This window comes from Hypanus sabinus, chromosome 9 (genome assembly GCF_030144855.1).
Source record: "Hypanus sabinus isolate sHypSab1 chromosome 9, sHypSab1.hap1, whole genome shotgun sequence".
NCBI lineage: Eukaryota > Metazoa > Chordata > Chondrichthyes > Myliobatiformes > Dasyatidae > Hypanus > Hypanus sabinus.
The window spans coordinates 126,769,090-126,841,178 of NC_082714.1; positions in this window are offsets into that span (position 1 = coordinate 126,769,090).

The following is a 72,089-nucleotide window of genomic DNA, read 5'->3' on the forward strand; positions in this document are numbered from 1 at the left end:
ATTGGCAGTCAGGTAGCCAGTTCCTTCCAGCTGGAATTGGTCATTACCTGTGACTTTCATCGCATAAACTTTATTTGCCACTTACCAGCCCATGACTGAATGGTGGACTGTTTGATTTGCCAAGGGACTACAAATGGAGTTGAGCACTACGTAATCATCAACCGACATCACCAACCCCATCCTTCTGTTGGAAGGACGTCATTTGATGAAAGAGCTGAAATGGTTAGGCCTTGCTCACTCCCTTGAGGAACACCTCCAGTTACACTCTCAGCCTGGAAAGACTGACTCTGACAAACAATACCGTTTTCTTTCTGTGTGATGTGACTTCAACCTTTTGAGAGCTTCTCCTTGAAGTATTGACTTCAGCTTCATCAAGGCTCCTTGATTCCACACTCAATGCTGCCTTCATGTCAAATACCTCACCTCCGCTGCTCAGCATTTTGATTCACTGCTACGTCCAAAGTTGTATTGAGGTCTGATGTAGAGTAGGACTGGTGAAACCCAAACTGGATTTTGATGAGCAGTTTACTGATGAATAGATGCCACTTGGGAGATTTAGCAATGGTAAATGGTAATTGGTTATCATTGTCACAGGTACTGAGGTACAGTGAAAAACTTTGTTTTGCATGCCATCCAGACAGGTTAGTCCAAATGTAGGTATATCAAGCAAGTACAAAAGAAAAAACAGAACATAGCATATACAATCACAGAGAAAGTGCAGAGTAGGTAGACAAATAAAATGGAAGAGCCATTGTGAAGAGATCAAGAGTGCATGTTATTGCACAAGAGATCTGCTAATGCACATTACAACAGCAGGCTAGAAATTGTCCTTGATTATGGTGGTATGTGTTGTGTAACTTTTCTATCTTCTCTCCAATGGAAAGGAGAAGGAAAAAGAATGACCAGAGTGGGAGGGGCCTTTTCATTATTTTGGTTGATTTCCCAAGATGGTAGGAAGTGAGTCATTCAATGGTTTCTGTAATAAGCCAGGGAGAGTTCACAATTCTCGAATTTCTTGTGCTGTGGGCACAGCAGTCAGCACACTATGTGGTGATGCGAAGGATTGCTTGCTTCCTATGGTGTATCTGTACATATAGATGAGGGCCACTTGGGGATATGCCAACTATCCTTAGCCTTCTTGGGAAGTAAATACACTGTTATGCTTTCTTGGCAATATTGTTAAGTAAATGAACCAGGAGAAATTTGTGGTAATATTTGTACTTGGGCAATCAAAGTTCTCAATCTCAGCCCTATGGGTAATACTCAGCCCTGCTTCCTGAAGTCAATGGCCAGTTCTTTTGTATTGCATACTTTGAGGAAAATGTTGAATAGGCATTATGTCACTTGGCTTTCACCATCCAGTGCTCTGTCTCGTCATTACTTAAGGTGATTAGCATCATCTGTGATCTTGCAGAAGGAGTTCAAGCAGAATCTGGCCAGACCTTTGTGGTTTCATAGTGAATAAAATAAGAGACTGAGGATGCAGCCTTGTGGGGCACCACTGTTTAGCACAATCATGATGATAATTTTTCTGCCTATCCTTAGTGACTGTGGTCGTTTGATCAGGAAGACATGGATCCAATAATAAATGGAGATCTAGGGGTTTGGAATGAATTTGTTTGGAATTATGGCATTTAAGGTGGAGCTGTAGTCATGAAGCAGGAGTCTGCCATAGATGTGTTTGTTATGCAGACCTTTCATTACTTTGCTGATGATTGAGAGTACATTGTATGTCTGGATATTAATTAGTCAGACTAGATTTGTCCTTCTGTTTGTGAGCCGCACATCCCCAGCCAAATTTCCTCTGGACTTGATAGACGCCAATGTTGTAAGGTAACAAGCATATAAACCCCATTCAAGTTGGAGCCCATCAAGGTCATAACTTCAGGCAATCTTTCATATAATCTCTGAACAATAATACTTTATACAAATCTCAGTTGGTGTCTCGAATCTAAGTGGAAGGAAGATGGTTAGATGCTTGAAGGGAAGAAAATGAAAAGGGTCTGTTGAGCAACAATAAGAGCATAATCATTGAAGTAGATTGAATGACTCATATGGGGAAGAGCAAGGGAAATGATTAAATAGTTGAAACATATTACAATTGTATGCTGGACTGTCTATCTATTTTATAAATGCACTTTGAAAATGAAGAACATGAAAACAGAAAATCCCCTAAATCCTCTTTCGTAAGTGTTGTACATATGTTTATAAAGTACCAGCTCTGTTGACTATTTAAACAAACATGTACATATTTACATACTCTTATCCAGCTTTGTACTGGCATTGAAAATATAAAATGAGCTCCATAGTTATTAAGAGTTCTCAGAGGGTTGACTTCTAAAGATTCTGAATTGTCAAAGGTAAGATCCCAGGAGGATCAATTACTGAAAGATTAAAAAGCTGGCAGGAAAAAGGGAATTGCCTGAGTAGGATAGATCATCCATGAGGGACAGATAATGCCTCTCATCAGCCTCCTAACAAATCCCATTGCTCCCAGCACAACTTTCAAACATGGTTCCAGGTCTAGAACCCTGTAAATTGTCGTAAGTTAACTTATCATTTCCTTCCACAGATACATTTACAGTTTGCTCTCTTCACTCTACTCCATGTCTGAATGCATCAGAGAGACACTATCAAAGCACTATAGCCATTAATTCCGTTAAGATAACAGAGATTTACCCATAATAGAAGTTCACACAGGAACTTAGTCAAGATTCAAGATTCAAGATTCAAAAATTTTATTGTCATTCTAATTGTACATCAGCTAGGCAGGGCAGAATGAGACAGCGTTTCCAGGAGCAGTGCAATCATAACATAACAAACGCAACACTAAATAATAAACATAACAATAAATAGTAAAACACAACAGCCACATGTCAGTTAAAAACAAGTTACAAGTGTCCAGTGCAAGTTATAAGTGTCCAAAGCAGAGTTAGGTAGAGCAGCTATTTAGCAGTCTGACTGCCTGTGGGAGGAAGCTGTTTAGTAGCCTTGTGGTTTTAGTTTTGATGCTCCTGTAATGTTCACCTGTTGGCAGAAGAACAAACACTTCATGGAGAGAGTGTGAAAGGTCTTTAATGATGTACCATGCCTTCTGGAGGCATTGACTCTGAAAGAGGTCTTGGCCAGAAGGTAGGAAGACCCCAATAACCTTCTCTGCTCCCCTAACAACCCTCTGCAAGGCTTTTTTGTCAGCAGCACTGCAGCTGGAGTAACAGGTTGTGATGCAAAAGCTCAGCGCACTCTCAGCCACGCCTCAGTAGAATGTAGTTAAGATGCTAGTGGGGAGTAATGCTTGTTTAAGCTTCCTCAGAAAGTGCAATCTCTGCTGGGCCTGTTTCACAATCCCAGTTGTGTTCCTAGACCAAGTGAGATTGTCCGAGATCTGCACCCCAAGGAACTTGATGTTTTCCACTCTTTCCACTGTGGAGCCGCTGATGCTGAGGGGTGTGCGCTCAGGCTGAGACTGTCTGAAATCGACAATCAGCTCCTTGGTTTTGGTGACATTAAGCATCAAGTTGTTGTCACTGCACCAGCTCTCTAGGTGTTTAACCTCCTCCCTGTACATTGTTTCATCATTTTTGCTGATGAGCCCCATCACTGTGGTATCAGGTTCTCCTTGAATCTGGCTGCACAGTCATGTGTTAGCAGTGTAAACAGCAATGGGCTAAGCACACAGCCTTGTGGGGATCCAGTGCTCAGTGTGATGGAGTCAGAGATGTTCCTGCCAACACGGACTGACTGTGATCTCTCTGTCAAGAAATGCAGAATCCAGCGACACATGGCAGTGTTAAGGCCAAGCAGCGACAGTTTCTCCACTAGTCTCTGCGGGATGATGGTATTGAATGCTGAACTGAAATCAATGTACAGGATTCTGGCATAAATGTCTTTGTTGTCCAAGTGAGAGAGAACTGTGTGCAGTGTGGTGGATATTGCGTCCTCTGTAGAGCGATTTGGACGATAAGCAAACTGTAGAGGATCCAGCGATGAGGGGAGGCTGGCTGTGATATGAGGCTTGACAAGCTGTTCAAAACATTTCATCACTATGGGGTCAGGGCAACGAGACAGTAATCATTCAGACAGGCTACAACTGATTTCTTTGCTACAGGGATGATTGTGGAGGTTTTGAAGCATCTGGGGACAATGGCTTGACTAAGGGAGATGTTGAAAATGTCTGTCAGGACATCTGCTAATACATCAGCACATTCCTAGAGCACAAGTCCAGGGATGTTGTCGTGACCTCCCGCTTTTCGTGGGTTAACCCTGGCAAGGGTCCTCCGTGTTTGCTCTGAATCAGTGATTTGAGCCGGCTGGTCAGATGGTAAGAAGGGACTGGCTCTCCCCCTTGCTGTAGTGTTTGATGCTTCGAAGCGTGCAAAGAATTTGTTAAACCTGTTAGGAATAGAGGCTCCACAATCTGGTCCACAATCACCTGCTTGGGATTTTATCCAAGATTCCTGATTGAATTTATATTCCTTCAGCTCGACCTCGCCACCCTTCAAAATGCATTGTATTCTTTTACTCAGAGCATCCAATCTTGAAAAACAAAATCCTACACTGCTCCCTACATAAACTGCTCAGATTTGTAAACCCTGATTGTCATCTGGGATTGAAAACAAGCAACAAAGTTGAACACCATTCATCAGCAGGAGGTTAATGGAATGTAAACTCTTAGCGCCTACTTGTACTGATTAGAGTCCTCAGTAAAAGTGTGTGGGCCAAAGGGCCTTTACTGTGGTGAAGTTTCCCATGTTCTATGTGGAAACAAGTGCTGGCAAATGAGTTAACTAGAGGTTTTTGAGAACCATCACCGAGGCTACTGCCTGTCTCAAAAGCTGCATTCTTAGAATATAAAATGATCAATTATCACTTCATTGAAAGAGAATGGTTAGATAATTTCCCAAATGGCAAAGCGATTGAGTGCATTGTGTTAGGCAAGGAAGCAAGGATCACTTGAAACAATATATTTTACATAGAAGTTCACACTGTAAAAATCACTGCAGACATATCTTATGTCTACCTGATAGTTTTTACTGTGGAGAAGTGTTCATGTGATTTTATTTAACAATACCGTAGATGTAGCTTCTGGCATAACAAGATACAAAGAAAGCACTATAATTTTCAGATCATGATATAGCAAACCTGATAAGTTCTACAAATGCCATCCTTCTACACTATTCAACTGTAAGCTGAATTGTAGTGAAAGGATAATCATATCTCATTCTCAACATCAGGTATTCAACGGAAGTTGGCACCAAGAAGCTAATATACCAGTAACATCTATAGGAATTAACTAGAAGCTGAAGCCACACCCGCGAATGATAACAGTGGTTGCCATTACATGTTCAGAGAAGTTTGTAAAATAAATTTTTCTCAGCCTGACTACCCCTAACTGTGTGTGTGTGCGTGTGTGTGTGTGTGTGTGTGTGTGTGTGAGTGGGAGGAAGGAAAGGGGCTTGTTTTGGTGGTGTTGTTGCTTGTCGTGTTCTGTGCTGTTCTGCCAAGCGTTGTGGGCATGCTCTGTTGGCACCAGAATGAGTGGTGTCACTTATGAGCTGCCCCCAACACATCGCTATGTGTGTAGATTTCTAACGCAAATCACTCAATTTTTCCATGTACAGTACATGTGATAAATAAATCTGAACGAACTTCTCCATTTATATTTCTATTTTCATCCAATAAGGAGCATATGCTGATGATTGCACAATGCTCTGTTCCTTTTGCAAGTCCTCAGTTAATGAATCACCAACAGGGTTTGAAGGGCTTTCAGGCTTGGGCTGAAAAATAGTAAGTGATATTTATAGCGTGTAATTGTCTGGAAACAAATCCCCTAAAAAGGGAAAACAGAAAACAGAACCACTTACACTCAATCTTGAGTTAGAATCAAAGAGAAAATCGTAGAATCATATAGGAAGGCCATCGGGTCCACACTAAATGTTCCTTACACTAATCCTGTACTGCTCCCATTTTGTTCTCCACCCATTCCCATTGGATCCCAATGATCTTACCACTCATCTAACACAATACAGGCAATTTACAGCAGCAGAGTAACCTCAGAACACACACATCTTCAGGATGTGGGAGAAAACTGGAGCACCGATGTAAAATTCATTCCATAGCACACGATGGATGATATCAAAACAGCCCTTTGTGGGTGTTAAAGGTGAGGTAAATGTTCACGTCTGGATCCAGCTCCAGCTGCTGGTATGGAACTGATATCTCCAATTTACTTTCCCCTCTGAAGTAGCAAACTAATCTTCTGTTTTGGATATGATTCAGGTGTTATAAAGGAATTCATGTCGGCTCATTGCCTTGTTTTGCAACGGTATGGCTACAAAAGGAGTTAGCCAGCCATTCCTCTTCAAAAGTGGCACCATGCCATGTCTATAGACCATACCGGTCTTCCTCAAGCACTTTATTCAATGCCTTGGCAACAGTTGAAGGCTTAGGAGAAACAGGAGTGTTCTGCTTCCATGTAAATCTTTGTTTTAATATCTGTTCTCTTTCCTTGAAGGTCCAAACATGTTGTCTCTGAAATAATCTTGTGAAATATTCATTTTGATTTTTAAACTGAAGATATTTACCCAGTTCAATTTGATCTGTTCCAGCCAGTTTCATGCCAATAGTGTTAGGATGCTTGCCAATAACCCGCCCCCCCACTCCTCCCCCAGCAACACTTCACTACTACCAGGAGCAGGAATTAATTACTGCCTCTGTGCACACACACACACGCACACACACACACACACACACTTCAGTCTCCTGGATATGAACAGAAGTGAATGTGTGATGGCTGCAAGTGCCTCATCAAAAGTGTCCTTTTGGTGATGTGGTCTGTCACAAGTTACACAGAGGCCCGAGTCTCCAGTTACATATTGACTGACTTTCCTGCCAGATCTAGCTGGAGGTAGCTTCTGTCTCCACTTTCTTGAGTAGATAGTTAATATTCCAAATTGTTCTTCCTCTGGTTCAGTATCCTCTTTGGTGTCAATCACACACCGTGCGTGAGCAGTGTGCTTTGTAAATTTGCATACTCTCTGCAAGCGACTTAGTTTTCCAATATTCCTGACAAAAAGCCTACAGGAACTTTGTTGAAAGTTTTCATAACAACAGAAACACATTTGTGTCATATGGCAATTGTAGGGAAATATCCTTTTGATGTTTCAAAGTTTGCTGATGCATAATGGAGGTCCATTTCATGTTTTGGCACTTGTTTTGCTTTTGAGTGCTGTGTAGACTCTTCAAAAGCACCTCTGTTTGGGCCAGAATGGCATACTAACTTCTCCCTATTCTTACAGGAAAGTTACAATGCAAGTGCGATAACCCAGGCTGAAATGAAAATGAAATTTTTTATTAACAACAACCATGCTTTCTTCAAAAGCCATAGATAAACTAGTGTGACTAAGCACATTAATGAAGGTAGATCCATAGATGTAGTGTATATGGATTTTAGCAAGGCATTTGATAAGGTACCCCATGCATGGCTTAGTGAGAAAGTAAGGAGGCATGAAATCCAAGGGGACGTTGCTTTGTGGATCCAGAACTGGCTTGCCCATGGAAGGCAAAGAGTAGTTGTAAATAGGTCATATTCTTCATGGAGGTCAGTCACCAGTGGTGTGCCTCGGGGATTTGTTCTGGGACCCCTTCTCTTTGTAATTTTTATAAATGACCTGGATGAGGAAGTGGAAGGTTGGGTTAGTAGATTTGCTGATGACACAAAGGTTGGATGTGCTGTGTATGGTGTGGAGGGCTGTCAGAGGTTATAACATGACATTGATATGATGCAAAACTGGGCTCAGAAGTGGCAGATGGAGTTCAACCCAGATAAGTGTGAGGTGGATCAATTTGGTAGGTCAAATATGAAGGCAGGAAATAGTATTAATGTTAAGACTCTTGGCAGTATGGAGGATCAGAGGGATCTTGGGGTTCAAGTCCATAGGGTGCTACGCAAAGCTGCTATGCAGGTTGACTCTGTGGTTAAGAAGGCATATAGTGCATTGGCCTTTGTCAATCATGGGATTGAGTTTAAGAGCTGAGAAGTAATGTTGCAGCTATATAAGACCCTGGTCAGACCCCACTCAGAGTACTGTGCTCAATTCTGTTCGGTTCACTATAGGAAGGACATGGAAACCATAAGAAGGGTGCAAAGTAGATTTACAAGGTTGTTGCCTGGATTGGGGAGCATGCCTTATGAGAATAGTTTGAGTGAACTCGGCCTTTTCTCCTTGGAGCAACGGAGGATTACTTTCTCACTAAGCCATGCATGGGGTACCTTATCAAATGCCTTGCTAAAATCCATATACACTACATCTATGGCTCTACCTTCATTAATGTGCTTAGTCACATTAGTTTATCTATGGCTTTTGAAGAAAGCATGGTTGTTGTTAATAAAAAATTTCATTTTTATTTCAGCCTCTTGTCTTGAGAGAGGTATATAAGATAATGAGAGGCATTGATCATGTGGATAGCCAGAGGCTTCTCCCCAGGGCTGAATCAGCTAGCATGAGAGGGCATAGATTTAAGGTGCTTGGAAGTAGGTACAAGAGGAGATGTCAGAGGTAAGTTTTTTTTACGCAGAGAGTGGTGAGTGCGTGGAATGGGCTAACGGTGGCAGTGATGCAGGCGGAAATGATAGGATCTTTTAAGAGACTCCTGGATGGCTACATGGAGCTTAGAAAAATAGATGGCTATGGATAAAGCCTAGGTAGTTCTAAGGTAGGGAAATGTTCAGCACCGCTTTGTGGGCCCAAGGGCCTGTATTGTACTGTCTGTTTTCTATGTTTCTATGTTAGAATCAGAGGACATCATCTAGGAATGCCAATTGATTCAATGCAATGATTTCATAAGCAAGAAATTTTCTTTCCACCCGATGCTGAAAGTGAAATATGAAAGGTTATGAAGTGAATTTTTTTCTTGAAATGCTTTGACGTTGGTTCAGTAACTTCTGTGTAAGACAATTCCACTAATTTCTTTGGTGCAACTAGAATTAGATAGTCTAAAATTTGTAGGGCCCAGAATGGAAATGAATACATTAGCTTGTCTCATACTCAAAAAACATTTGGGACTAACCACCATCCAAAACATTCTAAATAATGATCAAACATTCCTGTTGATCCCTCATAGTATTGTCCAATACTTAGGTTTTTGTCCTGCTGTTTTTTAAACTATCTGTGGAGTTTAATTGTAATGAAAAAATATTTTTCACCTCACACTTTCCAAAACACTGTCCAGAACATTTGAAATAACCAATTCTACTTTTGAATTTCAATTTTACTTCATTGCGTTTGTTGAGGCCTTTATCAAAAATAATTCAGAGATGGAATCTTAGCCATTTGATGTTCAGCTGGATGCAACTACCGCTATTATTTTCTTCCTGCCTGCCCTGCTGGTTAACTGCTGGTAAATCAACAGCATAGCAACCACAACTCAACACAATGCAATGAATTTTAGTTTTGTTTCCATGCAAGGTCATTCGTTACTAATGTTGCACAGTCAGGTTAAAAGAAAATGAAAGTATATGTCATGGGTTGATGGATCTATTTGTCATTTCTATCACGAAAAAGTCATTGATCAGCCGGATGTGTAAAAATGGGTGGATTAAGATTTGTTCTTTGACGTGTTTACATATCATTTGTTCAATATCTTGTCCAGAATTTTCTAAACTTGAAACAAGACAGATTACTCACTTATTATCATTAAGACTGCAAGTATCAATTTTCACAGTATTATGTCAGATTGAAATGATAGCTGTCATAAAAACAGAGATTGAAGAACTATCTTATCTATTGAGGATGTTTTAAGAAATCATTTTGTCTACTTTTAAAGTATCAAATGTCTATCAGGTTAACATATGCTTTCATATTTGAAGTTAATTGCATACTTCCGCTGTTCTGGTATGAGTATGCTGAGTTATATTCAGAATTCACAGAAGAGCTTTTAGTTCCATGTAGTGAGTGGCATTGAAAATGAATATATGAAGGACTGAAACAAAGCAATAATAGATTATGGCTCTTACTTTTAAGGGATTTAAAGCTTTTGCAAGACTCATATTGCCCCTTTTTTTTCCCCTCTTCTTCTCAGCTAAGTAGCAAGGTATGTTTTCAAGGAGTCATCAAAATGTCAGTTGAACCAGGTTCCCTGGTAGCTTTTGAAATGTATTTGGACATGTACTTCAAAAGAAAGGAAAATTCTGAGAAATGGGGAAAAAGCAGGCACCAAATTTTATACATCTTATGCAGAGTAGGGCTAAATGGCCTTCTATGCAATGCAAGAAGTTACACTGACAAGCATCTCCACTTAGACTGCCCAAAATTTATTGTTTAGATATCCATGTCAGGCCTTTCGATTGAACCCTCATAATAATGTTCATTGGATCTACATCTCACTTGGAATATCAGCCTTCTGTTTGGCACCAGCTTTTGAATGAGCTACAGACATTGAGAGGCCATCATATACCCCATCATCTCATACCCTTTCGCAAGCCCAAGCATTTATGCAGAACTTGGCAAACAGTGACTGATGATTGTATTTCTTTCCAGAGTGAATGGTTGTTGCGAGTAGAAAATTTTCTGCAAATGAAGCAATTGAAATAACATTGGCAGCCAGATTATTAATCCTCATGACTTATCCTGCAGTAAAACCCATCAGAAATTGAATACTTCTGATAGAAACTTTCAAAAAATGGTTAAAAATAAATTAAACATTTTTTTTAATTATTAAAACATTCAAATACTTATAAACACTTGAATTCAAGAGAAATTTAAATAATTTTTATCTTGGGTACTCCCAACCAGTTCTCTCCATTCATTTGGTAATACTATCATCAAGAACATTTGCTATTGTATCCAACAACCACACTTTGGAAAGTCTGATCATCTGGCTGTACTTCTAATAACAACGTATAGGCAGAGAATAAAGACGACAGCACCAATGGTGAGGACCACGTGCTAGCTTAGATAGGAGTTCATTCTGTCCATGACCAGCCTGGTAAAGTACTTCATCACTGTAGCTCTGGCAAGTTTTGCAAGCCATTACTTCCTATAAGGTGAAACCTAACATCATGAATGGCTGTGATTCTTCACTCCCAGGTGAGCTCAATGTCTTCTATGCTCAGTTTGAAAGGGAGAATAAAACTACATCTGTGCAAATTTCTGCAGCATCTGTTTACTCTGTCTCAGAGGCCAACATCAGAACATGATGTTAGACCCCAATGGTGTACCTGGTAGGGAACTAAAAACCGGAGCCAGCTAGCTAGTGAGAGTGTCCAAGGACATTTTCATTCTCGCACTGTTGCAGTCAGAGGTTCTCACCTGCTTCAAAAGGGCAACAATCATACTGGTGCCCAGGAAGAACTGGATGAGCTGCCTCAATGGCTATCACCCAGTGGCACACACGTCTACTGTGGTGAAGTACTTTGAGAGGTTGGTCTTGGCCAGAATCAACTTCTGCCTAAGCAAACACCTGGGTCCACTGCAATTTGCCTATTGACACAATAAGTCTACAGCAGATACAATCTCACTGGCTCTCCATTCAGACTTGGATCACCTGGACAATAGCAATACTAATGTATGTCAGGCTACTGTTGATTGATTACAGCTCAGCATTCAATACCATCATACCCTTAGTGCTAATCAACAAGCTCCAAAAACCTCTATACCTCCCTTTGCATCTGGATCCTTGACTTCCTCATAGGGAGACCACAGTTACCGTGGATCAGAAATACCCTCTCCTCCTCGCCGACAATCAACACTGATGCACCTTAAAGAATCAAGCTTAGCCTAGTGCTCTACTCTCTCACTACCCATGAGCTTGTGGCCGGGCACAGCTCAAACACCATCTATAAATCTGCTGTTGACCCAGCTATTGTTGCCATAATTTTAGATGGTGATAAGGCGGCTCACAGGAGTGGGATAGATCAGTTGGTTGCACAGTGTTACAATAACAACCTTCACTTAACATTAGTAAGACCAAGGAATTGATTGTGGACTTCAGGAAAGGGAAATTGAGGGAATACACACCAGTCATTATTGAGGGATGAGCAGTGGAAAGGGTGAGAAGTCTAACATTCCTAGCTATCAGCATCTCTAACGACCAAGCCTGGGCCCAACATATTGATGCAGTTACACAGAAGGCATAGCAGTGGCTAAATTTCATTAGGAGTTTGAGGACACATGGTATGTCTCCTAAGACTCCAGCAAATTTCTACACATGTACCATGGACAGCATTCTAGACAGGCCACTACAGAAGATTGGAAAAAGCTTCAGAAATTTGCACACTCAGCTCCATCTTGGGCACTAGCCTCCCCAGCATCTAGGACATCTTCAAAATGCAATTCCTCAAAAAGGCTATGCCCATCATTGATCCCCATTACCTCTTTTCATTGCTATATTCATTTCAAAGAGGAAGTACAGGAGTCTGAAGAGATATACGCAAAATTTTAGGAACTACTTCTTCCCCTCCACCATCAGATTTCTGAATGAACAATGAATCCATGTACACTACCTAGCTATTTTTTTTTATTTTGCTCATTTTTGCAGTACTTATTTAATTTAATTATACATATGCTTTGATACTGAACTGTCTCCAAAGAGTCCGGTTTGTGAAGAGCTACCCAACGATATGAGACTTCTGTACTTTTCAAGAAGTCCTGAAGTTAGTGACAATTCACATAAAGAACTGCTGATGCTTCTGAGTGGAAATGATAGCATTTCCCATCAAATTCCAGCCTGCTTCTATATGCTATTGAGAAAACACCACTAAACATGTCACTTTGTAGTTATTCAAATCTTAATTTTACTGAAGATAAATACTGTCGTAATATGTCGTCATCAGATACAAGATTTGTTGAAATAATGTCTTTCAACCTTTATTTTCATGTCATATGCTCCTAATAAGGTGATTAAAGACTGAATGACAAAACATTATCTAGATAATTAGGTACATATGGCTACAACAGCTCCATAAATGTAAACATTGTATATAAATTATATCTAATTTGAATGGTGATTGAAATAATTGTTTTCAAAGTATATCTAATTTAGCAGAAAACTAAAAATGCAGAATGAGGAATCTAATAGCTTACAGTACATTAACTTTTTTGTTGTGAAATATTTGTCTCTAGTAACTGGTTAGAATGGTCTACAGCTGGCAGACCAAGATTATATCATTGCCGCTCCAACCGGACAAATTAGAGCACTATATATAGGCATGAGCACACTCAGCATGAATCCTTCTCAATCTATGGAATCTGATTAGAATTTTAACTGTCAAGTATCTGATGAAACTGCCTGAAATTTTTATTAAAAATAGCTTTAAATTCATGAAATTTAAGTCTAAAAGTAGAACTTTCTGTAAACTTTTTAGTCGTTAAACTGTATTCACTGTAATGTGTTTTCTTGAAATAATGTCTCTCTGTCTGATTCTCTTGCAGTTTATTCTGTATTATGCTCCAATACAAAACCAAATTTGGTTTGCATCAGTGAATAGTGTGTACTGCAACGGTCCATTAGATTCACCATTTTCTGACCTGCAAACCTCACATAAACAAGTAAATATTGCCTTATCTTTATTTTTTTTAAATATTATACTTCCAGCACGAAGAGATTATTTACTATTTCAACATCATTTTTAAAATAAAATTTAACTGCCTAACATTATTACTTGCTGAATTTCTTTCGACTGTTTATTCATTCTAGATTGTACACAATGCCTTAAATGGCAAGTCCACTTCAATCACTACTGCAGACGCATCAGAATGTCATTATCATTAGAATGAGTTGATATTGATATCTAATTGAGCACAGCTGTTAGGCTGCTTTACATGGAATTTGAAAACATCTGCAGATGGAGAAAATGCTTTGTACTTTGTGTTCTATTACAGACTTTGCACTGTGCCTATTGGAAGAAGAAATACTTTTTTTTTGTCTTGAATTTCATTTGTGGTTATGCTTACAGAAGAAGCAAGAGAAGTTCCCTTTCTCAAAAATACATGTGGCTTGCTGGGCCATTTCTGAAGATGAATAACATAAAAAAGTGAATGAATTGTCTATTGTTTCTGATACTACTAGATTCCCCCCATTTGCAGTGATACATAACATCATTAATAAGAATAGGCAATATTTCATCCGATCCACAAATGTAATTAGGACAAATTTGTCCTATTGAATAAATTGAAACACAATAGATATAAATTGGATGTTACTATATTTTGTAAAATCATTTGGAAACTGGACTGTAACATTTACAGAAAGACTTTGACTGATGACTGTTACAAATCATGAGTTAATATACCACAATGTGGTTAAAAGTTGACATCTATCTCTCGTGTGGTATTTTGAGATCTGTTTATGCTGTAAAGTCAGCTCTGTAAAGATGTGTAATAATTCAAGGAAGCAATATTTTTGCAATAGCATAGAATCCAATATTTGTGCCACAGAAAAACAATGGAGTGTGGATACTGAAAATAAAATGTCACTGACTTTAACTTTGGTTCTCCACAAATGCTGTCTCATCTAAAAACAAGATGAAAATTCAAAAAAAAAAGAAAAGCAAATTTTGAACATATGGCTCATTGATCTCACACTGTGGCAGACTCCATGTCTTCATGACCACTTCCCATCCAATCCTTTCCCTTTATGCCAAAAATCTATCAATTTCTGCCTTTAATGTGCACAATGACTGAATATCCACAACCTGCTGAGGTGGGGAATTCCACAGATTTATAATTCTGCATTAAAAAAACAGTTTTAGCTTCTAAATGAAATAAACGATATCCTAAAAACATGTCCTCTCATGATGCAAGACATGGCAGCCTGTTGGTTTCTGACACTTGTCAATTTCTCACAGAACCTTAAATCAAATCAACAAATGCAGGAAATACAGAAAAGAATTTGTCCTTTCTAGTGAAAGAGTCTGAAGTGTCAAATATGTTTCTCTCCCATCAGATGCTGCCTGACCTGCTGAGTGTTGCTATTTTTTTTATTTTTGATGCCCTGTATCTTCAGTGTTTTGGTCCTCTCTGACTTTGCAATGAGTTTTCTCCAGGTGCACTGCTTTCCTCTCACATCCCAAAGACCTGTGAGTTTATAGACCAAATAACTGTTGTATATTGCCCCTGGTATGTAGGTTCAAAGTTCAAAGTAAATTCATAATCAAATTACATTTATGGTACATTTATGGCCCTGAGATTCATTTCCTTGTGGCCATACTGAAAATATTCAATAACCATAAATGAACAGGTGAGTGGTAAAATCCAAGAGGAGATGATGATTTTAATGCAGGAAGAATAAAACATGCACAGATTAATGTAGGTTTAGAGTAAGGGGTTGGTAGATGGCCAGTATGGACTTGATGGGCTGAAGGGTCTAATTCTTTGCTGTATGTCTCTATGATTCTATGAGCTTACATCCAAGGTTCAGTGTATATAGCTCTATTTTAATCAATTTCTGTTTGTAGGGCATCCCCTCTTTTCATGAATCCATCCGGTGAATTGATGTTGCCCCAACTTCAAAACCAATACTGTATATTCCTTTGTAGGTAGAAAAACTGAAACTGTACGCAGACTTCAAATGAAGTCTCACCAAAGTACAGAAAAGAACAGGAGTAGACCATACTCCTCTGCCATTCAGTATTGGTGCTGCTGATCTAATCCTCTCAGCTCCACATTCATATTTTCTATAAAATTTGATTCAAGCATAATTCTCATCCATCTTGGTCTCTAATACATTCAATGATTCTGCTTTCTGGGATAGAAATTTCCAAAATGTCACTTGCTTTCAAAGAGAAGTTCAATCTGTGCTCCTCTTTCTGGCATAAACTCACACACACACACACACACACACACACACACACACACACACACACACACACACACACACACACACACACACACACACACACACACACACACACACACACTTCCCTTTCTGAAAAACCCATTTCTTTATTTTACAACGACAGTATATCCCCTATTTTGAGATTTCCTCATGAGGAGAAAACTCTTCCAGCACTTACCCATTCAAGCTCCTCAGTATCTTAAATATTTTATTAAGACTACCACTCGTCCATATTAGACCAACTTCCTCACTCTTAGAGCAACCCATATCCTAAAACCTCTTGATCTTCCTCTAAACTGCTCAGACGTAACACAGCCCTCACCAAACTCTGAACAAAGCTTCTCTGATTAACTAAAAAAAACAAGGCTGTATCCATGGATTTATGAACCATTCAGCAGTCTGAAGGCAGAGGAGAAAGGCTGTTTCTGAATAGTTGAGTGTGAGTCTTCAGGCTCCTATACATTTTCCTTGTTTTATTTTGTAATTTGGATAGAGCATGTTCTGGATATTTCCTGCAGCACCATCTCTTGAAGATATCCTCAATAGTGGGGAGCGTTGAGACCATGATGGAGCTGGGTGAGTCTACAACTCATCAACTCTACCAGATTCTGTCACTCATGTACAGGCAATGGACAATTCACAGTGATTAATTAACTTATCAATATGCACGTTTTAGGATCTAGGAGGAAAGCAAAGCACCCCTGGGAATCTGAAGCAGTCACTAGGAAAATGTGCAAAGTCCATACAGACACATGGAAGTTAAAACTGAACCAGCTTTGCTGGAGGCATAAGGCAGCAGATCTACTGTGAAACCCTTCACATTTCTTATTTCCCAATACTTTTCTTGAAATTAATATGCTTAAGTTTTCTCTTATTCACTTAAATAGGATGCAGCATTCAGATTATCAGATTTGGAGAACATTAGAAAATCAAACTTAATTTAACAAAGGATTTTTGTTGTTGCAGCCATTCCTACAGTATTCAAATAAACTTAAAGCTATTTTATTCAAGTGCAAAATGGTTCATTTTGAAAGTACTTCATATACTGCATATTAGATAGTTATCATTTTAAAATCCAAACCAATGAAGGTGTATAATTGGTGTCTACTGTGAGAAGGCTGAATTTCTTACACAGCACCTTAAGGGAGCAATGATTTAACTGTGGCATCCACAAGCATTTCAGTTCAGGCTTAACTTGTCTCCAACACTTAATTTATTATGAAAATGGAAGACAATCTAGAACTGTTTAATTTGATCAGGATTAACTTTTTTTAAGTCATGTGAAAGTTATACAGGAAATGTCAGATGAAACTTGTAAATAGACCAGAATGCATTTTTTATGGCTTCTTGGGAATGCTTTGAAATACACAATGACATGCTTTCTCCTGGATCATTTGACATCTATTCCCCTGTGATTCTGTTCTGAGCACACACTCAGTCTTTCAAAACTACTGTATTAGTCAAAGTGTAAGCAATAATTATGATGTTGTTTTTTAGTTTTGTTTTTAATTAACATTAATTTCCTCCCTTATGTTTCACCTAATTGATCCAAATATAGTTGAATATTGTAAATGTCATGTTGTCACCTCCATCCCATCTTACTACATATTCAATACATGTAGTGCTGGATTAAACTTTATATCTAACCCTTACACAACAATTTGTTGGCTTTCTGGAGTATTTATTTTGCATTTAGTTTATCCTCCTTGGATACAAAGTCAGTGGCCACTTTCTTAGGTACATCTATACATCGTCTTGTTAATGCAAGTGTCTAATCAAGCTATCACGTGGTAGCAACTCAGTGCATGAAATCATGCAGACATGGTCAAGGGATACAGTTGTCTTTCAGACCAAGCATCAGAATATGGGAGAAAAGTGATCTAAGTGACCTTGACTGAAGAATGAATGATGGTGCCAGATAGGGTGGTTTGAGTATCTCAGAAACTGCTGATCTCTTAGGGTTTTAGAGTAAGAGTCATAGAAAACTACCCAGAATCAGGCCCTCCAGCCCTCTGTGCCAAACCATTTACACTGCCTAGCCCCATTGACCTGAACCCGGACCATAGCCCTCCATACCACTGTCTTTTATGTACCTGTACAAACTTCTTTTAAATGTTGAAATCAAAAACACGTTGACTACTTGTGCTGATAGCTCATTCCATGCTCTCACCACCCTCTAAGTGTAAAAGTTTCCCCTATGTTCACCTTAAACTTTTCACCTGTCACCATTAACCCATGACTTCTTGTTATAGTCCCACCCAACTCAGTGGAAAAAGCCTGCTTGCATTTATCTTCTCTAGACCCCTAATAATTTTATATTCTTCTATCAAATCTCCCTTCAATCTTCTACATTCTAGGAAATAAAATTGTAACCTCATCAAACTTTCCTTATAATTCAGGCCCTCCAGTCATGGCAACAAATTTTCTCTGTACTCTTTTAATCCTGTTGACATATTTCCTGCAGTTAGGTGACCAAAACTGCACATGTTTTATACCAACATTTTATATAACTTCAACATAACATCCCATCTCCTGTACTGAATATTTTGATCAATGAGGGCCAATGTGCCAAAAGCTTTCTTAACAACCCTATCTATCTGTGCCACCACTTTCAATGAATTAAGGACCTACATTCCAGATCCCTTTTGTTCTGGTGCTCTCTTCAGTGCCCTTCCACTCACTGTGTAAGACTTACCCTGGCTGGCACTTCCAAAATACAACATCTCACACTTAACTGCATTAAATTCCATCTGCCATTTTTCAGCCCATTTTAACAGCTGGTCCACATCCCGCTGCAAGCCGCAACAACCTTCCTGCTGTCCACTATACCGCCAATCTTAGTGTCATCCACAGATTTGCTGATCCAGCTAATAACATTATCATCCAAATCCTTGATATACATGACCAACAACAACAGACACATCACCAATTTTGGTGGCGCTCCACTAGTCACAGGCCTCCAGTCAGACAGCCTGTGACTACGACCACTTTTTGGCTTCTCCAGCAAAGCTAATGTCTAATCTAATTTTCTACTCATCTCGAACGCCAAGCAACTGAAACTTCCTGAAGAATCTCCCATGCATAACCTTGTCAAATGCCTTGCTGAAGTTCATGCAGACAACATCCATTGCTTTGCCTGCATCAGCTTCTCTGTGACTTTCCTGAAAAACTATCGGTTAGACACAACCTACCATTCATGAAACCTCACTGACTACCCCTAGTCAATCCGTATCTATTCAAATACTCATATATCCAATCTCTTAGAATAACTTCCAATAACTTTCCAACTACTGATGTCAGGCTTATCAGCCTATAACTTCCATGTTTATTTTTAGAGCCTTTCTTAAACAGCAGAACATCATTTGCTATCCACCAACCCTCCAGTATTTCACCTGTCACTAAAAATGACTTAAATATCTCAGCTAGAGCCCCTGCAATCTCTGCACTTGTCTCCTCTAGCATCTGAGGGAACACCTTGTCAGGCTCTAGGGATTTCTCCACTCTGATCTGCCTCAAGACTCAAACACCTCTTCCTCTGTAAACTGTAGAGTCTATGACCTTGCTGCTGCTTTGCCTCACTTCTATAGTCTCTGTGTTTGTCCAAGGAAATACAGTTGAAAAACATCCATTCAAGATCTCCCCCATTTCTTTTTGCGCCATGCATAGATTACCATTCTGATTTTCCAAAGGACAATTTTGTTCCTTGTGATCCATTTGCTGCTAACGTATCTGCCTAAGGATCCACCTTCATTTGGTCTGCTGAAGCAACCTCATGCCTTCTTTTAGTCCTCCTGATTTCTTTCTTAAGTGTTCCCTTGCATTTCTTATACTCCATACACTCCCCATTTGTTCCTACCTACCTATATGTACCTGCTATGCAGCTCTTTTTTGTCCTTAACCAGCCAGAATTTCTCTTGAAAACCATGGTTCCCTAAGTCTGCTCTTCTTGCCTTTTATTCTGATAGGCCAATACAAGCTTTGTACTCTCAGAAATTTCACTTTTGAAGGCCTCCCACTTTCTAAGTACAAATTTGTCAGAAAACAACTTGTCCCAATCCACACTTGCCAGTTTCTTTCTGATACCACCAAAATTGGCCCTTCTCCAATTTAGAATCTCAACTGAGGGCAGACCTATCCTTTTCCATAATTACTTTGAGCCTCATTATGATCATTAGGTGCACAGTGTTCTTCTACACAAACTCCTGTCACCTGCTTGTCTCGCTCCCCAGACACTCTCTCATTTGGACTTTCATGTATTGATTAAGGAAACTTTCCTGAATACATTTGACAAACTCTATCCCATCTAGTCCTTTTACGGTATGAGAGTCCCAGTGAATGTGTGGAATGTTAAAATCACTTACTATAATAAACTTATGTTTCTTGCAATAGTCTGTGATCTGCCTATAAATTTGTTCCTCTAAATCCCATGGACTACAGGGTGTTAGCCACATTACCATGATCGTACATTTCTTATTCCTCAGCTCCACTTGTAAAACCTCACTAGATGAGTTCTCCATCCTGTTCTGACTGAGCACCGCCAGGAATTTTCTTTGACTAGTTATGCCACCCTTTAATACGCCCCATTCTATTGTGTTCAAAACAACAAGACCCCAGAATTTTGAGCTGGCAGTTCTGCTCCACTTGCAATCAAGTCTCACTAATGGCTGTAATATCATAATTCCATGTGTTCATCCATGCCCTGAGCTCATCTGCTTTTCCTACAAGACTTCTTGCATTGAAATATAAGCAACACAGAACATTAGTCCTACTATGCTCAACCTTTTGCTTCATGATTTTGAGATCTTAACACCATCTGTCTTCACAAAAACTCCACTATCTGTTCTGGCATTCTGGTTCCCATCCCTCTCCAAACATAGGTTAAACAGCCTTCCCACCCCCACCATGTGCAGAATTGCAAAATTTCTTGCTAGGATATTAGCTCCCCCCACCCCCCCCCCCACCCACACCCCGCTTAGGTACAAACTCTCTTTACATGCAGATCCTACCTTCCCTGGAAGAGAGCCCAACAATCCAAAAATATGAGGCCCTCCCTGGACACTGGCACCCAATAGGCAACAAATCATCCAGGAATCTTGTTGTCATCCACAGAACCTCCTTTCTGTTCCCCTAACTAGTGAATCCCCTATCACCACAGCTCGCCTCTTCTCCTTCCTTCCTTTCTGAACCACAGAGCCTGACTCAGTGTCAGAGACCTTTACTCTGCTAGTTAATCCCCCCTCAACAGTATTCAAAGTGGTACAACTGTTATTGACATGTATATCCACAGGGATGCATTGGCTGCTTAACAACTTTCATCCTCCTGACTGTCACCCATTTTCCTGTGTCCTGCACCTTGGGTGTGTCTTCCTATCCATATCTCCTGCCTATCAACTGAGATGTCCTCTTTCTTCAAAGAAAGCGGCTTCCCTTCCTTCACCATCAACACAGCCTTCTTCTCCTTTACTTTACAGTTCTGATGAAGGGACTCGGTGTTAACAATCCAGAGTTCATACAATACAACTCTTAATGTGGAGTGTTAGAAGCTGCAGCTGGATGTCCTTCTCACAGGTGAAGTCATCAGGGACTCTGAATGTCTTTCGGGCTGAACCCAGCAGGCCAGGCAGCATCTACAGAAAAATGTGAATAGTCGATGTTTCAGGCCAAGACCTTCAGCAGGACTGGAAAGTAAGGAGGAGCAGGACAATGTTGATGGTGGAGAAAGAGAAGCCCCTTACTTTGAAGGACGATATCTCAGTTGTTCCGGAATGAAAAGCCTCATCCAGAGAGCCCCACCATCAACGCTGCCCTCACCCACATCTCTTCCTTTTCACACGCATCTGCCCTCACCCATCCTTCCGCCCGCACACCAAGGATAGGGTTCTTCTTGTCCTTACCTACCACCCAACAAGCCTCTGCATCCAGCACATAATTCTTCATACCTTCCACCATCTCCAATGCATTCCCACCAGCACGCACTTCTTTCCCTCCCTCCTACTTTCCAATTTCCACAGCGATCACTCCCTACATGACTCCCTTGTCCACTCATCCCTCCTCGCTGATCTTCTTCCTGGCACTTATCCTTGCTAATGGAACAAGTGCCACACCTGACCCTACACCTGCTCCCCCACTACCATTCAGGGCCTCAAACATTCCTTCCAGGTGAGGTGACTTTTCAGCTGCCAGTCTGTGGAGGTCATCTACTGTATCCAGAGTTCCCAGTGTGGCCTAATTTATGTTAGTGGGAACTGAATTACAAACATTGCAGATTGGGCGACCGTGTCATCTTTGCTCCGTCCACAACAAAAATCAAGATATCTCAGTAGCCACCCATTTCCATTCTACTTCCCAATCTCATTTAGCTCATGGTCTCCTCTACTGCCACAATGAGGTCATACTCAGGTTGGAGAAGCAGCACCTTATATTCCATCTGGGTAGCCTCCAACCTGTTAGCATGAACATCAATTTCACAAATTTCCAGTAATTGCACCTCCCTCCTCTCCTTCATCATTCCCCTTTCTTCTTTCCATCTCACACTTTCTCTTCTTACCTGTACATCACCTCCCTTTGGTGCTCCTCCCTCCTTCCCTTTCTTCCATGCTCTTCAGTCCCCACCTATTAGATATCCCCTTCTCCAGCCATTTATCTCTTTCACCAATTTCCCAGCTCTTTACTTCACCCTCTTCCCTTCTCCCAGTTTCACTTCTAATCTGTCACGTTTTACCTCATCCTCCCCTCACACACCTTATTCTGACTTCGTCCCCCTTCCTTTCCAGTCCAGATGATGGGTCTCAGCCTGATAAGTCAACTGTTTACACTTTTCCATTGATGCTGCCTGGCCTGCTGAGTTCCTCCAGAATTTTGTGTGTGTGTTGCTTTGGATTTCTTGCTTCTGCAAAATTTCTCATGTCTGAGGTTTTTCTGCCTTTCCACATCCCGCAAGAGGAGCTTTCAACTGTTCTGCCTGGCATCCCTGTTGCTCTGTGTGTGTAATTATCAGGAAGGAAACAACGAATTGAAAAAAAAATCTACCAGCGGGTTTTCAACTCTCAATCAAGCCTCTCCTTACTGAAGCTTCAAAATCCCCATCTAACTCTGTCCACCCCAACCATGGCTACTCCACTTGCTCCTGCCTTATTTTTTTTTTATTTTTCACTTGCTAATGGATCCCTATCTATGATTAGCCACTGCTTTCTCACACAACAGTCCTAGGGGTTACATAGAATGATGCAAAAGGCAAAAAAAATCCAGTGAGTGAGCCACAGTTCTGTGAGTGAAAATAGTTTGTGAATGAGAGCGGTCAGAGGAGAATGGCTAAATTGGTTCAAGCTGACAGGAAGATGACAGTAATTCAAATAACCACATGTTACAACAGTGGTGTGAAGTAGACCATCTCTAAATGCACAACACACAAAGCTTGATGCGAATGGGCTACAGCAGCAGAAGACCATAACATATAATCAGGAGGTACCAAATAAAGTGGCCACTGAGCCTATACTATCTGTATGAATAAGGAAGAATTCCATACTGATTTCTCCAACAATAGCAATAAGGCTTAAAGTGTCTTGCATACACGTGTGCTTGTGTGTGCTTGTTTCGGGAGGCAGGATTCTTGAAGGAGCAGTGAGAAAGAGTAGAAGTACTAGTAGACTGAAAATGTTATCACTGAAGATGATGCAAATTATAATTTCCATGGAATCACAGCTGCTGCTCATCAGATTTAGAATGGAGTATTCTTTTTATTTAGTTTATTCTCCTTGGATGTGCACACTGTGGCCACTTTATTAAGTATACCTGCACATCTGTTGGAAAATGCAAATATCTAATCAGATATTAGGGGTGATGTAGATATTAGAGAGATATTAAAGTTATGTTGAAGACATCAGGGATGTGGCAGAAGGGGGATAGTTGACATTGTGGAAGAAAGTTTGTCTTTGAAGAGTATCAAGGTGGTGTTTCAGATCAATGGATGACTAATGGAATTTCAGATCAATGGAGTGAAATTAATTAGGTATTTAAGAATGCCTGCAGGTTTAGTTTATCTACTTGGCTGAAGGGATATTAGGTAAAGGGAATTTCAAACAAGGGAGGTTATTGAAATCACAAAAGTGCCCCAGTTTAGCTGATATAGGGGTGGGAAACATTTTAGAGGGCTGGGATCTGAATGCAGTAGTACTTCCGAACGCATGAATGATGGAAAAGAACTTACCTATACAATCCCAATAATCCCCATTATATCTCTGCAACTGCTATTTTTCCCAAATCCTGGGAAATCCTGCTTCCTGGTGTTAAGGATAGCATAAATTAGAGGATGAAAGTATTTTATTGAGAGCCTTTCTTCTGGTTCTGAATGTCTGCCTCCTAGTTTTAATTGATTTAAAATTAAAAGGCAGTGCGGGGTGGATTTTATGCACATCTCCCATCCATACTCATGCTTTGTTTGTATGTCTCAACTTATAATTTTGGATATGAGTGAAGGTGCCACCATCTATATATGTCTTAAAATCATAGATGCAAGCATTTGTGAATTAACAATGAAAAGAACTAATTCAAAATTCATATCTCACATGTCATTCCTCTGCCAAATAAACAATGCAGTTGTGCAGAGAAACAGGCTTGTTATATTTCATAGCAAAGTGTGATGTTACAATTTAAAGTGACTATAAACAACAAATGCACTGATATTTTCACTCTATTCCATTTCAAATAATAAATTTGGGTGAATAAAATTTACATGTATATCATAAATTGGAATTTCAACATATTTCCATTTGTTAATAATTTATCTTTTATGGATACAAGTTGCCTCAGCTGATTGCACAACCCAGTCAAAATAATAAAAAAAATTGGTCATTTCTTGGAAGGATAAGCGAAAATTTAGCTTATCCCTACTAAGGAGTTATGATGGGTTGGACAGAAATTAGCTCAAGAAGTAACACAGACCTACAATAGCCTTTTCTCTGCGTGTTATAAAAGGATATGAATATTGGGTGATACATAAAATGTTCTTGGGTTTCCAACCAGGTACAGGTATTGATTTTAACTGACATTTCAATAAGACAGGATGCATGGTTGGAAACTCGCATCAAAAAGCACAGGAGGTGTATCCATTTGGGTTACCTGGAGAAATCAGCAGCAGCAGAACTTTGCATTCACCATGGCCATTGGATTGACATTGATGGCACAAACCTACTGTGCCATGCTGATGGTGAAGGAAGCCATTGAAATACAACTAAAGGAAAAGAATTTTAACAAAGACAATGGTCTCACTCTAAGTAAGAACTGGAATTCAATTGTAAACAAGGTGGGAAAGCGGAAATCTGATCGGATGAGGACGGACCAATCAGGAGGGATGGACGACAGGAATATAAATACCACCAGACTAGATATGCAGAGGCATTATCCCTGATGAACTTGTCAGGGTTTGTCATCAAAACGTCGGTTAAAATTGACACTGTTACCTGGCAGGAAGCCAGAGAAGAGTTTATTTGTCATAAATGCCAAGGAAGCTTCAAGATCCTTTTTCATTGGGTGATGTGTTTAACAAGCAACCAAGCCAGTAATATACATTTTGGACTATTATCTTCAATCTCAGAAAAAAACTGCTAAAAACTATGAAGTCTTCTTGTTTCAGAAACTGAATAAAAAGATTATATATTTACATTAAGATGGGATTTGACCTTAAAAAAATTGAAAATATATGAAACAAACTGGCAAGATTTTATTTAGCGGCATTTAGCATGATACAGTATACATTCCGTGGCGACTAAATTAGGTAGAGCTGTTCACCTGCTTGAAAATGTAAATATCTAAACAGCCAATTAGGTGGCAACAACTCAATGCAAAAAAAAACATACAGAGATGGCCAAGAAGTTTAGTTGTTCAGACCAAACATCAAAATGAGGGGAGAAATGTGATTGAAGTGATTTTGACCATGGAATGATTGTTGGTGCCAGACAGGGTGATAAATGTGAATTGATATTAATAACAAAGCTGTTCCCTTGATGTATAGTCAAACATTTCCTCAAGATGTTACACCAATCTACCTTAATAACTACTTTGGTTCTGTCTTCACTAAGGAGGACATAAATAATCTTCCGGAAATAGTAAGGGACTGAGGAGATGGAGGAACTGAGGGAAATACATGTTAATAGGGAAGTGGTGTTAGGTAAATTGAAGGGATTAAAGGCAGATAAATCCCCAGGGCCAGATGGTCTGCATCCCAGAGTGCTTAAGGAAGTAGTCCAAGAAATAGTGGGTGCATTAGTGATAATTTTTCAAAACTCCTTAGATTCTGGATTAGTTCCTGAGAATTGGAGGGTGGCTAATGTAACCCCACTTTTTAAAAAAGGAGGGAGAGAGAAATCGGGGAATTATAGACCAGTTAGTCTGACATCAGTGGTGGGGAAAATGCTAGAGTCGGTTATCAAAGATGTGATAACAGCACATTTGGAAAGAGGTGAAATCATCGGACAAAGTCAGCATGGATTTGTGAAAGGAAATTCATGTCTGACGAATCTTATAGAATTTTTTGAAGATGTAACTAGTAGAGTGGATAGGGGAGAGCCAGTAGATGTGGTATATTTAGATTTTCAAAAGGCTTTTGACAAGGTCCCACACAGGAGGTTAGTGTGCAAACTTAAAGCACACAGTATTGGGGGTATGATATTGATGTGGATAGAAAATTGGTTGGCAGACAGGAAGCAAAGAGTGGGAGTAAACGGGACCTTTTCAGAATGGCAGGCAGTGACTAGTGGGGTACCGCAAGGCTCAGTGCTGGGACCCCAGTTGTTTACAATATATATTAATGATTTAGACGAGGGAATTAAATGCAGTATCTCCAAGTTTGCGGATGACACAAAGCTGGGCAGTGGTGTTAGCTGTGAGGAGGATGCTAAGAGGATGCAGGGTGACTTGGATAGGTTAGGTGAATGGGCAAATTCATGGCAGATGCAATTTAATGTGGATAAATGTGAGGTTATCCACTTTGGTTGCAAGAACAGGAAAACAGATTATCTGAACGGTGGCCAATTAGGAAAAGGGGAGATGCAACGAGACCTGGGTGTCGTTGTACACCAGTCATTGAAGGTGGGCATGCAGGTACAGCAGGTGGTGAAAAAGGCAAATGATATGTTGGCATTCATAGCAAAAGTATTTGAGTACAGGAGCAGGGAGGTTCTACTGCAGTTGTACAAGGCCTTGATGAGACCACACCTAGAATATTGTGTGCAGTTTTGGTCCCCTAATTTGAGGAAAGACATTCTTGCCATAGAGGGAGTACAGAGAAGGTTCACCAGATTGATTCCTGGGATGGAAGCACTTTCATATGAAGAAAGACTGGATCGACTAGGCTTATACTCACTGAAATTTAGAAGGTTGAGGGGGGATCTTATTGAAACGTATAAAATTCTAAAGGGATTGGACAGACTAGATGCAGGAAGATTGTTTCCGATGTTGGGGAAGGGGTCACAGTTTAAGGATAAAGGGGAAGCCTTTTAGGACCGAGATGAGGAAAAACTTCTTCACACAGAGAGTGGTGAATCTGTGGAATTCTCTGCCACAGGAAACAGTTGAGGCCGGTTCATTGGCTATGTTTAAGAGGAAGTTAGATATGGCCCTTGTGGCTAAAGGGATCAGGGGGTATGGAAAGAAAGCAAGTACAGGGTTCTGAGTTGGATGATCAGCCATGATCATACTGAATGGTGGTGCAGGCTGAAGGACTGAATGGCCTACTCCTGCACCTATTTCCTATGTTTCTATGTTTACCTACTGTATAAGACTGTCTTCAGACTAAACCTTCCAATAATAAGAATGTTTGACAGCTGTATTCACAATTCTGCAACTTTTAAGTAAATTAAATGGTTGTTATGAGTAGCATCTTTTAAAAGCAATTAATGAATCAGCTGACATCCCACAAATATAATTATTTGTTATTGTGCTGCTGAATAATTGCAACATTCCCATTGATTCTATTATCTCCTCTGCATTTTCAATTATTTGCATCTTCTTTCATGTTTCTTAATGATCTCTTTTACATTTGACAGAACAGTAGCTGTTTGCATGAGTACAGGGACATCTGCAGTGATGTCACTGACAATCATGTGTGCAAAGTTTGAATTCCCACGTCTGCTGTCATGAAGTTTGAAGAACAATTGTATGAAGAACACAAGAAAGCAGTGCAGACAGATGAAGATAAGTACCTTTGATTCAAATTTAAGGTATACATTTCTGGATAATGTAATGATGTGGCTTAGTAGAAGTCTGCAATTGCTATGAGTAGACAGAAATATGTGTCATGTTAACATTAATTAGTACAGAGTGAATTTTTTTGAACCTTACTAATTTTAAATTGGAAATTTAAATGCTAATTCATTCATAATTAATCAGTTTTTGGCTGTGAAGTATTTAACTGAAATATATTTCAATCTCTTGAAATTCCAAATTTTTTATCAAACCATTTTTTGTATAACCATTTCATTTATCATACCAGGTAAGTAGATAGCAGTGTACTTCATGCCCATAAGCGTGCAGCCATCTGGGCAACCCAGTTATATACTTACTGGTGCCTCTGGTGCACATTAGGGACATCAGGGACTATCAGACAATAAATAGATACTGCTTGCCTGTGCAATGGTGAATATTGTTTTGCTGACAGTGACAATGTTGTTGATTTCATGGGTTCCCAAGATGTTGTTGGAGTATCGCCCAACTTACCTTAGTTTTCACCTGCAATATCAAAAGTCAAGTCTTCTTGACTAATTGTAGATTTGCACCTAAGCATCTTAGATCCCATGCTTTCAGGGTAATTAGTCAATGCTGACCTTGCAGAAACTGTTGTTAATTTTCATTTGATAAATGTCTTAATTTCTCAACTGCCTAATCACTGTACTCTTGATGTGCCTGGAGGTCCCTGTGTATTTTATGAAAGGAAGGTTTTGAGTATTTAACAACTAAGGTTCATTAAGGAGAACCAGTAGACATGATGCATTTGGATTTCAACACAGCATTTTTATAAGGTATAAACACAAGACATTTGGCAGATGCTGGAAATCCAAAACAAGACACGAATGGCTGGAGGAACGCCATAGGTTAGGCAGCATCTATGGGGGGGGGGAGTATCAGTTGACCTTTTAGACTGATACCCTTCATCAGAACTTGTGTAAGGCCTTTGCATAAGATACAGGTAGTACAGCTAACATGTGGCACGGATAGGGTATTGGGTAACTAACAGAGAACAGAGACTCAGGTTAAACAAATCATGTTCAGATTGACAATCAGTAATTCATGGATTGTGATAGGGGTCAGTCCTGTGGCCTCAACTATTTGCAATTTACACTCAGTGTCCACTTTATTAGCTACCTCCTGTACCTAATGAAGTGTATACCTGTGATCTTCTGCCATTGAGTGTTTAGAGATGCTCTTCTGCACACCAATGTTATAACACGTTTTATTGTGTTACTGTCACCTTCCTGTCAGCTTGAACCAGTCCGGCCATTCTCCTTTGACCTCTCTCATTAGCAAGGTATTTTTGCCGACAGAACTGCTACCCCTGTGGATGAATTTTGTTTTCACACCATTCTCTGTAAACACTAGAGATTGTTTTTCATGAAAATCCCAGGTGATCAGCAATTCTGGAGATATTCAAACCACGCCATCTGGTACCAACAATCATTGCACGGTCAAAGTCACTTAGATCACATTTCTTCCCCGCTCTAATGTTTGGTCTGAATAACAAGTGAATCTCTTTAAACCATGTCTGCATAGTTTTATGCATTGAGTTGCTGTCACATGATTAGATATTTGTATTAATGAGCAGGTGTACTGATGGACCTAATAAAGTAGCTGCTGGGTGTATATTAGTGACTTGGTTCAAGAAACTCATCCACAGCCAGATTTGTTGATGATACAAAAGTAAGTAGCTTGCAATTTGTGCAAAGGATGGAAAGAACTGGGTTAAATGAATAGGTAAGCAGTTGGCAGATGGAGTACCAAGATGAGAAACTCATATTTCTGAAGGATGATGAAGCAAATTACGATTTAAATGGAGTGAGACTACAAAATGTTTCAGTACAAAAAGATCTGAGGATTCTGGTTAATGAAGCACAACAACATTGCATACAGGTTTTATTGCAAAAGATTTGGATTATAAAACTAAGAAGTTTTGCTTTAGTTTTATGGGAAAGCGAGAGATCTGCATTTGGAGTCCAGCATATGATTTTACTCTCCTTATTTAACAAAGGATATACTTACAGAGTAGTTTCATTTTGTTGATTCCTCAGGACAACTTGAATAATATTTAAGGTAGTGAATGTGTAGAATTCATTGCCACAGAGATTTGTGGAGGGTGGGGGGAGGAGTCTTTGTTGTACTTCAGACAGAAATTGATAGGTTCCTGATAGGTAAGGGGGGGTTAAGGTTTATGGATAAAAGGTGGAACAAAGGGGTTGAAAAATAATCAGCCATGATTGAATAGCAGAGCAGAGTCAATGGGCCAACTGGCCTAATTCTGCTTCTATATCTTAGGGTCTTATTGCCTTAGTGTTAGAACATAGAACATAGAACAGTGCAGTACAGGTACAGGGGCTTTGGCCCACAATGTTGTGAGGAACCAAACAAATTAATAATCAAATGGCCAACTAAGCTAATCCCTTATGCCTATACAATGTCCATATCTTTCAATTTTCCTCACAGTCATGTGCTGTCTAAATGCCTGATAAAAGTCCCTAATGTATCTGCCTCTGCTATCACCCCAGATAGTGCAATCCAAGCACCCACAATTCTGTGTAATAAAAAAACTTCCCCATCTCCTTTCAAATTATCGCCCTCCCCTTAAATGCATGCCCTTTGGTGTCAGACATTTCAACCCTAGCAAAAAGATTTTCCTGTCTACTCTATCCATGCCACTCATAATCTTATAAACCTCCAGCAGATCTCCTCTCAGCCTCTGCCACTCCACAGAAAACAACCCAAGTTTCTCCAACTTTTCATAGCACGTGCCTTCTAATCCAGGCAACATCCTGGTAAACCTCTTCTGCACCCTCTTCAAAGCCTTGAAGTTCTTCCTATAATGGAGCAACCAGAACTGCATGGACTACTCCAGAAGTGACCTAACCAGAGTTTTATAAAACTGCAATATAACTTCCTGATCTTCAAACTCAGTGTCTTGACTAATAAAAGGAAGCCATATTCCTTCTTAACCATCCTATCAACCAGTGTAACAACTTTCAAAGAGCTATGAACTTGGACCCCAAGACCTCTCTGCTCATCAACACAGTTAATGGTTGCAACACTTCACACTTGGCAGGGTTATACTCCATCTGCCATTTCCCTGCCCATTTCAACAACTGATCCTTTTGTATTCTTTAGCAGTCATCTATGCTACTTATAAACACCACCAATCTCTGTATCATCTGCAAACTTACTAACCTATCCATCTCCATTTTTATTCAGGTCATTTAAATATTTATTTATTTATTTATTTGGGGACTAAGTGCAGAACAGGCCCTTCCAACCCAGCAACACACCTGTTCAACCCTAGCCTCATCACTGCACAATTTACAATGACCAATTAAATACAAACTGGCACATCTTTGGATTGTGTGAGGAAAGCACAGCACCCGGAGGAAACCCACACACACATGGTACGAACAATCAAACTTTCTTACAGAGGACACCGCAATTGAACTCTGAACTCTGATGCCCCAAGCTGTTATAACATTGTGCTAACCATTAGGCAACTATAGTACCTAGTTGCATCACAGACAGTGGAGGTCCCAGTACATATCCCTGCAGAACACCACTAATCACAGATCTCAGATAGCACAAGTCCCTTCAACCACTTGCCTTTTTCTTCTATGGACAAGCCATCTCTGAATCCAAATGGCCAATTCACCAGTGACCCTAGACATCTTAATCTTCTGGATGAGCCTCTTATGAGGAACCTTGTGAAACCCCTTACTGAACTCTATGTAGACAACATCCACAGCATTACCTTCATCAATCACCCTTGTCACCTCGTCAAAAAACTCAATCAATTTAGCAAGGCACAGCTTGGCCCACACAAAGCTATGCTGGCTCTCCCTAATTAGGCCATGCTTTTCCCAATGTTCATCAATCTATCCCTAAGAATTCTCTTCAGTAACTTCCCTACCACTGACACAAGACACACTTGTCTTTAGATTCCAGGATTATCCCTAGATCCCTTCTTGAACAATGGAACAAAATTCGCTACTTGCCAGTCCTCTAGGACTTCGCGTATAGCTATAGACACAGATATTGGTCTCTTCACTTGCCTCTCTCAATAACCTGGGGTATATCCTATCAGGTCCTGGAGACTTATCCACCTTAATGCTCTTTCAGAGACACAACACTACTTCCTCCTTTACTTCAAAATGCCCTCTAGTAATAATACTCTTGGCTCAGATCTCCCTGTCCTCCACATTCTGCTCTTTGGTAAATATTAATTTAAAGTACTCATTAAGAATATCACCCACATCCTTCACATCTAGGCAAATGTTCTCCCCTTTATCCTTGAGTGGTCCCATCCTCTCCCTAGTCATCCTCTTGTATGTATAGAATGCCTTGGGATTCTCTTTAATCCTACTTTTCATGGCCCCTTGTGGCTTTTCTAATTTTCTTTTGATTTCTTTTATCGCTTCATTGTAATTCTTAATTTCTCTGTTTGATTCTATCCTCCTAAGCTTTACATACATTTCCTTTTCCTTCTTGACTAAATTCATCACCTCCCTCATCATCCAAGTTTCTCTTACCTTGCCATCCCTGTCCTTCTTACTGACTGGAACGTACCTGTCCTGTAATTTGACTTTAGACACCCTCCACACGTTGAATGTGGACTTACTCAAAAACACTTGTTCCCAATTAACTCCCCTATTTCTTGCCCAATGCTGCCATAATTTCCCATTAAGATTTGCTGTGTAAAATGCACATCAGAGGGGCTAAATGTATGAATGCCAGAGGGCCATTGTGGCTATATTATTAGTTTTCATCAAGTAAGCCTCTGCTGTCTAAATGGCAAATAACAGCTACTCATTTATTCCATAGTTTACAATACTTTTACAAAGCAGCATCTGCAGTTGCAGGGGAGTTACTGCAATATTTTTCTGATATCTGTTAAAATAAATGGCACTATAACTTGCACTGTACAGCATGTTCCAACTCAGACAAGACCAATCTGCAAATAGGGAGGAAACTGAGCCCCTTTGTAGGAAAGGAAGTAAGTACCTCCAAGATTTATGATGCGGATTCAGGAGTAGCGTCAGAAACACTGCTACCACCCAAGGACTAATGGATGGTCCAGGATCAAGACCACTGAGCACCCCACCTTACTGTGGTGGTTATCAAAAGAAAGGAGATAAAAAGTCTGAAATCAATGGTCAAAGAACTTTAGAACATGTCAAGAAGGAGGAGCTTAGGAGGAGACAATACTCCTTTGCTTGCATCTTCGGAAACAGCTCTACTTCCATCTTCAATATCTCTATTTTTCCCTTTCAGGGTTCTTTTGAATACCCTAACCTGGAGTTACACGCTGACTTTGGTTGTTTGTGGGAATGGGTACCGCTATCAGCGTTTCATGACTGGCCATTATTCGATGTGCCAAGAATCGGCCTAAGAGATTAGCTCACCCTCAGAGTTCTGGGATCTTGTAGCTCTGGAGACGGCCTGACTGAAAGTGAGTATCCTGTCAGGAAATCGGTGTGTCGTGAGAGGTGGAAGATCGAAAGCAGCAAGCTGGCTGCTAGCTGTGTGCCCAGAGACCCATGTTCCTTGGACACAGAGCTCGGAAAAGCGATGTAATGGACTTTTAACATTGTAAATCAGCAAGTTGTTTGTTGTGTCTCCCCCCTTGCTGTGAAATAGAGACATCTCTTTCTCCCTTATTAGGGAGAGAGAGAACCTGTGGTATGTCGAATACTGGGTGAACAAGTCGTCTTTGGGGTACTGCAAGTCTGTGTCTTTGCTGCATGCTTGAGTGCTCAGTGGTGGGTGCTGATGCACTTTTTTTGCTGGTGCCGGAGGGAGGGATATTTCTTTTGCTGCTGCTTACACATGGGGGGGAGGAGCTGAGGGGAAATTGGGGTTCTATCATTTAACTGGCATTCATTCTTTGGGGCACTCCTCTGTTTTCATGGATGATTGTGAAACGAAGTATTTCAGGATGTACATTGTATACATTTCTGACATTAAATGAACCTTTGAAAGCTTTGAAGAAGAATACTGGAAAACCTGGAGCAGAGTCCGTAGAAGGTGGAAAAAGCTACCATTCTCAGTCTGCAGGACTAGTGGAAAGGATAAACACGGCAATTAAGAAATAACTTAGCAAAATATGTGAGAAAACTGGACTAAAGTGGAAACAGGTGCTGCTTTTGGTTCTGATGACTATTTGAGCCACTGCTAATAGAATCACTGGCCTGTCCTGACTTGAAATCTTAATAGGATAGCCTTTGTGCTTGCTATTTGATGTGCCACTGGGAGTTAAACAGAAGGACGTACATAACCTGGATAGGAGTAAGGCAAACTATTGTATTGCCCTAACAAAAAGCACTAGAAATATCATCAATGGGTAAAGAAAGCCCAGCAACCTGCAGCAAACACTAAGTGCCATGACATCAAGCCTGGAGATTATGTGTTAGTACAGACATTTAAAAGAAGGACCTGTTTGGAACCTCAATTTGAAGGACTATTTCAGGTATTATTATTGCAGTCAATCATATAAGCCATCAAGGTTGGAGAGAAGCCATCATGGACTCACACCTCTCAGTGTAAGAGGGTGCCTAATGGAGCAGAAAAATAAAACCACTGAGAGTCCCAGTGATAGCGGTTGGATTGGCCCTTGTCCTTTCTCTGACAGGTGTACCTGCCTTGAATGCTTTCTTATAAATGACTTACAAAGATACAAACAGGACTAATGTCTCCAACTGCTGGATGACTGTCCTGGCAAATGTAGAAATGGGTGTGTCCCAAGGATGGGAAAGAGTAAATGTAAGACCAATCAAGATCAAATGCAGGGAAATGCTTAGGTCCACAATATATCAGATGGGCACTATGGGATCTGTGGGGACCAGGCATGCTCTTGGCTCCATATAACAACTACAGCACAGAAACAGGCCATCTCAGCCTTTCTGGTCCGTGCCAAACGCTTATTCTCACCTAGTCCCACCGACCTGCATTCAGCCCATAACCCTCTATTCCTTTCCTGTCCATATACCTTTCCAATTTTTTTTTAAATGACAATATCAAACCTGCCTCCACCAATTCTACTGGAAGTTCGTTCCATACAGCTACCACTCTCTGAGTAAAGAAGTTCCCCCTTGTGTTACCGCTAAACTTTTGCCCCTTAATTCTCAACTCATGTCCACTTGTTTGAATCTCCCCTACTCTCAATGGAAAAAACCTATCCACGTCAACTCTATATATCCCCCTCATAATTTTAAATATCTCTATCAAGTTCCCCCTCAACCTTCTACGCTCCAAAGAATAAAGACCTAACTTGTTCAACCTCCCAGTTAACTCCCAGTTAAATGATTGGGATGTTGTTATTTAGGATACGTACATCATGCATCATGTGTATGATTTGAAACATGAGGAATATTGGATGAGAAAGAAGAAACAAGGTATTACAGAAGCAGAAAGATTCTGGATGATAGCATTCCACACCTACAGAACTGGTAAAATGACATGGGACTGATTAAACATGGTATCAGCATTGGAAAAGTTAGCAAATGAGACCTCATGTGCTCTTGATCAAATCCAATATGCAATATCTAAATTCTCAGCAGAATTGATTGCGGTCTGTACAGTGACTTTGGACTTCGTTTTGTCTAAGAAAGGAGGCACGTGTGTCCTGATTGGACAAGAATGTGGCACTTACATACCAGATGAATCAGAAGGCACAACTCATTTGGAGGATCATACCCAAGAAGCCACTGGAATGATTAAGAAAGTGGGAGATCAGTTACACAATTATAACGCTCTAAGAGGATGGTGGCCATCTGGGATGCTGAGAGAATGGTGGGCGAATATACTACATTACAGAATAGCCATTGGTATCATAGTTATAACTGTTATTCTTTTGCTATTTTTGTGTAGTGTACCAGGATGACGAAGTAAATTATATTGAAAATGGGTACCTGTTGGTGCAGACTAGGAAAAGAGGATTTTGTTTGACAAAAGCTCTGAGACTATATCACTACATGAATGTCTGAAATCACTTTGATTACTGCATTCTTTCCTTAACAATTGTGTTTTTTTAAGATTATGGTGTTGTCATGAAATGACAAAAAGGAGAGAATGTAGAAATAAATCTCTAGCCCTGAAGTCTATATGAATTTATAACTTCTGAAAATGTAATGTGACAAAATGGAACCTGTGTGATTCAAGAGTGCTTTGCTGGTTTGCTGATATGATTTGATGTGAAGCATAAAAAGGTATGTGATTTATAGCAGGGGATGTTTTACTATTATATGATTGAAAGCTGAGAAAAACAGGACACAGATGCCGGGGTAGAAGCCTCAAATCCAAATGTAACTCATTCAAGATAAGACAGGAATGCAATAAAGGGATGGAATGACCTCAAAGACATGACATTGATGAATTACTAGACACTGTAAATTTATAAAAGTGATCTGTTTTGAGCTGTGAGATTGAAGCTATTTACTGATAGCTTTATGTACAGAGGTAGTCATCCCTTGCAAGTAATAAACATACATGTAATTTGATCCACTCCAAGTTGGTTGGTTTTTTTTGTCTCTTCTAATTAGAAGACCAAGCTAAATGGTACATGACAGTAACAACCCTATTTTTTCACACTTTTCCTTAATCTGCCTGCTTATCTGTCCCTTAATATCCTGGTGGTTATTGGGGTGGGGGTGGGGGTTCTGTAGTACAATTCCATCAGAATGACTGAACCCTTACATATTTTTGATTTCTATTCATCTAAACTCAATAGATGAGCCCTCCATCATATCTCTCTAAGTGGAGCTATGATATTGTCCCTAATTAGTATTGAAATCCACCCCCCCCCCACCCTTACACACACACTTTTAGCTCCCTCTATCAGTGCTGAAATGTTGAAAAACTGGAACTTTGAGCACCCATTCCTGTCCCTATCTCAGCCGTCTCTGTAATGGCCACAATATCTTATATGCTTATACTCAACAGAATTTTAAAGAATGAAAAGTGATCTTGAGTGGAATTGACAGATTTGTGCTGAGAACTTGGAACCAGAGGCATAGTTTTAATACTATGTGAGAAATGGTTCTCGCCTTTAAAATGTAGATGAGAGGGACACTCTATGCTCAATGTCCAGAAGTCCATGTTTTCTAAGAGACTGAATTATTGAATATATTTATGGTAGTACACATTTAAACTAGAAAATAATGGCAGAGCAGAATTAAGGGGCTCTTTGTTCTAGTTCTCCTCCTGTTTCACATGTCTTTATGTATGTGAGTTCTAGTACAGATTTTCTTTGCCACTTAATTTACTTTTTCCATTTCCTGGTCTCCAGTTCTGCTCTAAATTAGAGTAACAAGATTCAATGTTGTTTTGATTATCCTGTTCATTAAATTTCAGCAGGAGGATATCCTGCTGTTGAGTGAACGTGGTTCTAGAGCTCTGAAAGAATGTCATATATTGATGTTTTCATTACACTTGATTGACTGTCCATAATCAGTTCTGTCTGCACCTCCTTAGATGTGCACACTGACCTCTCCACATACATTTTGGAAGTTGAGTAGCAAGGAGAAATGAATCTAATTTCTTTCATCCAAATATGGCTTGAAATGATAGGCTGAACTGCAAGCAATTATCTCAGCTGAAATCAGACTGCGTATAGCAAAGATGGACCTTCATCCCTGAATTACAAAATTTAAGACCATAAGAACATCAGATATAGGAGCAGAAGTAGGCCTTTCGGCCCACTGAGTCTGCTCCGCCATTCAGTCATAGGCTGATCCAATTCTTCCAGTCATCCTCACTCCCCTGCCTCTCCCCATATCCCTTGATGCCCTGGCTAATCAAGAACCTATCTATCTCTGCCTTAAATGCACCCAATGACTTGGCCTCCACAGCCGCTCGTGGCAACAAATTTGACAGATTTACCAACCTCGGACTAAAGTAACTTCTCCGCATCTCAGTTCTAAATGGACGTCCTTCAATCCTGAAGTCATGCCCTCTTGTCCTAGAACCCCCTACCATGGAACGTAACTTTGCCATATCTAATCTGTTCAGGCCTTTTAACATTCAACATGTTTCTATGAGATCTCTCCTTATTCTCCTGAACTCCAGGGAATACAATTTATAGGAGCAAATGCAACTACACATTTTACTTTGAGCCTCTTCAAATGATGTGAAATTCATACCAAAAAAATGGGCCATTCCTTTCACAATGGTTGATTGAGCAACAAGCCTGTTTTGTTGGAACAGCTTTGCTGGCCACTTTATTAATAATGTTGATTTTGTCCACATTTCCTTTTTATAGAACCATAGAACAGTACAGCACAGAAAACAGGCCATTCTGCCCTTCTAGTCTCTGCCAAAACTTTATTCCACTAGTCCCATTGACCTGCACCCAGTCCATAACCCTCCAGACCTCTCCCATCCATGTATCTATAAAATTTATTCTTTAAACTTAAGAATGAGCTCACATTTACCACATCAGATGGCAGCTCGTTCCACACTCCCACCACTCTCTGAGAGAAGAAGTTCCCCCTAAACCTTGCCCCTTTCACCCTAAAGCCATGTTCTCTCGTATTTATCCCTCTTCATCTAAGTGGAAAGAGCCTACTTTCATTTACTCTGTCGATATGCCTCATAATTTTGTAAACTTATATCAAATCCCCCCTCATTTTTCTACGCGCCAAGGAAAAAAGTCCTAACCATTTCAATCTTTCCCTGTAACTCAACTCCTGTAGACCCGGCAACATCCTAGTAAATCTACTCCACACTCTTTCAATCTTACTAATATCCTTCCTATACTGTGTGTCAGACAGAGTGGTCAGCAACACTGGGGCTCCACAGGGGACTGTCCTGGCTCCATTTCTCTTCACCATCTACACCTCAGACTTCAACTACTGCACAGAGTCTTACCATCTTCAGAAGTTTTCTGATGACTCTGCTATAGTTGGATGCATCAGCAAGGGAGATGAGGCTGAGTACAGGGCTACGGTGGGAAACTTTGTCACATGGTGCAAGCAGAATCATCTGCAGCTTAATGTGAAAAAGACTAAGGAGCTGGTGGTGGACCTGAGGAGGGCTAAGGCACCAGTGACCCCTGTTTCCATCCAAGGGGTCACTGTGGATGTGGTGGAGGATTACAGATACCTGGGGATATGAATTGACAATAAACTGGACTGGTCAAAGAACACTGAGGCTGTCTACAAGAAGGGTCAGAGCCATCTCTATTTCCTGAGGAGACTGAGGTCCTTTAACATCTGCCGGACAATGCTAAGAATGTTCTACAAGTCTATGGTGGCCAGTGCTATAATGTTTGCTGTTGTGTGCTGGGGCAGCAGGCTGAGGGTAGCAGACACCAACAGAATCAACAAACTCATTCGTAAGGCCAGTGATGATGTGGGGGTGGAACTGGACCCTCTGACGGTGGTGTCTGAAAGGAGGATGCTGTCCAAGCTGCATGCCATCATGGACAATGATTCCCATCCACTCCATAATGTACTGGTCAGGCACAGGAGTACATTCAGCCAGAGACTCATTCCACCGAGATGTAACACTGAGCGTCATAGGAAGTCATTCCTACCTGTGGCCATCAAACTTTACAACTCCTCCCTAGGAGTGTCAGACACCCTGAACCAATAGTCTGGTCCTGGACTTACTTCCACTTGGCATGATTGACTTAATATTATTTAATTATTTATGGTTTTATATAGCTGCATTTCTACACTATTCTTGGTTGGTGCAGCTGTAATGAAACCCAGTTTCTCTCGGGACCAATAAAGTATGTCTGTCTGTCATAGTTAGGTGAACAGAACTGTACACAATACTCCAAATTTGATCTCACCAATGTCTTAAACAACCTCACCATAACATCCCAACTCCTATACTCAATACTTTAATTTATGAATGCCAGGATGCTAAAAGCCTTCCTTACAACCCTGTCTACCTGTGACGCCACTTTCAGGGAATTATGTATTTGAAATCACAGATCCCTTTGTTCCTCTGCACTCCTCAGTGCCCTACCATTTTACTGTGCTTGTCCTACCTTGGTTTGTCCTTCCAAAATGCAATAGCTCACACTTGTCTGTATTAAATTCCATCTGCCATTTTCTGGCCCATTTTTCCAGTTGGTACAGACTTCTCTGCAAGCTGTGAAAGCCTTCCTCGCTGTCCACAACACCTCCAATCTTAGTGTCATCAGCAAACTTGCTGATCCAATTTACCACATTATCATCTAGATCATTGACATAGACAACAAACAACAATGGTCACAGCACAGATCCCTGAGGCACCACCTGTCACAGGCCTCCAGTCTGAGAAGCAATCATCCACTACCACTCTCTGTCTTCTCCCACACAGCCAATTTTGAATCCAGTTTACAACCTCTCCATGGATACCTAGTGCCTGAACCTTCTGAACTAACCTCCCACGTGGGACCTTGTCAAAGGCCTTACTAAAGTCCATGTAGACAACATCCCAGCCTTTCCTTCATCTACTTTCTTGGTAACCTCCTCAAAAAACTCTACAAGATTTGTTAAACATGATCTACATGCACAAAGCCATGCTGACTATTCTTAATCAGCCCTTGGCTGTCCAAATACTTGTATATCTGATCTCTCAGAACACCTTCCAATAATTTACCTACTACTGATGTCGGGCTCACTGGCTTGTAATTACCTAGATTACTTTCAGAGCCTTTTTTAAACAATGGAACAACATGAGCTACCCTCCATTCCTCCAGCACCGCAGCCGTGGCTAAGGACATTTTAAATATTTCTGCCGGGGCCCCTGGAATTTCTACACTAGTCTCTCTCAAGATCCGAGGAAATATCATGTCAGGCCCAGGGGATTTATTCCCCTTTATTCGCTGTAAGGCAGCAAGCACCTCCTCTTTAATCTCTGTATGTTCTATGACTCTACTGCTTATTCCCCTTCCTACCATGTACACAATGACAGTTCCTTGAGTAAATACTGATGCAAAAAAACTGTTTATGATCTCCCCTATCTCGTGAGGCTCCACACATAGACGACCAATTTTGTCCCTTACTATCCTTTTACTCTTAATATACTTGTAGAAGCCCTTCGGGTTTACCTTCACATTATCTGTCAAAGGAACCTCAAGTCTTCTTCTTGCCTTCCTGTTTTCCTGCTTTAGAACTTTCTTACATTTCCTATACTCTTCAAGTACCTCATTTGTTCCTTGTTCCCTATACCTGCTATCCACCTATCTCTTTTTCTTAACCAGATCACCAATATCCCTTGAAAACCAAGGTTCCCCATGCCTGTTAATTTTGCCTTTAATCCTGACAGGAACATGCAAATTCTGCATTCTCAAAATTTTACCTCTGAAGGCCTTCCCCTTACTGAACACATCCTTGCCAAAAAACAACTTATCCCAATCCACTCTTCCTAGATCCTTTCTGATTTCCACAAAACTAGCCCTTCTCCAATTTAGAACCTCAACTCAAGGACCAGAACTATTCTTATCCATAATTAACTTGAAACTAAAGACATTACAGTCACTGAACCCAAAATGTTCGCCTACACATACTTCCGTCATCTGACCTGTCTGGTTCCCTAATAGGAAATCAAGTATTGCATCTTCTCTCATAGGTACCTCTATACATTGATTTAGAAAACTTTCCTGAACACATTTGACAAACTCCATGCCATCTAGCCCTTTCACAGTGTGGGAGTCGCAGTGAATATGTGGAAAGTTAAAATCCCCTACTATTACAACTTCCTGTTTATTACATCAGTCTGCTATCTCCCTACAGATTTTCTCCTCCAATTCTCTCTGACTATTGGGCAGACTAAAATACAACCCTATTAGTCTGATCACACCTTTCCCATTCCTCAGTTCCACCCATATGGCTTCTGTAGACAAGCCCTCTGGACTGTTCTGTCTACACACAGCTGTGATATTTTCCTTGACTAATAATGCCACTCCTTCCTCTTTCATCCCTCCCCCCTCTATCACATCTGAAACAACGGAACCCCAGAACATTAAGCTGCCAGTCCTGCCCCTCCTGCAACCAAGTCTCACTAATAGCAATAATGTCATAATCCCACGTGGCAATCCACACCCTAAGCTCATCTGCCTTACCTACAACATTCCTTGCATTGAAATAGATGCACCTGAGAACATTTCTGAGAACATCACATACAAACTTTTGATTTCTGTCTATACAAATCCCATACCACCACAGTATGCCTCTTGTGAGTCAGAGGCAGATTTACTGCCAGAGACCTGACCACTGTGACTTTCCCCTGTTTGGTCATCCCCCCACCCCCAACCCATCCCCTGACAGTATCCAAAGTGACATACCTGTTGTGGCCACACGGGTACTCTGCACTGGCTCCTTAACCTAGTTCCCTTTCTCAATTGTCACCCAGTTTCCTGTGTCCTGCACCTTGTATGTAACTATACCTCTTTATATCTTATCTATCACCACCATGGCCCAGACCTACACAAAATTTCCCAAATTTTAAGTAAATGTATGAAAGCAATGTGATGAATGGACCTATAGTTCTACCTGAAAGCATAAAGGTGTTTCATCATAAAACGTTTGATTAATTACTTCTACTAAATAAAATGGGGGCACATTGTAGTGCCTAAAAATTGTGACTAGGGTAATGTAAAAACACCACAGACAACATTTGGATATGATCAATATGAAGGCAGTGCCTAAATGTCCAAAATGTTATGATAAATATATAAAGGATCAACCCGGTAGATCACGGGACTGTTGCAGCAGGAGGAGCGAGGGCCCTTTATTTATTTATCTATTTATTTATTTATCTATTTATCTATTTATTTATCTATCTATTTATTTATTTATCTATTTATTTATTTATTTATTTATCTGTTTGTTTGTTTATTTATTTATTTATTTATCTGTTTGTTTGTTTGTTTGTTTATTTATTTATTGAAACTTATAGTGATTTTTATATCTCACTCTGTACAGCCACCACAAAACAATTTTCATAATATCTTTCAATAATCATAAATCGTTTAAAGATCAGTCCAAATTTCCCAGAACATTGGTCGAAATCAATTTTTAATCTGGACAACAATAAAGCTGCTGAATAGACTGAGTTTAGATTCTCTTTATTTACACAACTGAGATATGATTTCATTGAAACAAATACAGTTCCAAAGGAGTGGACAAGGTGAATGCTGAGCAGGTTGGTTTCCTTTGGCTGTGAAGTATACACAGAGTGGGCATCACCTTATGATAAATGGTCAGATATTTAAAATAAAGTTCAGGAGATCTTCTTGAGTAAGGTTATATGAATCTTTGGCATTTTCTACCTCAGGTGATCATAGATGGATACTTTATTGTTAAATTTCTTCAAGTTGAGTGACAGAATTTTGGAATCCTGTGGAATCGGTCATTGGGCAGAAAAGCCAAGCTGAAGTCAAAATTCAGATGTGATTGTGTTGAACACGAGCAGGATCAGGCGACCATTTTGCTCAACCCTGCTCTTTTCCTTATGCTGAAAACAATCAAAGCTATACAATATACATATATTTAGTCTGCATGAATGTATACGGACCTGATCTGCAGTTCCAAGATTGATGTTAATTTATTTTCTCATGATTACCAAATGGTATCAAACTCTTAATAAATACTGATATTATGTATGCATTCTCCAGTGCAAGATTTTGAATGTTGATGCCTGAAATAACCATATTAAAATACTGATTTTTTTTAAATCTGAGAAAGGAGTATACCACATTTTCAATTAATTAAATTGTATGAATAGTACAGTGGGATTGTCATTTACTGAGAATACCGAGAACTTGATCCGAGATATTGTGGACCCTAGCACCAGAACTAGGAAGATTATATAATTTAATGTGTGGCTAAAGAGTTGGTGTAGGAGGGAGGGCATAAGATTTTTGGATCATTTAGCTGTCTTCCACAGAAGATGGAACCTGAACTAGAAAGGGACTAATACCCTAGCAGGAAGGTTTGTTAATGCTGCATGGTACAGTTTAAACTAGAGTTGTGGGGGGATGGGAGCCAGAGTGATACCTGTGGTGGAAGTACATATGATAGGGTCTTTTAAGAGACTCCTGGACAGGTACATGGAGCTTAGAAAAATAGAGGACTGTGGGTAACCTTAGGTAATTTCTAAGGTAAGGACATGTTTGGCATGTAAGGACATGTAAGGACATGTTTGGGTCGAAGGGCCTGTATTGTGCTGTAGGATTTCTATGTTTCTAAAAGGTTTGTGGCCAAACTGAAAGGTCTGAAGGTAGATAAGTTACCAGGAACAGATGGTATACACCCCAGGGTTCAGAAAGAGATTGTGGAGGCATTAGTAATGATCTTTCAAGAATCACTAGATTCTGGAATGGTTCCAGAAGACTGGAAAATAGCAAACTCTTTAGTCTTCAAGAAGGAAGAGAGGCAGAAGAAAGTAATTTCTATAGGCCTGTTAGTCTGACCTCAGTGGTTGGGATGATATTTGAGTTGATTATTAAGGATGAGGTCTCAAGGTACTTGAGGCACATGATAAAACAGGGCATAGTCAGCATGGTTTCTACAAGGGAAAATCTTGCCTGATAAATCTTTTGGAATTATTTGAAGAATTAATAAGCAGGATAGACAAAAGAATCAGTGAATGTGTACTTGGATTTTCAGAAGGCCTTAGCCAAGGTGCCACACATGAGCCTGCTTAACAAGCTATGAGACCATGATATTACTAGCATGGATAAGACTGTGGTTGATTGGCAGGAGGCATAGCATGGGAATAAAGTGAGCCTTTTCTTGTTGTGTCCAGTGGCTAATGGTTTTCCACATAGTCTGTGTTTGGACTGATTCTTTTTTACGTTATATGTCAATGATTTGGATGATGGAATTGATGGCTTTGTTGCAATGTTTGCAGATGATAGAAACACAGGTGGAGGGACAGGTAGTTTTGAAGAAGTAATGAGGCTAAAGAAGGACTTAGACAGATTAGCAGATTGGGCAACGAAGTGGCAAATGGAATATACTGTTGGGAAGTGTTTGGCCTTGCCCTTGGGTCAAAGAGATAAAAGAGTATTTTCTAAATGGAGAGTAAATACAAAAAAATATGAGGCATAAACTTGGGTGTCCTTGGGAAGGATTCCCTAGAGGTTAATTTGCAGGCTAGGTCTGTGGTAAAGAAGGCAAATGCAAAGTTAGTATTCATTTCTAGAGGACTAATATATCGAAGCAGGTATATAACAGTGAGAGTTTATAAAGCTCTGGTGAGGCCTCACTTGGAGTTATGTGAGAAGTCTTGGGCCCCTTTTCTAAGAAAGGATGTGCTGAAACTGGAGAGGGTTCAAAGGATGTCCACAAAATGATTCCAGGATTGAACAGTTTATCATATGAAGACCGTTAGATGGCTCTGGGCCTGTATTCACTGGAATTCAGAACAATGAGCAGTAACCTCATTGAAACCTGTCAACTGGTGAAGGCTTTGATGGAGTGGATGTGGAGAGGATGATTCCTATGTTGGGAGAGTCTAAAACTAGAGGACACAGTCTCAAAATAGAGGGGTAGAGGGGCATCCTTGTAGAACGGAGACGAGAAGGAATTTCTTTAGCCAGAGTGGTAAGTCTATGGAATTCTTTGCCACAGGCAGCTGTCAAGACCAAGCCTTTATGTATATTTAAGGCAAAGGTTGATAGATTCTTGACTGGTCAGGGTATGAAAAGATACAGGGAAAAGGCTGGGGACTCAGGCTGAGAGGAAAATTGGATCATCAACAATGAAATGATGGAGCAGACTCGATGGGCCGAATGGCCTAATTTGTCGTCTGTATCTTACAGTCTTATGATTAGAAAGCATTCTGGATATCATAAGAATCAGGATCAGAATCAGATTTATTAATCATGGTGTATATCATTAAATAGTCTTATTCTCTTATGGTCTTATGAATGACCATTCCTTTAGTAGTTGGTGAAGTGATGTCAGCACTGTAGCTTTATTGGGCAGGAAACTGGTAAAGTATCTAAAATCATTTTCCAATTTCCGGTCTATGATGATAATCTCAATGTTTTCTTCTACTGACTGCAGCCCCTTTCTTCTGCTTGCAGGCTAGAGCAAATTGCCTCCAGCTGAATGGAAGTACAATTGCATTGTTTCAGCTTGACATTATACTTCAAAATACTTCATGGATTATTTGAATGTTTGCGTCCTCTTTAGCTGATGCAACAGAAATTACATTGGTTGCATAAATATTACTGGACACCTATGAGCAGAATTATATTGACAGACACTTGGAATAATTTTGGTGCCCAGCCATGGAATTGTAGTTGTTATGGTGAAGCTATTACAACTCGCAGTGTTCCGAAGGTTGGAGTTCAATTCTGCAACTGTCTGTAAGGAGCTTGTGGTATTCTCGCCATGGCCATATGGGTTTACTCCAGGTGCTCCATTTTCTCCCATGTTCCAAAATCTTACTGTTTCGTAGGTTAATTGGTCATTGTAAATTGTCCAGTGGTTAGGCTAGTGATCAATAAGTAGGCTGCTGGATGGAGCGTCTCATTGGGCTGCAAGGGCCTGTTCTGCACTGTATCTCTAAATAAATAAAAAGTTACCCTTGAGGTTAATTTTAAATAGGAAATGCAATCACTTCTCAATATTAATGGTCAAGAAATGCTTGATCTTTCTCGTTTCATTCAGCTGAATTCAGGTAATGTTGTATGCAGGTCTTTACTCCATCCAACTTGATGGATAAATCTTGGAGCATAGACAAAGATTATTGCTTGTCGCATTCAGCTCTGCAGAGATGTGTGATAAAGCTTCATCCGTGTCCAGGATATTAGAATGAGCATTGTCCACTTACTCTGTGTCTCTTTCACCAATATTTCATACTTTCCTGCATTTTCAGTCCCCAGGGCAAAGATTGGGGTTTATTATAAATTGGCCTGACATCTGGTTTTATTGGATATGAACTTTACATCTCTCAACGCCGATGCCTGAATGCTTAAATATATATTTTTTTGCTGTTGCCTGCCCACAAGTGGTTACTATGTATTTACACTGAATGTTTTCCCCATCTACCGTTGACTCTTTCAGCAATCTCTGTCTAGCAAGTTTAACATAATCAGGCATGAGAATCAAAAATCAAAAATCTTGCATTCTGCCCTTTAATAAACCATGCTATTTCCATCTGTCCTAATCTTCTCAGGGTCTAATGTTGTTAATTTTAAAGAGCTTCCTGAATTTATCTTCTGATTATAGCCTCTCACTTCTGACTTGCTATAAATATCCCTTTTTGTTATATTACAGTCTACCTGTGTCAATATTCATGATTAATAATTATTACTTTAATTTTCAAGCTATTACTGTTATTTTCATTATCACTGCCATCAATATAGATTACATTCAAACAGTGTCCTTTATATTGCTCATTAATGTTATGTAAACCTCCTTCCTATTTTTTTCTTCTTATCATTGTCATCTTCACTGTATTCTTCCCAGCCTTCCACACAGAGGCTGAGTACCCTTGGATCTGACAATTAGAGTATTTTGCAGCTCTAAAACCAACAGGCTTGAGCTGAATGGTTCCCATAGCAACTCCAGAAGATTTCCCATAAGAGCTGTATTTTCTTTTGTCATTTGTGTTCACAAGACTCAGACGATGTTGAAGCCTCCCATTTTTGTTCCTGCCATTGGTCCATGTCTTTGGGTGGAGGGGTGGAGCTACATCTCTTTCCCCCCACTAGCCTGCAGGTCACCCTTGGACAATGTATAGCACCTACTTAACCCTCCAATCATGAAGCCATGAAAGCAGGTGGTAGTCGGTAGGATGAGCAGCTGATGCATGTCACAAGTTCTGGCTATGTGACGACTGACACCAAGCAGACAATCTCTGAAGAGTATTGATAATGGTTGAGGTCACCCGCCTTGTAAAGACACTGCCCAGAAGAAGGCAATGGCAAACCACTTCTGTCAAAACATTTGCCAAGAATAATGATCGCTCACGTCATATGACATGGCACATAATGAATGAATGCTCCAAGCTACCTGCATTGGCCAAAGCTTCTTTGCATTTTAAATGATACTCTGCATTCCCATCTAAAGGTTGGATATTGGAACTTCTGTAATTAAGACTTAGTTTTTATATCTTGAAGTCTATACACAGACCTATCTCTCAGTATATAATCCAGAAATGCACAGTGTTACAATGCCCCAACAGTCATTTCAGAACTACTATGTGATCACATTAATAATGTGAGAATTTCCTTTATAACTTCAGACTGTGGACCCGCAACTCATCCCTCTCCTATAGTGTTGGTCAAAATGGCCTTGAACTTTGTTATCACTTTGCAAAAATGGGATATTAATTGTTCAAGGATATTTCCCAATATCACTGAAATATCAAGATTAACTCTATTGTGTTCTCTTATAGCCTTTATCACATGTTTGCCCTTGCCCTGTGTTTTAATAACATTATTCACTTGAGAAAGCATCTCAGTCCTTTCAATGGATGACTGAAGGGCTTCCCCACTTTGTTGTAGCTCTGAGATTTCCAACAAACCCAGATAAAATTTGGTTTGCCCTTTTGCTCTCTGCTGCTCACACAATTAAGAGTGTGATCTTTCCCATGATCATTTTGCACGGATTATATTTCACCTTGATTCTTTGGGCTACATCTTAACTCATTAGAATCGATTGCGAGTTTCCTCGACTGACACCACTGAGAGACAGGGATCTTGTCTTTTCTGATTACTGTGGCTTTTTTTTTACCATACTACCTTCATTACCTGTAAGGAATATATGGTATGCTCTCTGAGGATTCAGTGGCTTCTCCCTGAACTTTCATAAACATTATTTCACTCCTAGATCCTTAAGGAAATAGCAACCATAAAACTTCAGTTATTGTTCATAAACAATATTATAGCAACTGCACTTGCTTTAGGTTTTGTTGTGGATTTTCTTTCACTGCAGACAGTGGAGTAATTAAGGACATACCTAGGGATGTTGTCAATTTAATGTTGTGCTATATGCTCTGCAGGTGTATGCTGATAAGTTGGTGGAGTCTTGTTATTTGACATCAAGTATGTGAGGTCAGTTTAGGAAACACCAAGATAGAGAAGTTGCATGGCATTGAAAAATTCCCACTGCAACAGCAAGGCATGATCGTCTTGAGTTCTTTAGATCCGTTGTAGTTGCACATAAATATCATACTGCACCACTGATTGCATTAGACCTTGTGCATGACGGGCAATTTTGTGGGTTGTAAATGTCTAGTGCATATCTCTTCCTCATTTTCGAGAGTTCACTGTAAACGTTTGGGAAGCCTTGCCTGAACAGAAACAAGACAGATACACAATGTAACATGTACAAAAGGCACTGCAGGTGTATTGTTTAGGTTACCCTGACAACACCCTAAAACTTACAAGTACTACTGATGCACCATCAATAACTCACTCTGAGATGTAAAGACGAGATATCGGCTTTTTTTGACTGGAAGAAGGAACAAGCAGTGAGTGACCACCATACTACATCCTGGAGACTGAGAGGCCGGGCTCAGGCCTCAATCGCCTTTATACGGGGGTCTGTGGAAGGAGCCACAGGAGCAGTCAGCAGGGGGCGTGTCCAGACAGGTATATGTAGTTCACCACAACTACCACCTACAGAGGCAAGAGCAATATGTGCATGGGTATGCCTACAGCTCTGGTTTCCTGGCCAAATTAAAAATATCCTCATGTGGAAGAATGTCACTGTCCCTTTATTGTTATTGGCTTGCAAGGTTTTACTCCTGCCATGAAGAAAAGGGGACATATATATTTCTGTGATACTCGTCAAAGTTGCAGGAGATGTCAGATTGTCCCAAGCATTTATTGCTCTTATCTTCTGAAGTGATCAAGCACCTTAGTTTGCAAAGGGCAGTCAAAAAAAGAACACCTTGGTAAATTTCTGTGGGATGTTTTGCAGATGGTACAAACCACATCCATAATCATCAGTAGTAAAGTGAGAAGATCAGCTGGCAGAGGGCATGCACAGGGTGACAAATGGGATTACAGTCAAATTGCCTGCATTCTCCCACATAACATAAAGCTTATTATGCACCATCAGAGCTGCACTCATTGGGGCAAATGGGAATATACTGCTATCATGTAGATGGGAATCTTCAGTTTCATCCCCTGTTACTGCATGCCAGAACTCTCACCTGGTTTGTAGCCATGGTGACTGTAAGTTATTTCAGGTAAGGATATGAACAATGCTCATGCCCATGGGGGATTTGGCAAAGCAAACATGAAGACAGAAAGTTTACAGCCTTTCTTATTGATGGTGGTCAATGCCTGGATTTGTATAGACTCATTGGTATATTCCTCATCAGAATCAGGTTTATTATCACCGGCATGTGACGTGAAATTCGTAATCAACCTACAAATGGAATTTATCCCAGTCTTGCTGTCTTAATATATTGAGTTTGTTCCTTATTGCATGGCCCTCCATATCACCTCTTTCCATTTCTCCTCCTTTTTCTCCATAACCTCTCCCCCCTTCATATTCCTCCTTAACTTAAGTGCTGGCAAGTCCTGAACCTACATAAACACTAGTTAGTAGATGATACAGCAGCTGACTCCGGATTTGATACTAAATCCGTATTTTTCTTTGACACCCCTGTAGACCTGTTTTGCTTCAAAATTTGAATGATCACCTTCTCTCTGAATGGAAGTGCTCGTGAATCCTCGTGTTGGTAGTAGGTTAATATTGTCACATATACCATAATACAGTAAAATAATTTTTTATTTTTTGTGCCATCCTGATAGACCATGGAACACTTAATTACATTGAGTTTATGAAAAGAAAACAGAATGCAGAATTTAGTGTTGCACTCAGAGAGAAAAATGTAGTACAGGTAGTCAGATACAGTGCAAAGACCACAGCAGAATGGATGATCAACAGAACAAACATTCATTTCCATTCACCACTGTGCTGATAGTGTGGCATCTCTATGTTGTCTGCCTTTTGTCTAAAGCTTCCAATGTCTATGAGACACCGAGTATTAAGTGGAGAGCCATTGTCCCCAAATAGCCACACTTTGGTCAGGCAAGGTGTCTGGAATGCAATGAGCTAAGCCAATGATCAAATAATTATTTCATTATTGCAAATCCCCCCCCCCCCCCCCCCCCATTGGCTGGGTATTGGCAGCAGTACATTCTCACCAGGGTGGAGATGTGATATCACTTGCTGCACTAGAACATCTCCAAATGTTGCTCTCAGTGCAATAAGGGTGAGGACATCGATGTTTTGGACCACAGAAAATCCAGCCCTCCCGGAGAATCCCTGTAGTCACCTTACTTGTTATCCATTTTCCATTGATAAGGATGCGATTTCTGCAACCTCTCAGTAGAAAGCCACTAAAATCTCCCATTAGTCGGATTATTTTATAATATGGAATGGATGGGGCATGGAAGTTCAGTGGCACCATTCCTTTGACCACCTTTGCCCCATCTGTGTGACAAATAAGTCTGAAGTCCTCTTTGGAAAACAGAAAACTCTACTGCTCTAAAATGTAGAAGTTTTCCTTGAATATGATGACAAGATTGACTCTCCTTGTCAGAGACACTCACTCCTCCACACCCCTGCCCCGCCCAATATCCTGTCCTTCCTGACATATCAAGATCATCTTCTGGTCCTTCTCCTTTCCCTGATAAAGAACTGGAAGAATGACCTCCAAATCCCCTACATCTCTGTTGAAATTGATTCCAGTGATGAGAAGACTAAGGAAGTCATCTTGCAGTTGTCTAAAATCTTCGTTAGATTGTATTTGGACTATTGTATGCTTACTCCATTACAGAAGGATCTGGAAGCTTTAGAAAGGGGCAGAAATATTTTACCAGATACTGCCTGGATTAGAGGCTATGAGCTCTTAGAAGATAGACAAACTCAGTTTGTTTTCTCTGGAGTGTTGGAGGCAAAGGGGAGATCTAATTGAAGTTTATAAGATTCCGGAAGTCTTAGGTGGGAAAGACAGCCAAAATCATTTTAAGACCATAGGACATAGGAGCAGAATTAGGCCATTTAGCCCATTGAGTCTGCTCCACCATTTCATCATGGCTGATCCACTTTTCTTCTCAGCCCCAAACTCCTGTCATTTCCCTATATCCCTTCAAGCCCTAACCAAAAAAGAATCTATCAATCTCTGCCTTAAATATGCTGTACATAAAAAGTTGGATTCATCAGCTGTCTGTGGCAACAAATTCCATAGATTCACAACTCTCTGGCTAAAGCAATGTCTCCTCGTCTCCATTCTAAAAGGACACCTCTCTATTCTCAGGCTGTGTCCTCTGGTCTTAGACTCTCTCACCACAGGAAACATCCTCTCCACAAGGTCAAGTTCTTTCACCATTCCATAGGTTTCAATGAGGTCTCCCCTGATTCTTCTGGGTTCCAGGGAAGAAGTATCAAGTACTAGAGGACATGCATTTAGGGAAATGGTGAAAGTTTAAGGGAGATGTGCCAGGCATGTTTTTCACACAGGCAGTGGCAGATTCCTGGAGCACACTGCCAGGAGTAGTGGTGGAAGCAGATGCAGTTGTGGTGTTTCACATGCTTTTGGCTAGACATGCAAATATGCACAGAATTGACAAATAATGATCATGTACAGGCTGAAGAAATTTAGCTTAATTTGGATTTGCGTTCAGCACAGAAATCCTGGGTAGGAAGGCCTGATCCAAAGCTGGACGGTTTCATATTCTATGATACTTCCGCTTAATTCTCAACCTTATCTCGTTATTTCTTTATAACTGTTGTAATGCATGGTTATTCGAGTTACTGCCACCTTCTTGTCACCTCGAACCAGTCTGTCCATTTTCCTCTGACCTTTCTCATTGACAATGTGTTTTAAACACAGAACTGCTGGTCACCTGATGTTTTCTTTTGTTTCCTCACCATGATCTGTAAACTCTAGAGACAGTTGTGTCCCAGCAGATCCTCAAACCACCCCAACTGGCACCAATGGTCAAACTCACTGTGAGCACATTTCTTCCCCAATCTGCGGTTTGCTCTGAACAGCAACTGAACCTCTTGGCCATGTCCGCATGCTTTTTTATGCATTGATTTGCTGCCACATGATTGGCTAATTAGATATTTGCATTAACAAATAAGTGTACAGGAGAAACTAATAAAGATAAATTCATTCACTGAGCTAACTTCACCATGCTAGCGACTTTGTCGAGTGGAACCTGCCATCGTCAGTAAGTTGTACAACACAGAATCAGACACTTCAGCCCCTATGACAATGCCAAATATCATATCCATCTGCTCTAATCTCACCTGCCTGCATATTTTCTATGCTCTGCTCATTTATACACTTGTCTGTATGCCTCAATACCGTCTATTCTTTGTCTGAAAATTTTACCCCTCAAAGCCTCTTTAAACCTTTTTCCTTTTACCATAAACCTATGCCTTCTAGTTTTATGCACCCCTACCACTGGAAACAAATGCTGCCGATCTTTCCTATCTATCATTCTCATAAAGTTACATACTCCTGTCACATCACCTCTCGGTCTCCTGCTATCCAGGCAAATAAACCCGGCCTACCCAATATCTCCTGATAACTCAAGTCCTCCATTCCAGGCAACATCCATGTTAAACCTTTCTACACTCAGTATAACTGTCTTTCCTGCTGTATGGTGTTAAAAATAAGTTTGCAATTAATTAATGAAATTGCAGGCAATTAAATTGCTGCTGGAAGTGTGAAACTAATGCCACTTGGTCCAATTTCATGGCCCATCCTCTGAGTGCAATTTTGATTAAAAAGATCTCAGTCCAAAATGTCAATTGTCATTTTTTTCCATGGATACTGCCTAACCTAATGAGTTCTTCCAGCACTTTGTGTGTCATTTTGAATAAAACAATGTGAAAATTAGAAAATATATGCATAAATAATTTAAATGGAAGAGGTCAAGTCTGCTCCACACATACATTACAGAACAGAATAACAATTATTATCATAGGAAATAAATGATTTAGTTTTTCTTGGTGCTTCTGTTATGTACCAGCAGCAACAGATCTGAAAATGAGTCGGGTTTTGATGTTAAAACCTCTATCTTTATTAGTATCTACTCATAATATAGAAAATTAAATGAAATGAACAGAAGTTAACAGTATTTTGTGTGTGTGTGTGTGTGTGTGTGTGTGTGTATAGATATATATATATATATGTGTGTGTGTGTCTCCCAAACAGTCAAGCTTAGGAACAGTTCTTAAAGTCTTAAGATGGTAAACTAGAAAAGGTCCAGTAATCCACAGAATAAACGAAGGGAGAGATTTGTAAATCCACTTTAAAATGTAGAGATGAGGCAATTACAAAGAATTCCACAACTTCCATGCTGGGAAAATGAAGTTACAGTCACCGAAGATCTTATCCATCGAGTCATTCTGAAATCCACATGTAAACATCACGAGGTGACAGTCACAGAAAATCCCTTCACACAAGTGGCTACCACATAGCACACCCGAATCCAGGTAAGGGTTAACAAAAGTGGTTGCCACAGGATACTCAAACAAAATCCATGTATGGATCATACGAAGTGACAGTCACACATCCAATGTGCACCGTGTGCCTTTAATCAACCCAATCTTGGGCATGGGAAAGTATCAGATTTTACCCATTGTTGCAGCAAATTACCGCCAGTGGTTTGCAGTCCAAACTCTCTCTCTCTCTCTCTCTCTCTCTCTCTCTCTCTCTCTCTCTCTCTCTCTCTCTCTCTCTCTCTCCCTCTCCCTCTCCCTCTCCCTCTCCCTCTCCCTCTCCCTCTCCCTCTCTCTCTCTCTCTCCCTCTCCCTCTCCCTCTCCCTCTCCCCTTCTGAAAGTCTCAGTGGTCTGTCACAGCTTGTTATACTGACATCATAGTCCTGCCTCATTCAGGTGTTTTTAAAGTGACACCCACAGTATGAAACAGTGGTCGCATAACACTTCCATGTTTAGTGAATGGTTATTACCAAATTGCTTTTTGTTTTAAGTTTGGGCTCAGAAACTGCAGAGGAGGCTTGACCCAAACACAGAGCAAGGAGCGATAAATTTAATAATAAACTCCGAAGTAACAAACCACAAGGAACCACAAAAGCAGAGAGAACTGTACTGAACACAACAAGGCAACAAGGTAGCAGAAGGCTTGGAGCAACTGGTTGAGGCTAGCTGGTTCACATGAGTGAACACATTCGGGGATTGAGAGTTGAGTTTAAATAGGTTGCAGGTGATGAGTTGGAAATGAGTGGCATGTAACTCCTGTTTACTGGGTAGATGGGGGGAGGTATTTGCATGTGTAGGCCTGACAGGATGTGCTGCATCTCCAGCTGTTCACTTGTGGTCCTGCGAATGTACTGCAATGATGCAGTGTAAATTTCTGCCATGTAGGGGCTTGCTGCTGCATCAATGTACTCTGAACCTCACTACTGTAACTTGGGTTAACATGCTTAAGAACACTTTTGATTAAATAATTGTAGTTAACAAAAAATGGTAAGTGTGGTAAAATGTTAAAATTCAGAAGGAAAATTTGTATAATGCTACAATGCTTGAATTTGTGCTTAATACTTCATAGCTCAATGACTGAAGTTTAAGATTTGGTCAGTCACAAATGATATTTTATGAAATGCCAGTTTTCTGTGAATTGATTAGTAAAGAACCTGAAGCAAACGTTGCTGATGTGCACAAGTGTATGCAGAAAACTCCATGGGGAATGACAGAACATGGATTTTATTCAGCAATTTAGGAAGAGTGCCTGACAAAATTGTAAATAAGTCATTAAGATGTTTGTGATTACTGGAATAAATTTTGCATTCAGATGTTTCCCCAGTGAGTATTCTGTTAATTCCACTTTAGCCTAATTATTTGTTTTTTAAAAAAAAACATTGTAATTCAGAATCCCGAGTATCTCACTCAGTAGCTGACTCATAACAATGATAAGATTGGATCAGGAGTTAAATGAATTCAGTTACTCCAGTTGTTCTGAGTATCCTAATATCTGAATATCATTATCAGGGCCTTTTTGAGTTATTGAGAATTATCCAATGATCCCTGCTTAAAGTTAGCCAAAAATATATACCTCTATAATGGTTCTGCAGAGGAGTATCATGTGTGCTAAAACAACACACTTTGAGCAGTGGAAGAAGCTAAGAGATTAAAAGAAGTAATTAAGCAAAGAAAATAGTGTATTTTTAGAGTAAGTTTACTGATAATATGAATCATTTCTCATGGTGACATATTATTGCCTTTCAGAAGACTGTGGAAGCTTTCATTTGACAATGATACTAAATGGAAAGGCTGCCCGAGTTGAAAGTGTGCAAACTGAAACCACAGAGAGAGCAAAGCAAAACATGAGTATAGCCAGCAGTAGGTGGACTGCAATATTTAGATTCAAAATCTGTACAGGTGTGTTGATTTTAGTTTAAATAGGGCAGTTGCAGTCTGAAACTGGCACAAGGTCATCCAACACCATATTTACTCTAGTGTTGGTATGAATTAGTGAGATGGGTGCCACTCAGTAAATGGCACCAACTGATAGCCAGTTCGGTGAACTGGTGTAGGACCCACATCTGAGGCTTGACAATCACTCAAGCATCTTAGAGGCAAGAGGTAATCCACCTGCAAATACCTGTTTTATGCTTTAAGCAGGAAAATTTGGAACAAGGGAATCAGCTGGAGGAAAATAATTTAAAATGGAAGTAATATTCTGAATAGATGGATGAATAGCCTTGGGCACTTCATTTCAAAGCAGGAAGTCATCTGCCTGCCAGTCTCAGAAGCTGGCCAGAGGAGGAGAAAGATACAGAATGGCAAGCTCTCAGGCAATCTTTGGCATCAAGTGGGGGTAGCGAGGGCAAGGTAAGTCTGTATGAAGAGCGAGAAATCCGTGGACATGAAGAGAGCAGAGCTTGTGATGGGAAGTAATTGGGGATTGATAAGAACTCTGCCGAACAGAGGCTCAAATCTTCCAACTTTTTTTTTAAATGTCCTGCAATAACTTCACCTGATACCATGCACCATGGCTAGGCAAGGCTGAAGAACTACCAGTGACCCTGGGGACAAAGATTATGGCTGATCTGATGCCAGTACTGCCAATTTAAAACACACTGTCTGGCTAATTTACTCCCTTAATCATGTACAGATGAACAAAGGTTAACAGTTAGAAGGAAACCCTACCAGCACTCTTCAAAAGGATCAATAACTAATTATATGTCCATTGCTTTTTGATTCCTTATTGAAGTCTTTGCAGTTTTACAAATATTTGGTGCTTTCAATGTGGGTTCAAGTTGGAGACATCCTCAGGTAATGATGTTCATGTAGAAACATAGAAAACCTATGGCTCAATACAAGCCCTTCAGTCCACAATGCTGTGCTGAACATGTACTTACTTTAGAAATTACCTAGGGTTTCCCATAGCCTTCTATTTTTCAAAGCTCCATGTACCTATCCAGGAGTCTCTTGAAAGACCCTGTCGTATTTGCCTCCACAACCATACTGACTCCTCACACTCGTGCATTTCTCTTGCAATAGCCCTGGCTAGTAGAATTAAGAGTGGCACATGGATTGAGGCAAACTGATGGAGAAGGGATCACGGAGGGTGAAGACCTTAGGAGAAGATAATAGTGATGGAAAACGTTCAGGAAAATCTCCATTACCAGAATCCTCTGATACTGACTGTCACGGTGCCTTCTTCCCCAAAATAAACACAAAATACTGAAAAAATGTGTTGAAGAATTTCTCTAAACTTGCCTCCATGTCGAAAGTACAACACAGATAGTTTTTTTTTTGCAGTTGCTAAGTAAAAATAAGAGTCAATTGAATGTAGAAAATCCTGAAAGAAAATGTAAGCATGTTAAAGGTGGTGAAGCAAATCTCTTGCATGATCCCATCTTTCATTCAGTCTCTTAGTTGAAGTTTTTTAATCAAAGGTCCCAACAATGCTCTGCTCTTACACCCACTTAATTCTTTAATATTTACAAATGACAGAAAACACTGACTAAGAGCACATTAGCCAACGAATAACAGAAGGCAGTTTACACTTGGCTAGTAAACTAAATTCAGATCATGGCATCATACTGCGAGAGTTTTCCCTCAGATTAATAAAACAAGGTGCATTTAAAACATATGTCACTACCAGCAGGTTTCTGAGGTGTCTGGTTCTGGTCTGTGGACCAGAACAAAACACCTCACACGTTCTGTTGGACATGGGAACATTGTTTTGCATAAACGTCAAACACTCTCTTCAGGCTTAGTACAGGAAGTTGTTACTAAGATAAATTGCGAACTTGCCTGCCTAATTGATTTGTCACTAAGCGTGTTAAAGAGTTGGTGCAGCACAGTTGGTAGTGATGTAACCAGACTATTTTAGAGTTTTTGGTAAGGATAGGATTAGTTTCCCATTTTTTTTAAGATATGTAATCTCCAGCTGACAAACAAAATAGGTGAAATGCACATTATTACAGAAAAATACCTATCTATGTCAACCAATAGCATACTAAGTTTATCCTATCTTGTTCTTTCACACTTTTCCCTCCCTTCCCACTTTCCAATTTCCACCAGAGATCGCTCCCTAAGTGACTCCCTTGACAAATTGTCCCTCCCCACTCCTTTCCCTCCTGGCACTGATTCGTGCAAGCAGAACAAGTGCGACACATGCCCCTAAACCTCCACCTTCACTACCATTCAGGGCCACAAACAGTCCTTTCAGGTGACATGACCTGTGAGTCAGCTGGAGTCATCTACTGTATCCAGTATTCCCGGTGTGGCCTCCTATATATAGGAAAGACCCAACACAGTCTGGGAGACCACTTCGTCAAGCACCTACGCTCCATCTGCCAGAAAACGCAGGATCTCCCAATGGCCACCCTTTTTAATTCCACTTCCCATTCCCATTTCTATTCTGACATGTCAATCCATGGACTCCTCTACTGTCACAATGAGGCCACACTTAGGTTAGAGGAGCAACACCCTATATTCCATCCGGGTAGCCTTCAATTTGATGGCATGAATATTGATTTCTCGAACTTCTGTTAACAGCCCCACCTTCACCAATCCCCATTCCCTTTTCTCTCTCTCACTTATCTCCCTACCTGCCCATCACTTCCCTCTGGTGCTCCTCCCCATTTTCTTTCTTCCATGGTTGTCTGTCCTCTCCTATCAGATTCCCCCTTCACCAGCCCTGTACCTGTTTCACCAATCAACTTCTCACCTCTTTACTTCCCTCCTCCACCCCTCCCAGTTTCAACTATCACCTTGTGGTTCTTCCACCCCCTTTCTCCCACCTTCTAAATCTGACTCCTCATTTCTTTCTCTCCAGTCCTGATGAAGAGTCTCAGCCCAAAACATCGACTGTACTCTTTTCCATAGATGCTGTCTGGTCTATGGAGATCCTCCAGCATTTTGTGTGTTTGGATTTCCAGCATCTCAGGTTTTCTCTTGTTTCTGGGTTTATTCAATGACTTTGTGTAGTCTAACATAGTTTAGCATTCAATCTCCAAACTCTGTCAATTTACCTCAGTGAACAAACAACTTGATTTCATAGTTTTTATGACACCACACACATTTTTATATGGGTAATAAGGCGCTTTTTAAGCAAAGTAGTTACCTTTAAATTTTAGAAAGGGAAAGTTACTGGTATATGCCATAGTTTACTTGAGTTTTGCAAAATAATGAATGAAAATGTGGTACTTTACATGTTCTATTACATTCTGGCTGGTGATAATGTTTGAGTTGCAACAAATTAATGTTTGCAAAGTTTACAGAATGGAAACATTAAATTCAAAAGCAGCTGTAGTTCACAGAGGCAAAATTGATAATAGAAAGAAAATAACACAATGATACAATTCTTGCATAGGAAATCTAAACAAGTATAGTAAGAAAATGCACAGCTGATTGGTCATCAAAAAAGTTAGCTGATTCTTCATCCTGTCTGTTTTTGACTGATGCTGCAAAGCAGAGAACTGCAGATGCAACCTGATCCACTGAGCATTTCTGGCATTCGATTTCAGATTTCCAGGAATGGCTGTACATTTTGGTTTTCTAGCTTTCCCAACGCCCTCATTCATCTTCCTCTGCCTGTGTGCATTCAGACAGATCAGTGATGATTAACAAGCATTCATTCCCCTTACTCAGGTGACTCCAAATGCAATTGTGTCAGCTAGACACCCTGTCACAGATTTTATCACTGACTTTCTCTTCAAATCTTCCCCTTTCTGAAACTTATAACATGCTTGATTTTTCACTTTTCCATTTCTGAGAAAGGGTCTTTGACCTGAAGCTGCTTGACCGCTTTTTTGTCCATGGTGCTGCCTGTTTTGCAATGTATCTTCAGTAATTCGCCTTCATGTACTCAAATGGTCAGTGACTATCTTGGGAAAGAAAGGCAAAATTATATATAATTTTTTATTCATCCTTATGGGGGGGTGTGCATGTATATTTTTCCCTCAATCTTGGATCCTCTACCAGAGGCCTTGGAGCTTGAGGGTTCAGTGTAGTATCTTTGCTGTTCCTAGTAGTGTGATCTTCTGGACCAAGATCTCAGGTTGTTCTTGGGATTTGTTGGAGCCACTCTCCTAGTCCAGATGTCACAGCTCCAAGTACTTTGATCACCACCGGGATTACTCTGGCTTTAAACTTCCACATCGATTTTATTTGCTCTTTCAAACCCTGATATTTCTCCAGCTTCTCGTATTCTTTCTTCCTGATGTTACTGTCATTCCGGATTGCCACATCCATTACTATTGCTTTCTTCTGTTCCTTGTCCAGTATTACTATGTCTGGTTGGTTGGCCAGTACCTGCTTGTTAATCTGTATTTGGAAGTTCCACAGGATCTTCGCTCTGTCATTCTCCACTGCCTTCTTGGGTGCTTCCCACTGGGACTTGGGAGTGTCCAATCCTTACTCTGCATAAGTGTTTCTGTACACAATTCCTGCAACTTGGCCATGCTGTTCAATGTATGCTGTCCCTGCTTGCAGCTCGCATGCTGCTACTATATCTGGAAGCCAGCCTAATAGGCAGGCTTGGCTTATCGTTAGGAAGGTGTATTCTTTACACTTGCTCAGGATATTAGAAATTATAGATCAGTTAACCTAACATCTGAGGTAGCTGATTTATTGGTGGCATTCTAAGGGAAAAGATATACATTCATTTGGAAAGACAGGAGTTGATTAGGGATAGCCAGCTTGCCATTATGTGTCAGAGATCATGGTTTATGTATTTGAATGAGCTTTTTGAAGAAGTAATATGGACTTCAGTTAGTCCTTTGATCAGGTTCTCTGTGGTCGGCTGCTATGGGAAGTTAGACTGTATGGGATGCAGGGAAAGCTGACAATTGGATTGGCTTGATGGTAGAAAGCAGAGAGCGATAGTGGAAGATTATTTCTCATACTGGAGGCCTGTGACTGAACTGCTAAGTTCCTCCAGCATTTTGTGTGTGTTACTGGGTATAGAAGTTGGGATGTTATGTTGCAATTGTATGAACAAGACATTGGTGAAGCTGCATTTGGAATATTGTGTTCAGCATTGGTTACCCTGCTATAGGATAAGTGTCACTAAGCTAGAAAGAGTATAGAGGAGATTTATGAGAATGTTGTTGCCAGGACTGGAGGCACTGAAGTATGGGGAGAGGTTGAGAAAGTTGGGGCTTTATTCATTGAAGCATAAGAGAATTAGTGATGACCTTATAGAAGTATATAAATTAGAATTTATTTACATTTTATATCCATCCCACAATGTGAGGCAGTAAAAATCTTTGCATTATGACTCCATCACAACGTACAGACATGTGAATTTAAAAGTTTAATGGTTCGTAGAAAGAAACTGTCCTGCAGCCTATAGGTCATGGCTTTAATGCTGCGATACCATTTGCCAGACGGAAGCAGCTGCAACAGTTTATGGTTGGGGTGACTGGTGTCCCTAATTATCTTCCAGGCCTTCTTTCTGCCCCTGCTGTTATAACTGTCCTCAATGGAGGAAAGTTCACATCCTCAGATGCAATGGGCTGCCCTTACCACTCTCTGCAGTGCTCAGCGATGAAGGTTGGTGCAGTTCCCATACCAGGCAGTGACACAGCCAGTCAGGATGCTCTCAATGGTGCCTCTGTAGAAAGTCTTGAGGATCTGGTGGCCCATGCTGAATTTCTTGAGATACTGTTGTGCTATTTTTGCCACAAAACCGTTGAGTACAGTCCTGGTGAGATCATCAGTGGTGTGTATATGGAGAAACTTGAAATTACTCACACTCTCAACTGCAGGCCTATTGATTTTGATTGGGGCGAGCCTGTAATTCACAATCAGCTCTTCTGTTTTTTGGACATCAAGGGAGAGGTAAGATCATTACAGGGCATGGATAGGGTGAATGCGTATAGCCTTTTAACCAGATTTGGTGAATCAAGAACTGAAGGGAACAGTTTACGGTGAGGAGGAGATTTAATAGGAAACACTTGGGCAACTTTTTCACTCAGAAGGTGGTCTAGATATGGAATGAGCTACCAGATGAAGTAATTGAGGTAGATACATGAATAATATTTGAATACATTAGGGCAAGACAAGGATAGGAAAGGTTTAGAGGGATATGGGCCAAATATGGGCAAATGGATGAGTTTAGTCAACATGGGTGCTTACTAAGGCCTGCTTCTGTGTTGTCTGATTCTATAACACTATGACACAGCCACAGGGATGACAGTTATAACCATTGCCAAGAGCATAATATTGTGGTTCAATAACCTATTGATGAAGGATTCTTGTTTCTAATGAAGACTCCGATTGCAACTCCAGAAATGTAGTAAAAGATATCTCCAATTATTCCTTGAAAAGAAGGCAACATTGAGAATATCTAAAGAAACATTGCAACACCTTAAGGCCCAGAGGCAGCTTCAGAAAGCGACATCCATGTCTGTAATCACCTATGAACGTCCAGCTTTCCTGTGCCTTGCCCACTTGTAGTTAGATACCCCATGAGAGACATTTTGTCACCTCTCATCCACCCCATTGAGTTCCTAGGTTGGAAGTGGGTAAGAATGCAGTTTGAGAATACCAGAAATTCCACATGCAGTCTACTAATATTTGAGGACAAAAGTTTGGTTATCTCTCCTTAGGTTCTGCCTTGGTGTCTCCTGCATCTTAATGTTTTTATTTCAGGCTTCCGGCATCCAAACTACAGTGCCTGCATATCTTCAGTGCTTTATGATGTTAGGATTTTCTTCTAATCCACCAGCATCAACTAAATAAATGGACTATGTTGAAGACAGAAACTGACTCTGAACCATCATGAACAAGTTCATGAAATAGATGAATCATTTCATAAAGCTGGCAATGCTGTATTTAATATGGAGAACTATGAGTCATAAGCTTCAATGCATTGAATAAGATCACTATGGTATTTTTCAACATATTTATGATGCAAGCTACCTTTGAAGGTTTCAAGTTCCGTGCACTAAAATAGTTGTTTCATTTGATGATCCAGGCAACTGGCCATCTCTTCCTTGGAACATCATTCCAAGGGCCTTGAAATTGTCCGCTTCAGTAGCTCCCTATGTGCTGAGCTTGGTTGCCAAGGTGTTACACATGAAGATCCATTCCATGCATCTGTGTCCAACTGAATAGATTTTAAGAATCCTGTTTTCTCTGATAAGGACGCACCATTGATTCCAGATTCCAGTCTTGCACAGTCATGAAACGTGAGCTGCCTATATATTTCAATAATAGACTTTATTCATAGTAAACTAGAGAAAATCTACAGATGCTGGAAATCAAGTGGAAAAGCTCCTCCCTCAATACCATTCAGGGCCTCAAACAGTCCTTCCAGGTGAGGTGACACTTCACCTATGAGTCTGTTGAGGTGATCTACTGTATCTGGTGCTCTCGGTGTGACCTCTTTTATATTGGTGAGACCTAGCGTAGATTGGGAGACCACTTCACCGAGCACCTACATTCCATCTGCCAGAAAAAGTGGAATCTCCAGGTGGCCACCCATTTCAATTCTACTTCTCATTTCCATTCCGACATTTCAGTCCATGGTCACCTCTACTGCTGCAATGTATCTCACTCAGGTTGGAGCAGCAACACCTTATATTCCACTTGGGTAGCCTCCAGCTTGATGGCATGAACACTGATTTCTCGAACTTCTGGTAATTGTCCCCACTTCACCATTTCCCAGTCCCATTTTCCTCTCTTACCTTATCTCCTTACCTACCCATCACCTCCCTCTGGTGCTCCTCCCCTTCCCTTTCCTCCATGCCCTGTCCTCTCCAATCCTATTCCCCCTTCTCAAACCCTTTATCACTTTCACCAATCAACTTCCCAGCTCTTTACTTCAGCCCCCCTCCTCTCCTGGTTTCACTTATTACCTACCACCTTGTACTTCCTCCTTTCCTCTTACTCTGACGTCTCATCTCTTTTTTGCCAGTCCTGATGACAGGTCTCGGCCCAAAATGTTGACTGCTTACTCATTTCCATTGATTCTGCCTGGCCTGCTGAGTTCCTCCAGCATTTTGTGTGTGTTACTTTATTCAAATAATATTAGATACAAAGAAAGAAAGAAATAGTGCAAAAACTTATGCATTCATGGTTGATACATTCAATATTAAATATAGCACTATGCCACTCACATGGCTTCCTGGGCCCGATGCACACTTTACATTGTTCTAAAGGCTTCTGCACCTAACTCTGACCCTTCGTGTGAGGTTAGACTGTGCCCCTTCCCCGCAGAGACCTATCATTGGTGCATTAGTGCATCCCTCAATGCGTACTCCTGCAGACTGGAAAATACCGTTGCCTTACCAACATTTTGCTGTGCTGGAAGACCAAAGAGTTTCAGGCCAACCAAAGTTTGTCATTCACTGAGTTGATGACCTTCCAGCAATACCTGATGTCTGTCTCAGTGCGTGCCCCTGGGAACAGGCTGACAGTTAGAGAGTCCTCTGTTACACAGATCCTGGGGATAACTCAGCTGTTAAGGGAGGGCCCCTGTCATCTCCAGCAGAGCAAAGTGTTATTGTGGGCGAGATCTGGTGATGAGGCATTCACTAGATGGTTTGGATAGTCTGCTAAGGAACCTGGCCCCCATATCCAGGGTGTTCCTGTCCCATGGTGGCTTCAGAGTGTTCCATGCTGAACACTGCCTGATGGACTGTGGTCAAATGTATTTACTTCGAAGTACTCTTCCACATAGGACAAGTGATGGAACATCATCTAGCTGAGAGGGATATCGTGTGGTAATGGGGATAGGTCTATCTTCAGCATCACCAGGGACAGGTAAACCTTGACAATTGGTGCCCACATATTTTGGGTCCACACAGCACCTGACACAGCCATACACAAAAGTGGTCATCAGGATGAAGGCAGTAGAGGATATATTTTTCACCCATTCTCTGAGGACTTGTTCAGCATGACCCATTGGACTCACTTCATCCTGGATCCCTTTAGAAACTGAAAGTGATCCAGGTTGATTAACAAGGCAGTGGAGTGGGAAAGAGGCCACACCTTTGCCACGTGCAGTAGACCAGAGAGCATACTGCACCTGATAACCAGGTTCATCAGTTTGTCCCAGTTATTAACAAGTGCTGTTCTCACTGATCTATTTTTTGTTTTACCTTCCCAATCCATTCCAGCCAATTCTTGTTACACAGCTCAGTCCCTCCAAACCCGATCCCAGCACCTTCTGGTTGTCAGACCTGATGGTGAAGGGTCCTGTAGTCAAACAACCTTGGCCTTACTTTTCCTATGATTTACTCTGGCCTCCAATGACAACCCAAACTGGTTGGAGATGACGATCAAATGCAAACTGACCACTGACCCAAGTGAAGATGGTAAAAACATCCATGTACAGGGAGGTTTTGACTTATGTGCCTCCATTGCATGCCAACATCAACTCTCTTATACTTCTTCCCTTCCTGATGAATTTCTGTGCAGCACACATGCACAACAGTAGAGAATGGACTACCCTGCCTGTCTCCAGATGATGAGAAAACTATCTGTCTCCCATTCAGAATGTGAGTCATCTATAACCACAATCATCTTTCTAACATGACCACATGTTCTGTTGCCTGGACTGCATCCATCTAATGTGGTTGACATGACAACTTCACAGTGATGACAAGAGATAAAATAATTAATCGAAACAAAGAATATTGAACTTACATTGCAAATGATTACTTTTCATTCTAAGTTGTCATTAGTTCAGCATGAATGTCAAAATCCATGTTGGTACTTAAAATATTTAATTCTTTCATCAAGTATCAGGGAGGTTCTATTTTCCCATCTTCAATATCCAAACATCTGCTCAGTCAGTATTCAATCCTCTGCAGATATCAATTAAAAGAGAGCTGGATAGTCTCTTGTGTTTTGTGCTCACTTTTGGATGAATGTAAAAGAGACAACTTTGCATATGAGTTGATAGGTAGATAAATAGATAGATACTTTATTGATTCCAAAGGAAATTAGCGTGTCACAGTAGCATCACAAGTGCACAGATATTTGCACTGAGTTCACGCATATTCACACGTGTCACAAATAGAGTGTACTTCTTGAAGGTTTGAGATTACATAAGGTAATGTTGCTTGTTAATAATGGATAGGTGGGGTCATGAGCCATTGATAATGGCTACGTCTATAAATTAATGTTGGGTGATGATTGATCTTGTCTTGTAGTATGTGGAGAAATAGTGAAGGGGTGGTGTGATACGTACATCAAGACATGGGCAATGGCTTATCCCCCTCATCTTTTTGACCCTGCTGCATTGTATCTGCAGTCATGCCATTGGATTTCCAAAGATGAACTTATTGACCATCTCCAAACACATGTTTTTTTCTGTCTGAAGCAGAATTGTCCTCTCAGATCTAATGATCAGCAACTCCTTCCGGTATCTCTACAGTCTTTGCCTTTGTCCATTCCATTGAATTATGATTTGGTCCCCTCATGGTAACTTTAACTGCTTCAGCCTGCATATATCTTTAGATACATTAGCTGAGGCTTTGTCATGCAGATTGTGATCTAAATTGGATAATGGTAAAATGAAAAAGCTACTTACATACAAAATCTGCTTTCTTCTGGTCTTCCATGTGTTACAGTGTCCATCTAGTTCATGTTCTCAAATTAATATCAGGCATTTGTTTTTATCCATGCAACTGAACTGTGAAAATCACTTTCATGCAGATACTTAAACAGTTCTTCTATATTTGAATTACAAAGGTGGTTCGATAATCTAGTCAGTATTCTTCCTATCTCCATAGATGAACTTTTCTTAAACAGCTTTGTTGATTCTTCCCAGAGACCAGAATCATCTTTAATCTTCAAGCCATATCCAATGTTCATGCAAAAGAAGCTTCCTGTCATGGTCCAGTCTGGCAATTCCCCACCTTGCTATTGCCTCAGTAATTGGGCTTCAATCCCCTCATCTAATTTCCAGTCATTCCCAGTGCCATTAATTACACACACCTGCCTTCAATCAGTAAATGCAGGATAAAAACCCTGTCATCACAACAAGGAGCTGCCAGTTCATTGGTCAACTCTTGTACGAGTAACCTTGTTTCATGGTTATTTAGGGCTGTCAGTTCTAAGTTCTGCATTGTCTCCTGGATTCTCCTTGTGAACCTTGTCTCTGTGTAGACTCTCCAAGATACCAGCTCTCCATTCGCAGTGGTGCAAACTCTTAATGACTCTGCCTGTGTCCTGCACTTGGGTTTTTCTCCAGCCATGTCTTTGCAACACTTCCTGCAACCCAAGGAAACCGGACTTACTCTCTGAATTATGGGGTAATTGATTATGAGCAAAGCACAACAGGATATTTGAAAGAAACTAGATTAATTTTAAATAAAAGCATCAGAGAACGATATCAAAATTTGGAGGTGATTGAAAACTTGGAAGAATAACTAGATTGTTAGTAAGTGAACTGGTGTGGGGGCAATGGTGAAATATGGGGAGCCATTTCTACACAGTGGTACAAATGAGAAATACTGCAAATGTGAAGTAAAGGAGGGAAATTCTGGTTATACTGTATCTAAAAATAAATAAGATAAAATACAAATCTATGGACAAAGCACAGTAGAGCCCAACTAATAGATAGCCCTTTCAAAAAGAAGTGAAATTCTTACTATACCATTTCATTCTGTAGCTCTTTGTGACCAAAATCAAAAATTCAAGTCCATATTGCCATATCAGTGTCTGTCACAGGAAGTCATGCATCTTTCTCAGTCATCTGATAAAACTTTACAATTTGAAAATGTCCATCTTTACATCTTATGCAATTAAAGACCCCTCCCAGTCCAGAAAATTTATTTTCTCTATTTTCTCTCCCTCCCATCAGTCAGAATCAGAATCAGGTTTATTATCACCGGCATGAAATTTGTTAACTTAGCAGCAGCAGATCAATGTAATAAATAATCTAGCAGAGAAAAATATATAATAATGAACAAGTAAATCAATTGTTTATATTGAATAAATTAAAAAATATGCAAAAATAAAAATGTATTTTTTTTTAAAGTGAGTTTGTGTCCAAAGATTCAATGTTCATTGAGGAATTCGATGGCAGAGGGGAAGAAGCTGTTCCTGATTTGCTGAGTGTCTGCCTTTATGCCTTAGTACCCCCTGCCTGATGGTAACAGTGAGAAAAGGGCATGCCCTGGGTGCTGGAGGTCCTTAATAATGAACATTGCCTTTCTGAGACACTGCTCCCTAAAGATGTCCTGGGTACTTTGTAGACTAGTACCCAAGATGGAGCTGTCTAGACTTAAAACCTTCTGCAGCTTCTTTCGGACCTGCGCAGTAGCCCCTCCATACCTGACAGTGATGCAGCCTGTCAGAATGCTTTCCATGGCATATCTATAGAAGTTTTTGAGTGTATTTGTTGACATGCCAAATCTCTCCAAACTCCTAATAAAGTATAGCCGCTGTCTTGCCTTCTTTATAACTACTTTGGTATGTTAGATCCTCAGAGATATGAAGATTGGTATGTGTTCCTTTGTCTTACCCTTCCTGAAGTTCACAGTCAGCTCTTTTGTCTTACAAACATTGAGTGCCAGGTTGTTGCTATGGCACCACTCCACTAGTTGGCATATCTCACTCCTGTTCACCCTCTCGTCACCACCTGAGATTCTACCAACAATGGTTGTATCATCAGCAAATTTATAAATGGTAGTTGAGCTATGCCTAGCCACGTTGTCATGTGTATACAGAGAGTAGATCAGTGGGCTAAGTTCACACCCCTGAGGTGTGCTAGTATTCAATGACAGCTTCTGCCTTGCTGTTATAAGACTACTGAATGGAACCTCATCTATGGTAAGTTGAATTCTTGACCTCACAATCTACCTCATTGTAACCATGCATCTTATGGTCTCCCTGCACTGCACTTTGTCTGTAATTGTAACACTATGTTCTGCATTATATTTCAGCTTTTTACTTCTACTGCTTTGATGTACTGTTGTTGACAAATATTCTCTGCGGATGGCTCTAAAACAGTTCCTCACTATACTGAGTTACAGATGACAATAATACTCTGGTTTACCATTATGCAATTGGTTTGCAGAGCAGACTGCACTTCTAGACAGTCTTTTTGCTGGACCTGTGTGATAGCAACTATTTCCATGCTGTTTAATCATTCAAAAACTCTCTAAATACTCTCTTGAAGGCATTATATAAGAGATCTCCCCACCCCCCCACCTACCCAGTCCGGAGTACCATCATATAAAGAGCCTTTTCAGATCCTCTCAAAGCTCAGCAGCATCTACATTCTAGTCTGGGAACAAAACAACATGACACCAAGTTAAGAACTAACTGCTGTTAAATAATATGAGCATTAATCCAATGCTCTTTTCATCCTTTATCTTTCAACCTTTTAATGCAGCCACATTATTGCAGTAGTTGGCTATAATAACAAAGATGGATTTATCAACATATTCTCTAATCTTTCAGTTTCATTGTAGTAAATTAATTTTACAATGCCGCCAAAATCCACCTTAACTAATCATTCCTCATAACTGAAGATAAGAAGTGGAAGGAGAAGGCCACATAGCCATTCATGCCTGTTCCACTGCTCTGTAAAATGTGATCTGATTTGGCCAGCTCCATTCTCTTCTCTGCTCCCTCTAAATTTTGACTTTTCTGCAGATTCCAAATTTGTCTACTTCAATAGACAATAGACAGTAGGTACAGGAGTAGGGCATTCGGCCCTTCTAGCCAGCCCTGCCATTCACTGTGATCATGGCTGATCATACACAATCAGTACCCCGTTCCTGCCCTCTCCCCATATTCCTTGACCCCGCTATCTATAAGAGCTCTATCTAACTCTCTCTTGAATGCATCCAGAGACTTGGCCTCCACTGCCTTCTGGGGCAGAGCATTCCGCATATCCACCACTATCTGGGTGAAAAAGTTTTTCTGCATCTCTGTTCTAAGTGGCCTACCCCTTATTCCTAAACTGTGGCCTCTAATTCTGGACTCACCTATCAGCAGGAACATGCTTCCTGCCTCCAGCGTGTCCAATCCCTTAATAATCTTATATGTTTCAATCAGATTCCCTCTCATCCTTCTAAATTCCAGTGTATACAAGACAGTCGCTCCAATCTTTCAACATATGACAGTCCCGCCATTCCAGGAATTAACCTTGTGAACCTACGCTGCACTCCCTCAATAGCAAGAATATCCTTCCTCAAATTTGGAGACCAAAACTGCACACAATACTCCAGGTGGGGTCTCACCAGGGCCCTGTACAGCTGCAGAAGGACCTCTTTACTCCTATACTCAATTCCTCTTGTTATAAAAGCCAGCATGCCATTAGCTTTCTTCACTGCCTGCTGTACCTGCATGCTTGCTTTCATTGACTGATGTACAAGAACACCTAGATCTCATTGTACTTCCCCTTTTCCTAACTTGACTCCATTTAGATAGTAATCTGCCTTCCTGTTCTTGCCACCAGTGGATAAGCTCACATTTGTCCACATTAAACTGCAACTGCCATACATTTGCCCACTCACCCAACCTATCCAAGTCACCCTGCATTCTCATAACATCCTCCTGACATTTCACACTGCCACCCAGCTTTGTGTCATCAGCAAATTTGCTAATGTTACTTATAATCCCTTCATCGAAATCATTAATATATATTGTAAACAGCTGCGGTCCCAGCACTGAACCTTGCGGTACCCCATTGGTCACAACCTGCCATTCCGAAAGGGACCTGTTAATCGCTACTCTTTGTTTCCTGTCAGCCAGCTAATTTTCAATCTATGCCAGTACTCTGCCCCCAATACCACGTGCCCTAATTTTGCCCACTAATCTCCTATGTGGGACTTTATCAAAAGCTTTCTGGAAGTCCAGGTACACTACATCCACTGGCTCTCCCTTGTCCATTTTCATAGTCACATCCTCAAAAAACTCCAGAAGATTAGTCAAGCATGATTTCCCTTCATAAATCCATGCTGACTCGGATCCTTTTACTGCTATCCAAATGTGTCATAATTTCCTCTTTTATAATTGACTCCAGCATCTTTCCCATCACTGACGTCAGTCTAACCGGTCTATAATTCCCTGTTTTCTCTCTCCCTCCTTTCTTGAAAAGTGGGACAACATTAGCCACCGTCCAATCAGCAGGAACTGTTCCTGAATCTATAGAATATTGGAAAATGATTACCAATGTGTCCATGATTTCTAGAGCCACCTCTTTAAGTACCCTGGGTTGCAGACCATCAGGTCCTGGGGACTTATCATCCTTCAGACTCAACAGTCTATCCAACACTGTTTCTTGCCTAATATAAATTTCCTTCAGTTCACCCTTTACCCTAGTTCCTTTGACCACTATTACATCTGGGAGATTGTTTGTGTCTTCCCTAGTGAAGACAGATCCAAAGTACCTGTTCAACTCATCTGCCATTTCCTTGTTCCCCATAATAAATTCAACCGTTTCTGTTTTCAATGGCCCAATTTTGGTCTTAACTATTTTTTGCTATTCACATACCTAAAGAAGCTTTTACTATCCTCCTTTATACTCTTGGCTAGTTTACCTCCGTACCTCATTTTTTCTTGGCGTATTGCCTTTTTTGTTCTCTTCTGTTGCTCTTTAAAATCTTCCCAGTCCACCAGTTTCCCGTTCATCTTTGCTATGTTAT